The sequence below is a fragment of the Aphis gossypii genome, chromosome 2, assembly GCF_020184175.1.
Source record: "Aphis gossypii isolate Hap1 chromosome 2, ASM2018417v2, whole genome shotgun sequence".
In the NCBI taxonomy this organism is placed as follows: domain Eukaryota; kingdom Metazoa; phylum Arthropoda; class Insecta; order Hemiptera; family Aphididae; genus Aphis; species Aphis gossypii.
In genome coordinates this window covers 5,474,819-5,546,907 of record NC_065531.1, presented here as the reverse complement: position 1 = coordinate 5,546,907, position 72,089 = coordinate 5,474,819, and the positions used below count along the sequence as shown (strand labels likewise).

General features: G+C 27.1%; 8 protein-coding genes and 1 non-coding gene across 10 annotated transcripts; 4 read left to right on the top strand and 5 right to left on the bottom strand.

Annotated features, from left to right (window-relative positions):
- Positions 1-13,213: 13,213 nt before the first annotated feature.
- Positions 13,214-16,265, bottom strand: LOC114130865 (GATOR complex protein NPRL3). 2 transcript variants are annotated; one of them, XM_050202382.1, is made up of 7 exons: positions 15,382-16,265; positions 15,177-15,321; positions 14,616-14,840; positions 14,383-14,557; positions 14,159-14,323; positions 13,919-14,086; positions 13,214-13,844 (listed from the first exon to the last, which is right to left on the bottom strand). In XM_050202382.1, the coding sequence occupies exons 1-7, from the start codon at positions 15,776-15,778 to the stop codon at positions 13,443-13,445; spliced, it is 1,677 nt and encodes a 558-aa protein (XP_050058339.1). In that variant the 5' UTR covers positions 15,779-16,265; the 3' UTR covers positions 13,214-13,442. The 2 variants fall into 2 exon arrangements, with proteins under 2 accessions (XP_050058339.1, XP_027851735.1); XM_027995934.2 differs by having other exon boundaries at positions 15,177-16,263.
- Positions 16,108-16,179, top strand: Trnag-ucc (transfer RNA glycine (anticodon UCC)). The gene has a single exon. It is a non-coding gene; the product is annotated as a tRNA-Gly (tRNA).
- A 3,586-nt stretch (positions 16,266-19,851) lies between the features above and the next one.
- On the bottom strand, positions 19,852-31,197 carry LOC114130852 (integrator complex subunit 3). Its single transcript, XM_027995916.2, has 17 exons — positions 30,212-31,197; positions 29,885-30,149; positions 29,493-29,660; positions 28,519-28,784; positions 28,188-28,456; positions 27,974-28,119; positions 27,686-27,917; positions 26,728-26,807; positions 24,927-25,119; positions 24,266-24,439; positions 23,736-24,009; positions 22,570-22,773; positions 22,265-22,506; positions 21,985-22,192; positions 21,727-21,911; positions 20,316-20,665; positions 19,852-20,247 (listed from the first exon to the last, which is right to left on the bottom strand). The coding sequence occupies exons 2-17, from the start codon at positions 29,957-29,959 to the stop codon at positions 20,173-20,175; spliced, it is 3,141 nt and encodes a 1,046-aa protein (XP_027851717.1). The 5' UTR covers positions 29,960-30,149; positions 30,212-31,197; the 3' UTR covers positions 19,852-20,172.
- Positions 31,198-34,226: 3,029 nt separating this feature from the next.
- Positions 34,227-39,489, top strand: LOC114130864 (FNIP repeat-containing protein DDB_G0290617-like). The gene is made up of 2 exons (XM_050202381.1): positions 34,227-34,714; positions 36,046-39,489. Exon 2 carries the CDS (start codon positions 36,857-36,859, stop codon positions 38,768-38,770), a length of 1,914 nt encoding a protein of 637 aa, XP_050058338.1. The 5' UTR covers positions 34,227-34,714; positions 36,046-36,856; the 3' UTR covers positions 38,771-39,489.
- A 2,696-nt stretch (positions 39,490-42,185) lies between these two features.
- On the top strand, positions 42,186-44,698 carry LOC114130860 (YEATS domain-containing protein 4). The gene is made up of 4 exons (XM_027995926.2): positions 42,186-42,402; positions 42,460-42,741; positions 43,000-43,180; positions 43,238-44,698. The coding sequence occupies exons 1-4, from the start codon at positions 42,373-42,375 to the stop codon at positions 43,408-43,410; spliced, it is 666 nt and encodes a 221-aa protein (XP_027851727.1). The 5' UTR covers positions 42,186-42,372; the 3' UTR covers positions 43,411-44,698.
- Positions 44,699-45,823: 1,125 nt separating this feature from the next.
- On the top strand, positions 45,824-48,659 carry LOC114130861 (adenosine 3'-phospho 5'-phosphosulfate transporter 1). The gene is made up of 8 exons (XM_027995927.2): positions 45,824-46,094; positions 46,565-46,746; positions 46,843-47,039; positions 47,140-47,364; positions 47,432-47,582; positions 47,664-47,875; positions 47,947-48,072; positions 48,399-48,659. Exons 1-8 carry the CDS (start codon positions 46,054-46,056, stop codon positions 48,558-48,560), a joined length of 1,296 nt encoding a protein of 431 aa, XP_027851728.2. The 5' UTR covers positions 45,824-46,053; the 3' UTR covers positions 48,561-48,659.
- LOC114130862 (transmembrane protein 80-like) lies at positions 48,584-49,193 on the bottom strand. The gene has a single exon (XM_027995928.2). It carries the CDS (start codon positions 49,082-49,084, stop codon positions 48,662-48,664), a length of 423 nt encoding a protein of 140 aa, XP_027851729.1. The 5' UTR covers positions 49,085-49,193; the 3' UTR covers positions 48,584-48,661.
- Positions 49,194-52,034: 2,841 nt separating this feature from the next.
- Positions 52,035-56,765, bottom strand: LOC114130872 (lysosomal acid phosphatase-like). Its single transcript, XM_050202095.1, has 7 exons — positions 56,278-56,765; positions 55,982-56,074; positions 54,954-55,196; positions 53,997-54,180; positions 53,765-53,890; positions 52,528-52,730; positions 52,035-52,428 (listed from the first exon to the last, which is right to left on the bottom strand). The coding sequence occupies exons 1-7, from the start codon at positions 56,431-56,433 to the stop codon at positions 52,276-52,278; spliced, it is 1,158 nt and encodes a 385-aa protein (XP_050058052.1). The 5' UTR covers positions 56,434-56,765; the 3' UTR covers positions 52,035-52,275.
- Positions 56,766-62,765: 6,000 nt separating this feature from the next.
- On the bottom strand, positions 62,766-70,864 carry LOC126550468 (lysosomal acid phosphatase-like). The gene is made up of 7 exons (XM_050202094.1): positions 70,549-70,864; positions 68,510-68,602; positions 67,868-68,110; positions 65,429-65,614; positions 65,207-65,336; positions 64,013-64,215; positions 62,766-63,205 (listed from the first exon to the last, which is right to left on the bottom strand). The coding sequence occupies exons 1-7, from the start codon at positions 70,702-70,704 to the stop codon at positions 63,059-63,061; spliced, it is 1,158 nt and encodes a 385-aa protein (XP_050058051.1). The 5' UTR covers positions 70,705-70,864; the 3' UTR covers positions 62,766-63,058.
- Positions 70,865-72,089: the final 1,225 nt, after the last annotated feature.

Here is a 72,089-nt window from a genome sequence, read left to right as displayed (position 1 = left end):
TATATTTGTATAATTTAGAAAACCTGCCTGTATATCTTTAAATATTTAATATAGTTTAAATATGTTATAATTGAATTGCATTCATGATTTATAAAATATATATAATCTATTTAATGTTTTGATCTTCCTTGATAAATCATTTGATTCTAAATTTAATTTTAAAGTATATAGTATGGCGATTTAATTGAGTGAGATAAATTGGTTATTAAAATATTAAAATGATGCATAATTATTATTATTAAAATTGTGTTTATAATTTGATATTTTTTAATGTAATCTGTAGGTGCAGAGCAGAACGATACTTTTTCCTCCTTAAAAAAATGTACGTAGGTGCAACTGTATCAGCGTCATCATAACCCCCTTCACTCTACCAAAAAAAAAAAAAAATTTTAAAAAACACTATCACTATATTGAGAGATGATAATATGAATTTACTAGTTAGTACAAGTATTGTTCCCCTAATAAATTGAATGAAATAAACAGAAAAATAAATAAATAATAGACTTATTACTATAACTCATCGAACTGTTACTAAAAACCAGCTATACCTAATGGTTTAATTTATCTATTATACACTCAAGATTATGTATTAATCGTATATTTGCATTATTGTTGATAAATCGATAAAAATTTTAAATTAATTGTATCCATGACTCTTCGCCAACAATTATGATTTTAAATATTTGGCACATCATATAAAAATGTAGGTACGTATGATATCTATCACTACTCGTTTGCTCCTGAGGCCTGAATTAAAATATACATTTTTTTTAGGACGCGTTGTGTAATATTAACACTTAGCGATGACAATCGCCATAAGCTAGTTGCTGACCTCTGCCTATGGTGGCATTATAATAATAATACATATTATACGCATTTTTTCTATAATTGCCTACAAATTGATCCACAATTTACTCAGATGCGTCCCACGCGATAACATGTATATTATTATATACGTATATCCGTATACGTATAGGTACCCTCGTCGCAGCCGTATCGAAAATTCGTGTCGCCACCGTTGTCGCTTTATTATTATTACAAGAAAACACGATATAAATGTCCTGTTGGAGGCGGACAACACAACAACGTTATGGTTTTAAGCCGCCGCAGAAGTTCGTATAATAGGTAGAGTAGTATAATAATAGTAGGTACATATTATTATAGTCATTATACACTACAACTTCTATGACTTATGTCAATATAACATTAAAAAAATACCGAAAATATAATAACTTATACTCCAGATTATTATGTTGACAGTTAACAAATATTAATGGGTATAAATGGCTTAGGTATAACTAACTGAACATTTACAAAATTGAATTTAAAATTAAAATGTTTTAAAAAAAAAAAAAATTAAATACTGAAATAAATGTACGTTATATTATGATTTATTATGACTGAATGACTACTAAATTATAAAATAAGGAAATATTGTGATAAAGAAATTTTCGAAAAATAAATTATATAAGATTTTTATCATTTAAACTGTTGAATTAATTAAAAAATTAAAAATTCCTAAAAACGTTATAAGTTGGACATTTGACCACAAAACTATTTAAAAAAAAACATTTGAACAGAAATGAATTTTGAACATTTTATACCTAACAAACAATAGCAGCAATTACTTAGGTAAATTATTTAATTTTATTATTAACAACAAATGTAACTATAATTTATTGTTATTGTTCAATTTATTGGAATTAAATAACTAACTATAGAATATTTTTTTAAATAATTCATTTTTGGAGTTAAACGACGTAAATATACAAGAATGAAAGTATAGATACATTTTGAAACATTCATATGAAATAAAGGAAGGGATAATAAAAATGATTTGCTGACATTCTTATTTTCTATTTAGAAAACACGCCATCGCTGAAAAATGAAAATATTTCATAATCTGTAACATGATTGTACGCACTTATAAATAATATCTTTCAATCTATGTATAAAATATACAAATGTATAATATTGCAGTCAACAATACCTTTACAATATAAGTCTATTTATCATGTATATTTTATACAATAAAATTTTAAATTATTACGTTATATTGTTAAACTGCCGCTATAATTCGTAAAATAATATTTACAAGTTAACCATTTAAATGTAATAGTAAAAAAAACTATATTATACATTTATACGTATTATTCGTATACTATTATACCGTATACATTTTAACATTTATGAGACATGTGTATAATAATAATATTAATGGTATAAGTGTGAAGGTTAAATTACTACTACGAGAAACTGCATAAAATAACCAAGTATAATAATAATGCTAATTCAACGATGTTCAAAGTATAGTATATAGATATTATTATACTGTAAAATATACACCGCCGATTCTGTGTATAGGCGTATAGTAGGTAGTTACTAAATCCTCATGCATTTTATTCTCTCTATTTGTGGTAATATTGTACAAATCTCTGGAAATGTTATATTTTAAATATAATAATATGATCAATTTTAACAAAATTTCAATGATTTTTGAAAAACTAATAACTGGAAAAACTATTTTTCCGTAGTTATTAGGTACTTTTATTTGGTCTATTTACTTATGCATTTAAACTTCGAAGTACATAATATTAATATATTAAATAAAATACCTATGCTGTGTAGAACACACCGGCTAACTGCATTGATACACAAGTATTAATAGTACCAACAAGAATACCAGGTTTTTTGAAAGAAACAGCCTCCGCCTTCTACGAATGCCCACTCGGTCCAATACAATTAAGACTATATAACACTGTGCAGTGTGCACTAATAACATTTATGTTCAATGTTATCGTTTTACCTTATATTCTATCACTTCCTCTTTTATTTTTATTTATTGGTTATTCTACCTTCCTATTTGCACACATATTAATCTTCGCCTGCTGCAGTATACTCAAAAGTGTCATCGACGCCATTACCTGGAGATTATAAATAAATTTTAAATAATCAGCGTTCGAAGTTTAAAAAAAATACTATTCCTACGTCTTCATCTTTGATCGCGCTCGTTACGTCGGTGTACACATGGAAGGTATACGTATAAAAGTGTAAACGAGTCAGAGGAGAATTGTTTATTTCTCCTGGATGATATTTTACTCCGTCAGACACCATAAACTGCCTTCGCTGTTGATTGGCCCGACGTCGATTATAATTACTGCTGATCGCAGGATCAGCGCAAACGCGTCTGGGAACAGAGAGAAATATATAAATACAAAAAAAAATACTTTTGCTCGTTACTATAGTCTATTGATATTGTATCCGGTACTAGCTGAGAAAATACTCGTTCCAGCAATTGCCATACAAAGAATCCGGAGAACAAACTAAAATATCAATGAAAATTTAAGAGTACTTGTAATACTGATCGTTACCCTTAAAATGAAGTATGCACCTTTATGCCATTTAAGATTTATTTATATTTATAATCATAAAACGATTCAACATATGATACCTAAGTATAACCTAACCTAAGCATATTAAACATAAATTATAATGGAACATATACCGAAGATTTTGATAAATAATAATTTTATTCAGTATATATTGTCTTTAATATTGTCTGAACATAAATCGCCCCACTTTATATATTGAACGATACACAATGTTTAAATACGCCAACTGCAAACGATTCATAAATCATTAAAATTAATATAGACGTTCGTCGCTCGTTTAATGGTTGCCGTCTGTAAGGTTTATTTTTTTAATGTGACGAGTGCTATAGGTAATAATACGCAAATTCGTCTGCTACGAAGATGTTTTTTTTTACTCGTCTGGTAAAATTTATGACGCCAAAATTATTAAGGACACGGTAACCCGCTGTTTCACGACTACCGTGTCAAATAATAATATACATACTACACAAAATTATAATATTATATATAGCACCGAAAAATACTTTTAACTGATCTACAGAAAAAAAAATAATAAATATACTGAAAATAATTTGTTTATAGGTCCCAAATTCGCAATGTACTAATAGATACGACCAAATACTATCTAAGAAAAAGTTTACAAAGATATATCTACGTAGAATTTACTCGAGTATTAAATAATATATTGTCATTTATGATTTAAAATTTAAATGTAGACATCGATAAATATACATTTTATGATTAAGAAACGACAATGCTATAACACATAGGTATATAATATTTTATTCATCGCCATAAAGTTATTAACTATTGAGCTCATATAACTGTATAGGTACAATAGGAGGGTATTATTGTATTAAAGGTATGAATATATTATATATACATTTAAATGTACGTCGCATTTACTAAACCACTGACTAGATAGAGTATAGAAAAAAATTGCACTGCATTTTCCTGCGCTCTAATGTCTGTTCTAACTATACTGTAAAATAAAATTTATAAGATTTACACAAAAGTAAATTTGAATCGGGAAAATTGTAAAAACCAGCGGCCCCTTGTTTGTTCTGCTGGTAAATCATTAGTACGATGATAGTATTAAGTGAGGAGCGCTTAAAAACATCACAAAACGAGATCACTACGTAATATACAGCCCTGTGCACCTATAACCGAGCACCCGGTGCGTCCTGCAAGTTATATATATTTAATAATAATTATCCACTAAACCACCACCGCTTACCGATATATATACACACAATAATATGATATATACGCGTATAATATAACGTGTATGCCTACATATTATTATTGTACAGACATCACGGTACACACGTACAATAATATGCACAACCGGTCGCCGATCGAAACGTACCGATGCCGTTTTTTCGCGTAATGTAAAAACATATGAAATATAAAAACGGCGGCGCGACAAACCACCGATCGAGTGCCGAGCCCGACAGTTAATAATTCGCGTATGTCGTACGCGCGGGGACGGCCGCGTCGGGCTGGGGGTGCGCCGCTCGACGCGAAATGTGTAGGCAATAGGCATATATATATATATTAATATTTTATAACACATTATTATAATATATTTACGGGAGGGAGATAAAAAGCCACTAATAAAAATATCATAATATATAAATGTATATTATATACGAGCTCGCTCCTGTGTGTGTGTGTGTGTCGAGTGAGTTTCGCAGTCATGAATCTTTCGACCGAGCTGCGGTTCTATAAGGTATATATTATAATGGCGCGTGTGAAATTAATGTTTTTAACAACCGGCAGCCCGCGTGCCAATAAATGAAAAATGAACGGTGCCCAATCAACGGAGGCAGAAACCCTGCGGCGCGTCGTACGGTCCGGGCGGACGAGGTGATCACCGCTGCAGCCTCCGCCGCCGCCCGGACGACGTATAGTAGTCGCGTCGCATTATCGCGATTTCCAATCGTCTACGCGCGCACAATATGCTCAATGGCCACTACAGCATGACACGCACACACACACACGGGCGCGCATAATACATAATAATATTATGTATATAATCTACTGCGGCGAACCCGATCGACATTTTTATACTTCCTACCCGTTTGTATATTATTATTATTATTATATACGAGTACGCTACACAAAATTATTACCAATAATATGTTATATATTTATTTATGTGCAGCTGTATAGAAAAATATTTTTAACGTCGTATGAATTCAAAATGTTTGTGGATTTTTTTTTTTTTGTTTCTGAGTATAACATTACACAATAGTTTATAATATATAATATATAAACATTAAACATATACACCGTACATACACGGCGCTTTATAACATATTTTTCATTGTAATAATATTTAAAGGTTAGAACAGTGTAACATAATATTACTTACCTATATAATTATGGAAGGGTTGAAGATTAACGCGAAGATTTTTCGATAACTGGCTGCAGAAGACTATATCTACACATATGACAATGTTATAAATATATTGATTTAGTTTCGATTCATTAAATTACAGACGAGAGTCATAAAAATATAGAAGGTATAATAGTTCTCCTTCTCCTGCAAACAGTGTACTTCATCACTTAACAAAATGTTGTTATGCATTAGTTTTTCGTGTGACATAAATTAAACGTTTTTAATAGTTCTACTCTCTACTCACTATAATTTTTGCTTTCGATATCCATAAAATATAACGACTCTACAATATTACAGATGACAGAACTAAATCAACCGTATAGGTACGACTTCAATGTCCATCCATAATAATTCATTTGCGCTAAAATTTTCGCTTCGTTACCAAATTATTAATACATTTTTCATTTTTTATGTGTATTTTCACTTTTCAGGTATTTGAGTCACTAATAATATTATTATAATATGATAATTAATAATGATGTCTAAAAAATATTAATTTTCTTAACCTATAGGATCCAGCCATATAAATTTAGCACTACCTGTCGTTAGAGATGTGAATAAATGTGTAATAATCATTAGGTAATAGGTAGTTATTAGTGGTAACAAAACTTATTTTTCCACTAATGATTGTATGCTGTTTCGTGTCACCAAATATTCACTTCTTCTATTCTCAAAAAAGAGTATACACTTATACCTCTATCGTTATAATATTTTAAATTAAATTACTCATTTTGGTAAATTGATTGGCATACCTAGGTACTAACCAAAATTATGATAAATCAGTTATTAAACATTTACTTCAAAAATAAAAGTTGTGTTTTCTATGTTTATACTAGGTAATATTATATTATGAAAATATTATCAGATAATGGGAGTATAAAAATAAATCATTCAACACTGTAGCGTCTATAGCTTCTGAGAATCGATAACGAATAACAATTTTCTGGGACCAGCGAGCAGCGAATGCGATATTTTGGCGATGTTAAAAGTCGCTCGTCATAACTAGGATCGGAATACAAAACTAATAAGGGGAACACAATAATAATACTGCCGCCAGGGCGATGATTTTAATCGGCCGATATGTGTACAGATTCCGAACTTGCAGTGTGTGTTTATTATTTACTTTGTCCAGTTGTAACATAATAACCAAATAATATTATATATAATAATTTATATGTGTTAAATGGATTTAATTAATTAACTATTATTAATATTATTTGTTTTCGATACTTTCCATAAATAAGGAATTTCATGTCGCTTTCAAAGCACACGAGCCGCCACTAGGTATCTATAGGTATTCTATTCCTAAAAAAATGTCAATTATTTGGAAACGTTCACTATTTAGAGGTGTCCGCTGAGGGAGAGTTTTAGGTTTCACTATATATTAATTAATTTATATTATTATAATATAATTATAAAAGTCAACCATCGTACACACAAAACTAAGTTGAAAAAAATTTAAAAATCTACTAAATCTTATATACATTATAAATTATTATATGCTATGTGTTTCTTAAATATATTGATGCAATTAATATTTCCGTGCGAGTAAGTAAAGTACATAATAATTAATAATTAATAATATACCGGTATATAGGTACGAAAAATACAAATCCGTTCATTTGAGCATAATATAGAATATTATAGTAAGTATTTTAAACAACAATAATTGTAATAATAATTAGCATAATAAATAATATTATACGTAGGTGTGTTATAAATATCATAATCTAAGTTATCGTTTGGTAACATTACCCACAGTCATATTAAAAAAAAATATAAGGTCGTTAGGATAAATTTCAATAACACGTGACACTGCTTAGGTTCGTGTATAATATTAATTAAACACATCCAACATCTTTAGACATTAATTATTTACCTATATGTTTGCGTGTATAAACATTCAACATAACGTTTGTTTAATATACAATATATTATAATAATTGTATATACTATACAAGTACTCGTAGTTAAAATATATAGGTATATAAATACACTCGTGTTAAAAATCCGTCTCAAACCACATACCTACTACAACATTTTGCGTGCCACAAATTCCGTCCGAATCGTATCATTGGGACTTTGCCGCTAGCGACCGCGTAAAATTGTCCTGGCCACATACAAGACATACAATATACAGAGGGTGGTCGACTTTTGGGTTCTCCGGATATCGTAACCACGATGACATCAGTAATTGTAAGACCGATATCGTCTAAATTGTTTTCGAATGTTCGTTAATCATTTTAATCATGATGGAAGTGTTTATTTCAGGGGAAAATTAGGGTGGAGGGGAGGGGTAATAACCCCGAAGAAAAATGAATTCGATATTTTTACTTCCCTTCATTACTTACTTTTATGGCATACCCCCCTTGAAATTGTTCGACATCCCCCCCAGGAATAGAAAGTATGAAATATGTACTGGTTATAGCTTTATAAATTGGTAGAAAAAATAGCCGTCGTTAGGTAAGCTATTCGCCAAGCTCGGTTCTGGGTCATATGTGATGATCCGCATAATGAGTCGTACACATACTATAATTAATATGTGTGCAGCTTCGCAGTTGTCTCTTTGCCTTTGTTAGAACAATATACAACCCGACCGTTTCCCAAATATTTTTAAAGAAATTATCATATAAAATGTAATACAAGTAATACAACAATAACTAAATGTTTTTAGGAGAATTTACTATTTAATTTTTTAGATGAGTTTACATGTTCTTACAAAAACTAGTTACTATTATTTAGAATAAGAAATTAGGGAAAGAATTAATACCTATAATCTAGTGCATTTTAAAATATTTTATTGTAATTTAAACTAGTTGTAAAATAACATTAAAAATTATTTTGTTTGTTTTTTTTAACATTTAAAGCAAAAAATTTTGTAAAATTAAAAAAAAAAAATGATACCTACCTAAATAATTACATAATATTATACCTATTAATGGAAGGTATAGAAATTGTTTTGATGGAACGTCAAATCGGTTAATATTTCATGATACACGGATTTTGCACTTACTGAAAACGAAATACCTAACTAAAGAACTGTATACAGCTTATTATTAGGTACTATAATACTGTAGCAAAAAAAAAAAAAAAATGTATAAGAATACGAGTTAGTAATATAATTTAAATTTACATAGAAGTACCTATTAAAAAAATCGTGGGAAACTGCAAAAAGATACCCTGGTATCAGTCTCATATCCCACTATATTTATAGTGACACCACTGAAAATGTGGCCACTATTAACCACGACAAGCTGTTGTGGTATAAGCGTAATAGGTACATAGCCTGCGGTATTTACCTGCACGATTACAAATTACACGCCATACGGTAGAGTATATCTACAGGTATTCAGATTTCAGGTAGACGGTAGTAATATTATTTTAATGAACACCTATAAGCTTTAAATAGTCATATACACTCCACGGTCCTTGGTGTACACATAGAATACATTATCAAGTAGAAGTACAATATTATGACAACGTTTATAGTATGATAATAGCAAGCACATATACAACAGTATACCTATAGATATTCCAATACTCGTGCGTGTACACAATAATACAACATAACGACTTGCATGATGGGCATTTATATAAATTTTAATCATTATATTATTGGCCATTATGGGTAAAAACGTTAAATGCTCTTAACATATTATGTGTAGGTACCTTATTACATACATTATATACCTACCTGTACTATACGGAATAAATGTACTACTTTGTACTTATTAATTATTATTAGTAAATGTTGTCGTATGGGTGTATTGGTATGTGACAATAACCTATGCATAAACCACATGTACTTAAAGAGAAATCACGTATACCAGCGTTCAAAAACACAATAAAATATAACACAGCATATTATTATATAAATATATATAATAAATAATATATTAAAAACGACGAGTATTCCACTTTTAACTTGCGTATGTGTGTGTATATTATGTGAATAGTATGTGTAGGATATTAAATAAAAACATATTATGTATTATTATAATGTACGCGTTTAAGTGTAGGGTCGACCGTGTCGAGCATCGCGTGCTCAAGTGAAATTATTTCGTATGCGTGTAAACCACGCGACAATATAATATATTAATATAATAAGGCATATCGCATATAGATACAGATTATAATAATACCACATAATGCATTTTATTGAAAACTACCGAGTTTACAATGTCGGGTGTCGACATCGACAATATATTATTATATGATGTAAAAAATTGGACTACCGCAGTGGTTGCTGCAGCGATGCAAGCCTGCAGCTGCAGTCAACGGTATATTTACACACATATTTGTATAAGACGAATTGATCTCGTGTTATAAGCCTTATTATTTATTTTAAATTTCTCATTGTTTATGTTATACATAAAAAGGAAAAATAGGATATATTTAAACATTTAGACATTTAGTATAATATAATAATATGTTGTTTAAAAAAAGTAGGAATAAACAGTTAGTACATAAACCTGCATCTTGTAGTAAAAAGAATTTTAGATGTATAATTTATTATAATACATTTATATCATAAGATTGATGTTTCAATGTTTGGTAATTTTTATGTCTTATTTCAAAAACAAACGATGACATGATTACATAATAATAATATATTTGTATGGAAAATAGATTAACCGATTAAATAACTAGTATATTATTATTATCATTATAAATATTATAATAGTGCATAATACTTAAGCTACTTAAGATATTGGATAATATTTCAGGAAGTTATTCGTAAGCATAGTAAACAGTTTAGGAATAGCCGCATAGATATAAAATGGAACCTTTATACATCGAGTGCACCAGAACAATTTAATGTTACCTATATATAGATTATAGGTACTATAATATTTTTAGATATTTTATTTTAATTAAGTAAATAGATCGAAAAAAGTACATAATAAATGCAATTTTAAAAATTGTAAAATATTAAAATACATATTATTATAGAATAAAGGTACTTACCGACTTCACAAATTGAAATATATTGATAGTTCCGTTTTTATATAGGTAGGTTATAAATTATTATATTGAAATATTATGATCCTCGATATTTGTTTCTTTTTTTTCTTTTTTAACTTAGTATCACCGGTGCAATAAGTGTAGTTAAAAACCTTTTCTGTAGACTGTAGGTACCTCAATATCGTCCGGCGCAGTTGATGTGTCATGTATAATATAACCTTTTTGAATCCCATAATTGTTTTCTTTACCTGTGATTTTCGGCGCAATTTGCATTTGTCCGTCTAAATATGTAATAGTGTGATACATTCAGTTTTATCATTATGTTATAAGTCTTAATATTCTAAAAGCATTTTAAAGGACGTAATGATGCCTTGAAAGTAAGTATATTGTCTTACCCTTTTACAACCGTACATGTAGACATTTTGCATTCAGCAGAATTTAATTAATGTTTTTGATTTTAATATTACAGTTAATGTTGACTTTAATGATTTACATATTTATAACGTACTTTAAAATGAAAATATAAAAATACTTTTGAATATAAATATAATAATTGGTCGATTTACTGTCATATTAAAATTAACAACACAAAATGGATTCTACATTTCTACTGAACAAAAATGTTATATTTATATTTATTATATTGCTTGTTATTGTGAAACCGAGACAACTTATAAGCGGGCATTATACTATTTAAGTCCTCTTTAACCCACTGGGGCGAAAAACATTTTTGACGGATGAATGATAATACAGTAAAGCGTTGAATAACACACAGCCCTTCAGGGAGATTGTAAACTTGACCCAGGGGAAAATATATCAAAAAGGTCTATTGTAAATTCGGCCCGTGCATTTTCAAGTAAAAATTATAAACATATAAATTCGCCACGAATAAAAATATTACGTCAAGATCTTTTATCTAAATAATTGTCTATTAATATTTTTTAGAATCATTTGGCATTGGGTATTTGGGTACCTACCCAAGAGTAAAGGACACCACGGAAAAGCATTTCTCATTATCCTCGAAAAATTACTCTGTTTTAAATTTATCTCATAAATGTAAAATTATGTAAAACTGTAGTTAAAACATTTCAGTGTTGGATTTCATTAGAGTATTCGGTGCAAAAATATAAGTAAAATTTTAATGTAAAAATATGAGTAAATTTATATTGTAATAATATAAGTTAAATCTTTTTTTTTTAGTAAAATTCCATGTATTTGGTGTAGTCACTCACCAATATTTCTTTATTTTAATTTTTAAGTCAAAATTATCGGGCCGTTTACTATATTGACCTTTTTTATAACCTATAAGCAGAGTTTACAACAAAGGTAATCACGGGCCAGTTTACATTTGTCCAACCTGCAAACGCATCATGGTCATTGGCCAGGTTAACACTGCTAGGTGGCGAGGCTTGGCCACAGCAACGCAATATGGTACGAAAGCAAGACCCAGGTAGACAATATTACAATGAACTCGTACCTACCTGCAGCCTATATAAGAGAATTTATTACAAACAATTATTTTTAAGGAGTTCAATGTAGGCAATTGTATATGTTTTTACATACATATTATTATTGTCCTATAAATTAAAATTGTTAGAAACATAAAATTATAATAATATAGACTATTTTAAAATTAAATACTTTAAAGTATATTTAGAATTAAGGCTAAACGACGCGTTAATATTATATTAGTATGTTTTGTATTATTTGTTTTTAAATTATGTGCCAACCGTATAATATTATTAATATTTCACTAATGTATAATTTATTACTTTAATATAACAAATAAATATACATCTATTAGATACATTATTTATACATCTTTTGATTTAGATCTTCCTTAGATATCTTATAAACATGTATAAGGCATTAATTATAAAGTCTATGTATCAATTAGAATTATAGACCTGAAGTGTTTACTCAGTGGCGTAGCTGGGATTTTCTTAAGGGGGGTGGTTATTATAAACATTAAATATTATATATAATATGTACAAACTATAACTTTTATTTTAATTAATTAATAAATTTTCACTTTCTTACAATTAAACTCTTTTTATAGTCAGTGTTTTGAGTACGTAATATAATAATGTATATTGTAGTATATATTATGTAATAGTAATATAATAGATGATGACTCAAGAGGGTTGTCATAACCCTCAAACACCCCCTAGTATATGCCACTGTGCTTACCAGTTAATTTTAATGATTTGTACCACACATATACATAGTTTATTGCCTAATCAAAATACCGAGTACCTAACCAAGCCAACTCAGTCTAAATTTCCTTAAAATTAAAATTGAAGCTCTTGAACTTAGGTACTTTTCAGGTAAATGTGAATGTAACCAAACCCTTGCTACTGTCCACTTGGATCTAAATTTTTATCTTAAGTTTTCTTTATAATCTTGTAAACGTTATAGTGAAGGGAAAAAATATTAAATTAATAACAATAATAACTAATAGGTAACAAATCTATAAAAGAATCTTTCTTTGAAATATATTTATAAAACACATTTTTGTGAAAAAAAATGGTATATAATTATTTGTAATAGTAATTATTTTATAAAAATATCAAAATTGTTCAACCGTCAAAACTATACTAATATTTAATACAAAACAAAATGTTAACTGGAAGACATTTTAATTATATGTTCCTGATTTTACCCAATAAATATTATTTAACATTTTATACATATTTTTGCCTTCAATGAGAATAAAAATTACTGATTATTGGATCTTCCATTTCAACAGTAACTAGTACATCTTTGAACTTGTCCAACAATTTTAGTAATTCTGACCGCCTTATATTTTCTAAATACATTATCTCTTCTAAATGATGTTCTCCAGATAGATAACCTTGTTTTAATAATCTCATTAATAAACGAAAATCGTCAGGATTTGCTGATGCAGGTATATGCATCAACGCTATTTGTTCATCTTCATCTAAACTATGAAACATTTCTTCAGCACTTGACATAGAAGAACTATATCCCCCTGATGACAACTGCAGCCAATTTTCCGATAGAGTTTGGTATGTAGTCATTGGTGCTTCAGAAGGATGTTTATTATTGTAGTCATGAAATTCTGATTCATCATTATAATAACCCTGCAAAAATTTGTTATAAAATATACTTCAAGAATGATAATAACAAAAAAAAAAAAAAATCTAATAATATTTACAAGTCCTTTACTGGATGGCATAAAATATACATATGTATGATATTGTAATAACATTTTGTGCTGTAACAACCAAATAAGCATTTGAATCGTTGTTGAGCCACTACTCTTATCTTCAATAGGACACATTTTATACTGCAATGATGTTGGAAAGGAAAATTCACTCATTACCTAATTTAAAATATTATATGTAGATTAAAATTATAAGATCAAAATATTCTGAAAAAATGAATAAATAATTACCTCCAATAATTTTTGTCCAGGGAATCTCTTTTCAAATTTTTTTGCAAATTTATTATTACGTTCAGTTGGGACATTAGGAGCAATAGCATACATGTTTGTTTCAGACAATGGAAAAATTACAATTGCGTCACCCCAATAAATCAAATGTCCAGCTATATTAAAGACCTGTAGACATATTGAATTACAATAATATTTAGACAAATGCATTGATAGTTATGTTTTACCTGAGCCAATGTAAGATCAGAATCAGCAGATAAGGTTTCTAAACTTTTGACAGGATTATACATATTGATAAGTCGAACAATTGATGGACTAGAATCTTGTGGTAAGTTGTCCAGAAGAACCTTACGTTCAGCCATTAACAGCAAACCATGATATGGCCTAAGTCCTTTTAGACACCTTCAAGCACAAAACATACTAGTACTGATACACATCATCAAATCAAACATGCTCCCACTTGTTAATAGATTCCGGTTCAAAGTATTGTCCGTCTCTATAGAAATGATGGACCTTGTGTGGCAGACAGAAGCTGACATCCACCCAGTCATTGACTTTTAATTTGATCAAACCATTAGTAACTACACCTTCAAACACTGATTTCAAATCCAATGCCAATGAACTGGTCTCAAGAATTTTTTCAAAATGTTTATTATTATCAGTAGATGAGTCCAGGTCACATTCACTACAAACAAAAACAATCATAATTTAAATAATATATAAATGTTACTGATTATTCTTGAGTAATTAATACTTAAAATCATAAACAATAGAGATTAGTGGGTAATACCAATATCTAGAGTCAATAGACATTCCAATAACAATATTATCTAGAACACACAATACTAAACAGCAATTTAATTGTCCAAGTACCTTACCTAACCTTATTCAAATTATATCAAAGTTGATATTAAGCATTCGAATATATTTTATAGAAAGGACTATGACATTGACAAATTGTTATTGAAATAGGGGTTTACTAAAACTCAAAAAATAATTCAATCATGTGAGGTTTTATTACTTTGCCATGGTATCATGTATGTAGAGCATATCTTTTATTTGTGAGGATAGGTATGCACAGCGCTTTTCTTCATGTCGCAGAGCGACACCCAATATTTTACTCAGGTCGTAGTAGCAGTTGGATATCTGACGACGAGCAAATGCGTCTAGCGCAAAAACAATGTTGATCATTATGATCGATGGGCTCTGTGGTTTTTTATTACCACCTTCGCCACCGCCGCTATTACTCTCGTTACCGCCCGTCTGAAGCTGCATTGGATGACCAATGAATCGAACGTTGTTCACTTTCAGCTCAAACTTTCGGTCGCACAGCTCCATCTTGACAGCGAACAAACTGGATATGACGTCGTCCGTGAAGATGGTGAGATCATGCGGTCGAGCAGTCTTTTCCAGTCCCGCGTCTTTGTGCAAAGACCGTTTGTGATCGTTCAGACTCACCTTAACGGGTCCTCCAAAACTATGGAACGGGTAACGGAACAACAGTTTGTCGCCTTTGCTATCGTTTTTCACCAGATATATGCACATAGGATTCGTTTCCGAGTCGGTCAAACGGAATGGCGCCTCCGACGTTGAATGTGCCGGTGCTGGGTTCGTCGCAGTCATAGTGATTTTAAATTTTCGTCGTACGAACGATGAAATAAAAAGTATGTCGTTTTGAGTTGTTCAGTGTTCTCAGTAATTGGATTAACATTAACCAGGGCACATGCCGTAATACATATTATTATTATATATTATTTTAATAATTAACAAGTTATTAATTTATAGTAATAAATGCCGTAAATTGTACCATTTCTACCGTTGAATGTTAGTCAGATAACGGATTCCGACGATTCCGTGATCAAAATGCCTTATCACAATATTTGAAAATAAAAACATGGTGAGAACATGATTCCGTTGTTTATATATAGTTCTTTTCGTCATGTAAATAACTTGCGATGGTGGTGTAATGGTCAGCATAGTTGCCTTCCAAGCAGTTGATCCGGGTTCGATTCCCGGCCATCGCAGTCATTTTTTGCAATTTTTTTCCTTTATTTTTTGTATCGAATACAATTAACAACTGAAAAATGTTCAATATTTTATAGTATAATTAATAATTAATGTATATTACAATTAAATGAATTAAATGTTACAGATTTCTCGCTGAAAACTAATAAACTTTATAAATTGTAATAATTATCATAACCAATTTCAATTTTCTTGAAATTTTATAAGTGATGTACTGATATGTACCTACTTTATATGTATATAAAGTAAGAACAAATATAAAATATGCAAAAACATGCTCAACACCACAAATATGCATTTTCGTGTACATACTACAATAAATAATAGGTAGTGATGCAATAAAGCAAATGTATTTTGTATATTAATACTTACAAATTACTACCTATATTAATAATACCATCCACAAGGCCAAAATTAGAGCCTAATAGAATTTGGTTTTTCTTAAAAAAAAAAATGCTAGCCATAAGCAAATTTGATTCATGGGCTTAAAGCTTAGTGACGAAGTCAAATCTGTAATTTTTTAGCTCGTTATAATATATATTTATATTTTCTTGAAGCATATTTCTCAAGATATTAAGCGTATTTTTTTATATAATATTTTAGGGATTTTAAACAATTTATTCATACAATTGTTTGCATATTTTATATATCTTTAGTGTAGTTTGACATAGTGTCCTATATTCCTATTCCATGATCATTGATCATAATGTAAATTTTAAATCATGCTCTGGTATTCTACATTTTAAATTAAACCATTTTAATACCTAATAATATAGTCATAGTAAGTAGTATAGCATAAACTAGTTATAAGCTATTGCTCATTGTTATAAATGGTAAAGTATTAAATATTATTGTTATATTGTTATATTATATACTAAATTATAGTATATTTCACAAAAATATAAATTATCTAAAAACATAGCAAATATGCAATACTGGAGTGCAGTGATAAAGAATAATACATTTTAATTGATATAATTGATATAAGAACTGTCAACATTAAATAAAACATAAAACATTGCGGGTTATAGGAAATTGTTAGAATATCTAACATAATATTAAATAAAAATATAATAATAATATAATCTAGGACCTGGACATTGCCTATTAGAATAGATAAATGGAGAGATGATTTGTAATTTCAATTTAAAATAAATGGTTCTAGTTTTTGATATAATAATGTGCTAATACCTATTTGTGTCGAAAAACGTCTTAACAGTTTTAACCTTTAGTCTCATCATATAAAAAATTATTTAATAATTTTGACATTGTTCAAATTATTGATTGTTATGTTCAATAGGTACATTAAGAAAACTTATATATTTTTAATAATTTCAAAAATAGATGGTTTTTATTTTCCAATGGTTCAAGATAAATTTGGGTACATTTAGTTTTGATGTATCCACAAATAACTAAATGTGGTGCCTATACAGCTATACAGTGCCAGATCCTCAACTCTGGAGATTAAGTTAAGTTACGTAAAAAGAAATTTTAAGGACTTAAAAATAAGGGCATTAATATTCTAAAAGTTCTAATATATTATTAAAGTTTTAATACATTATTTAGGCACTAGACACTTCCATGTGTTACCTACTAAGTAAATGCTGTTAATGATATTTATCTTACTATTCCAAAATGATGGAGCCCTAACACAATGTATTACTAGTTTATCCAATACTGTGTTAATCTCTTGTGATTCATTAAACTTGAGTTTTTTTTTCAGAACCACCCATTTTTTTTCTTCAATTTTCTACAGTTTCATTAAATGTGCAATCAATTATATTTATGGTACTTTTAATTTTGCTTTTATAAATATACCTAATATATATAAAATAGTAAATATTGAGTTGCTTGTATTTTAACAGACGTTAAGATATAACAATGGTTATAGTTGATTAGGTTTAACTTTTTAATTATTGGCAGAACTAAATTGATTGATGATTAGTTAAAGACAAAATTGTAAACCATCATTATAAATTATAATTAGGTATCTAAGATTTAGAACCCTTTTCAAATTTTTCTTTATCATTATTATACTGAATAAATAAGTGAGTATAAACTAATAAATATTACAAAATGAAAATTACAACCATTGATTTTCTCTTGTATAGATGATTTCACACATCCTGGAGTACAGTATTAAAATTTATTTAGACAAATTTGAATGTATTCACTTATTATACACAATTATTAAGGCACCTATCACCAAATAAATATTTATATTTTACAGGGCGAAAACTAAAATTTTAATTATAAAAATAAAATATTATTGTTGTTTAAAGGATTATCGCATAGTAATACTATACTTGATGAGTTAGATCAATTTTTCTAACACAAAAATTAAATGTTAGCATATTTAGCACAGTTGTTTTCTTTGTGTAGTCTACACAAGACCTGATTTTATCAAATTTGAGAAACTAATGAAATATTAAAGATTAATTAATGTAAATTTTATTTTTTGAATGTAAAAAAATAACTTGTATTTTTTATTTAATTGTATTCATACTATAATTATTAATTATTTTATTAACCTTAAATTAGCTAAATACCCAAAATCATAGAACAAGATGCTAAGTGTCTAACAACTTAGTAACTATACTCTGTTCAGGTTAAGAGTGCCCAAACTCGCACATGCATACTGAGCCACCGACAGCTGTCAGACCACCAGGCGACATCAGATGCCAAGTGATTGGTCGGAATTGTACGATATATGCGAACACAACTAATTTTCGTCCGAGCAACTTGGGCACTCTTAACCTAAATAGAGTATAGTAAACATTTATTTAATATTATTAATTATTGTTTTATTTTGAATAGGTAGTTTAAAAAAAAAATATTATTAACTTAATTTAATAATACTGCTATGGTCTAACCACATGGTGGTTAAAACACACATAATCACAGAATAATAACATACTCTGTGGTTTTGAGAGGAATTTAAAAATGCATGTACAAATATATAATGAATTGATTTTGAGCATTCATTCAAATTATAACATTATGTATCAAGGATTAATATTTTAAATGCTTAAAGGTTTAAAATATTGTATACTTGTTATTTTTTGAAAATACTTAAATAAGGCAGTATAAAATTAATATTATGGTAAATTTAAGTTTCTTCTTAAAATATAATAAAATTTTATTACAGTTTTTTTGATTTTGAAAATTGTCCAAAATACATATAAAAAAAAACCGGTGAACAAATAGTAAAAAAGAATCCGTCATTACAAATTCCTTAATACTTAGATTGAGCTAACTTCTACTCAAAATCACCATTTTTAGTAGATTATATACCTAAATACACAGTCAATTCTTGTACTTCACTTTTTTTTATTTGTTTTGAAATTATGATAATATTAATGAGTTATCATGAACAAAAAAAAAAATATTTAAAACATTTTGTTTATGTTTTTTTAAATGTACTTTAATAATAGATTACTTGATGAAAAAAGTACATGATGCTAAAATAGCTAAAATATTTATTAATATTTTTTTACTAAATGAAAAAACAGGTAAATTTATTTAGCAAAGAATTTTATATATTTTTATTTTTTACAAACGATCATTTTCACCAAATTACCACCATTGTTTCTCTATATAACTTCTCTATATAATCGATAGGTTGTTTGTTTAGGATATACAAAAATGTATGATTATAAATGATGAAAAAATGTAATTCATTTAAATATATTCAGTTAAAAATATTAGTATTTACAAAAACAGTCACATTACAAACAATAAAAATAATGTACTACACTGTATTAACATGTTAATCGATTAACAATTTAAGAAAATAATTTTTCACCGATTTTTTTTTGTATATATATATATATACACACATATATATACTTTTTATTTAACATTATTACAATTAAATTAAAATTGGGGGGTAGGGGAGGAATTAAATTGTGGAAAACAACTATGTCTGTTTAACACTGTATAGTTTATGGTAGAGTATAAATGATTCTACCATGGAGTAAAGATACCTTATATCAATCACTATCAGATGCGACTGCATTTATTTTTCTCCGTTTTTTGGTCTGTCTTGGTTTTATAACTTCTTCCTCCTAAAAGAATACAAAAACCACATACTTGAATTGTGAACACTCAAATTCTACAAAAATTGTTAACTCACTTCACTAGACTCTTCAGAGCTTTCCGACAGGTCTTTTATCACAGATTTAGCATTTTTTTTGTTACTATTACCAAACGTAGGAGCTGCTTTACGACCACGTTTACCACTTGTTGAATTTTTATTGGTTGTTGGTGTATGTGGTTCATCCTCTTCAAGTAACTGAAAAAGGTTGCTAAACAACATGCGCTGTGTATCTGTACATGCAGCTTGTGCAATTTGCAAAGCTTTTTGCATGCCTTCGGCGCGAAACAGTACAGGACAAGTACCCCGACTGCGAATACGTTCCATGTGACCAAGTATTCGCTCAGCACTTGGTGGCGCTACGCCTCCTCTAGAACCTAAACCCTGTCCTGAAATAGAAATAATTACATAATAAAAAAAGGTTACATAAGTGTACTGCTCTGTTGTATATTAGATATGGAGTGAATCACAACTATAGGTCTGTTAAATTTGAATTAAATAATACATCATTGTATACAAAAAATGATTCTGAGCAAAAATGGACTATTTACCAAATAATAAAAATAATAATTTTTTTTTTGATAAAGCTAATAAGGTCAATTATTGTATTAATAGTACTTGATTATTATAATAAATATTTATACCATATTATATCAACTTATATAACTCAAAATTTAACAACACCTTTTGAAAATACCATAAAACAAGTGCATAATATAAATAGATAATATATTAAAAAATAAAAACTGTCATTCCGTATAGTAAAAACTAAAATTCATAACATAATACATGCATTAGTTTGAAGTTCTCATAAAGAATGATTTAAATTACAAGTAATAACAAAATAATTAACATTATTATTTATCAATTACCTAAATAAATAATTTCATTTAAATTGAAACTTATAATTTCTATAAAAAATAATTGTCTTTATATATATTTTTTAGATTTAATGGTTCTGATAAAAACTAGGCTACTAGGATTAAATTTTCAAGAATTTCTACCATTAATAATTTTTAATTGATTACCTATATAAAAAAAAACTAAAAAAAATTGAAAAATTATTATGTCTATGAATAGCTTAAATATTTTAAAAATTGTATTGCAAATAGAAATTTATAATATAAATATTTCGTGAAAATTTCAAGTGTCTAATAAAAGTTCTATTAAAAAAACAAAATCAATTTTGTCGAAAATTGGTTTCCGTTTTTCCTAAATGTTTTGTTTTTTCCAAATTATAAAAATAGGCACTAAGAATTTTTAAGTTAAACCTCTTGAAAGTACAAGTTAAATACAATTTTATAACAAAAACTACTTCCATTTTTTAAAATCGAAGCATTTTCATCTTCTCAAACAAAAAAAAACATCATGATAAAAACAATATATTCATCACTTCGCTCAGAGTCTAAAAAACATGTATCAATAAATTAAGTATGAAAAAATCAATTACCTTGTCCACGTTTTCTTTTAGTCGGAGACACAACTGGACATCTACTAATTAATAGTTGAGAAACAAGATTAGCTACATTATCCCCATGTTCCAAATACCAACTGGATATCACAGATATAACAAATTGGTCATTTAAAGGTTTAATTTCTCTACATAGTATGGGTTTCAATAAATCTAAAGTGGGCCTAGAACAATTTAAGTGGATGTTATTCATAATTATTTTTATTATATTATAAATTTAAAATTAAATTAACTTACTTTTCTTTTTTTAGCGTGAGCAAAATACTAGTCAGGGTTTCAGGATGATTATTATAGTCTAATTTTGTGATATTTGATAATATCACTTTAATATCAATGGCATGTGCAGACACTAATTGCCAAAAAAAATATTGTTCCATTGTTTCCCAATCCAACGAACTAGTTGCTAATGATGGTACAGCATCAGATCGAAACATGTTTAATTTACCTATAAAATAATTATAATAATTATTAATTCCTCCAAAAGATATTTATCATTAAAAAAAAAAAAAAAAAATACCTTGCAAAATTAAACAAATTATTTCTTGTATTTGTGAGCCATCAGTAGTAGATACAACTAAGTGTAAGAAATCTTCATTTCCAACAACTATCTTGGAAAACTGATTATAGACAGCTGGGATTAGCCAACAAAACATTGATGCATCATCTTCTTGGCACAACTGAAGATCACTCAATAAACATTCATTTAATTCAACTTCTTGAGTTTCACAAAATTCTTTGTATACATGAGACTTGATACCACTAAAAATAAAACATAAAATTTAGATAATTATTCCATTAATTCATGTCAAATTTTAAACTTACTTATTCGTTTTTCTATCAGCATTATTGTTTATTAAGCTGCTCACTTGCAAATAATAGAGTAATAAATATCCAATTCTAGTTTGGTGTGTTCTCATTTCAGCTAGCAATGATAAAAGTTGCAACCTACGTGAGTCATCTTCAGTAAATTGTGTTAGACTACGAAACATTACAAATAATGGTTTTCCAATACTGTCTTCCAATGCACTATGAAATTCAATAAAAAATAAAAAATAATTAATATGTATCTTAATCAGTGATTATTGATGCTTTGATTTCCAAATTATTCTGTCTCATGATATAGATAAATATAAAATAATCGTATAATGCATTTAATAAATAAAACAAATTATAAATCACCAAGACTAAATTAAAATATATTAATTTAAAGAGATATTATAATGTATATAAAGTAATTTATTTCAAAAACAAATTGAACATATTTGTACTAATCAACTCAACTGAGCTAAAATTTAAACTATACATATTGTGGTATTAAATAAACCTAATAATAGAACCCAGATTTATATGCATTTATATATATTTTTTTAAATAATCCAAAAAGTAGCTAGATCAGCTACAAGTTTGAATAATAGTCAATAAATCTGAAATATAAACTTTTATTTTGTATATTTTACCACTTTTCAACATGTACAGCATATTTCTATATTTTAAGATTTTTTTTTAGCATAATATGGATAGTTTTGAAATGCATAATATGTAATATTTTGATTATAAAATAACCTATTTATAGCTATATTTAGTCAATACAATTTATGAAGGAAACCTTATCTTATCTTCTGATGTATTACTAAAGTATTATAAAAATTCTGTCAGGACTTGTTATTTATAGTAATTTGTTATTGAGTACATTTTTGCGAATCATAATTTAGTCATAATTTAAGTGTCCGTAATTTATTTATTCAATTTTATTTATTTGTACTTAAAATGTCAAAAATTAGTGCAACAATGTTTAGTAGACTATAATCACCATTGCAAATTATTCATAACATAAAATTATTGTATATAAAGATATTGAAAATAGTGAAATTTAAATTTATTTTTATGGATATATTTCTACAAAATAAGGGAAAAAATGAATATTTTTAAAGTTTTTAGAGCATATAAATTAGTTCCCTACTAATAAACAATAATACTTAATAACTTACTCATCATTAAGTACAGATGGGAAGATCTTTTCTTCGATTTGATTTTTCAGTAAACACGCAACACAAGAACCTAATGCTGCTATCATTTCAGGATAAATATCATCATCTTGTACAATTAATTGAACTATTTTCTCCATAGCTTCACATTTTTTTTCATTATCCTTTTCAAAATATAATGTTTCAGTCTCCAGTCTCAATTCTTTGGTTAAAGTTTGCAAAGCTTCTTTATCCAAATCAGGAGGAAGCACATTTTTTTCTTTTAGTTTAACTTTCACTAAAAAGACAAGTAATTTAATTAATGTAGCATAAGAATGAATACATTTTCTAAGCAAAATGAGAAGGAATCTTGGCATTGAAAATATACCACCTATATAGTGAAAGTCTAGCAATTTGTGAATTTCGACCTAAACTGATTGTTACCAAGAATCCTTTTCACAGTGATCAGAGTATATATTACATATTATAAAAGTTATCCAAATTATATTTACAATAATTCGGATAACCTTGTATGTTTTAATTAATAAACATACATGGGGTAGTTTTATTAATAGCAGGTACACTGTTATTTTCAATGATAATGTTTTTCTTGGGACTTGTTTCAGATTCTTCATCACTAAATGAAATATCATCAGTTTCTGCTATTAAATCATCTTTAAGTGATGAAAGTAAATTATCCATTATGTCATCATTTTTAATAGGATCACCTGAAATAAAATTTGGATAAATTAATTTAGTAATATATTTAATATATAGAACGATTTTTTTTAACAGTGCTTATAATAATGAGAAGAATACATTTTTTAGAAAATTTAAAATATGTGAAATTGTAACACTTTGAATTCATTAATAATTTTAATTTAATAAGTCATATATACAGTGCCGGATTTAGAACAGGTGCCTTCCTAGGCCCTTTTAAATATGCCGCCTCTAACCCAAGAAAAAAAAAATAAAGTAAATATTTATATGATTTTTTTTCCATTTCTTATAAAATTTGCCGGCCTTGGCGTAAATTCGGCCCTACTTATATTATATAATTCACCACTGTTTTTTTTTTTTTTTTGTAAGCCCAATATAATATATTCAATATTTACATCAACATGTTTCTTAAGTCAGCCTTGCTTCAAATTATGTAAAAATAATAATGGTAGATTCACCAATAAAGGTTAAATCATAACTAAAAAAATATATTACCCTGAACAGCAGGTGGATCACAAAATTCTCTGAAAGTATTTTGTATCATAGCTCTAAGTTCACCATCAATTCGAGGATTTGTAAACAAAGGAACTAATGATGCTAAAACTCTTTTATCAAGAATTTGCCTCAGTGAAACAAAAATACCATTGCGTATTCGCTCTGATTGAGCTGGATAAAAATTGGTAATAATCTGAAATAAAAAGAAAAATATTCAACAATTAACAAAATTAATATATTATTTTAATTATACAGAATAATATTTATTAATGTAAGTTTGAAACCATAAGAAAAGATTTAAACTAGATTATTTAGAAATCAAATTAAATAATTAACAATAAAAAAAAAAATGATAAAGGGTGAATAGGATACTTTAAAATGCGTAAAAATTTAATATGTAAAAACATGTACTTATGACAAAATATGTAAAATAAAATACAGTTTATTTCATTGGAAATCACTTGAAACAAATTTATCACTTACCTAAATTAATTTATCTAGTGACAATAAAAATATGTATTTTACATATAAATCTGAGCCCTAACAATAACATAAATATTTTTCCACTTTAAATCATTTCTTAATAATAATAATTTAATTGTATTTTTTCATACCTATTCAATTTTAATGGGTAAGTACCTTGTTTTAGTTTCAAATAACATTAATGGATAGCTTTATGTTCTAGCTTTCCTTTAACTAGACAGTGACATATTTTATAGTAAGTAATAGGGATTTTCTGAATTTTAGATGTTTACATATTTAAATTAAAAGTTACAGGTGTTTATACTGTTATACTATGAGAAAAGTCACAAATATTATAAAGAGGTATAGATATAGTATAAAGTATAAATGCAGTGTGTAAAAACTAAAATTTTACAATTTTCCTAATACTATGCCCCAGCCATGGAGGTCTGGACACACCTATAGTATATATTTAAATTGTTATTTTCTTAGATTGGAACAGTTGCATTGGTTCTTAATTTTTTTTTTTTTTTTTTAATTATTTCTTGTATTAATAATGAGTACCTACTTCTAATTTTAATTGTTTAATGTTGACACTTTGTAAATTTAAAAAAAAACGTTTATAAATTGATAAATGTCTGGATGGCCTAAATAAAATATAGCATTAAATATTTTTAAATGGAAAGATTCAAAACTATTAGTGATTGTCGCCAATGAATAATGAAGCCCAAGTGTTATGGTTGATTTTATATTTTATTTAAAATAATCCTCACACGGCTTAAACTCAATAGTATATTTTTAGTTCACCAATCGCAGAATCAATTAGTATACTAAATACTTTTCATTTATACCTGGGACTCAATTATTAGTATATAGAGCTTTAAAACTATAACTCACAATTAATTTTTTTAAGGTTTTATTAGAAAATTTAAATTACTAAAGAAAATAATAACATATAAATATTGGGCACAATCTCAACTAGCTTTTTCACACCTTAAAGTCTTTAATATATTATAAAGGTAGACAATTTGTTCAGATACTACAGAATTTTCCAAACAGTCACACTTTCTCCCTCTATTAATTACATACATTTATATTTTATACTTTTTTATTGCTTAAAAGCAAAAAATTATAATAATTTGTATTTATCTTTGCTTTTTCTGAACTATTCTAATCTAAACATCCCCTGCACAGAGCAATTAACTGATAAAATAAACCTATTGCAGAGATATTGTAATATGTTAGCATAATAAAATATAAAAATATGTTATCACTGAAGGTTAGTAATACTAGATCAGTAGAATCTACTAAAAACTTAAGCTTTAAAATATATAATTACTCGGCATAAAAAGTCCAGCAAACTGGCTGTTACTGTTGGATGAATACGTAAAGAGTTTAGCATAACTAAAATTGCTGGTTCTGTAAAAAAAAATATACATATAAATATAAATACATAAACACATTTTTCATATAAAATTTTTAATATAAGTATTGATGTATTTTTTTTTTATATAAATGATATAATTAATTAAAATACATTTGAAAGTAGTACACTAAATTAAAATCTCAGTCAACCATGATTTAACCGACACTACAGTGCTACACCCACATATTTTATATCCGTTACAAAAGTGAATATAACAAATTCTTAATAGTTTATGTATTGTTAACCTGTCGTTGGTGTCACTATGAGCATTTCGCTCACATAATTACCATTTTTAGAACCACTAGTTTATATTTCATTCGAATTTGACAATACTATATAAATGCTCCATTGAGTTATTTATGAAAATGAATACGGAAAAAAACATTAAATGTTATTAAATAAACTAACAAAGTTATTGAAGTCCAATGTTACCGTATACGTAATAATACCATAATATATATATTTTGGCATTGTGCTCGCCGCAGTGGTTTACGCCGTCACTGATCGCCTTATTTATTTACTATATTATCTTTATATTTTATTATTATGTTTTAGTAGTTCAATATTGATATTTGTCAGTACTGTGGTATATTAATTTGTATGCTCACACGTGTATTTTAATAGGTGAGCAAAACGCTAACACGACACCAACAGTGTTAAAATATTAGCGAAACCAACGACGGGTTAATATTGGAGAACAGTTTTATAAATATATATATTAATACATTTATAGAGGATATTAGAAACTGGGCATGTGTGATTTTATTTTTTAGAATTTGGTACCTTAGATTTGCAATATTTTTCATATGTAAGACAAAGACCATATAGGAGGGTATCTTATAAAGTTTTTGAACAATTTCTGATTACTTACCAATGTTCATAATATTATCATGTTTTGGATCATAACAAACCCAATCATAAAATAGAGCCATTTTGGCATTAGCTAAAGCTATATTTGATGTACATGTAGTAATAAGCCAACCAATAACAGCCCAACGAGGTATTATGTCTGAACACAACAACTCATTTGTAGGATGTATTAGTCCAACAATAAATCGAATTAAATCACTTCTTAAAGATTGTGCTTCAGGAGTATTCAAATACTGCAAAATAAAATAATATTATTTTGGAGAAAACAAAACAAAAAATTTATTTTTACTTTGTTTTGGAACCATTCCTGGTATCTTTTATGATGACCAAATCGAACTGAAGAAGTAAAAAACACTAGTTTACGTTCCATATCAGGTGTTAGTCTTGATTGTAAAAATCTTCGAGATGTTCGGGTTTCTAATATTTGTATAATACCTAAACATTTAATAAATAAATACAATTTTTTGAATAATACATGTATTTTTAATCATAACTATAACTACCATTTGTTAAAGTCGGACTTAATGATTGAGGATTATGAAGTAAATCTTTCCACAATGCTTCAAATTCTGGTATACGTGAAACATTTTGTAGTAATCTTATTAGATCTCGACCAATAACCAAACAATCTGTGAAACGATCACGTAGTAATGATATAGTGAACGCCACTTCTCGATTGCGTAGAGGAATTAAACTACTGTGATCTTCAATAAAACGTAAAAAAGAATAAACAACCGATGCAATCAACCAAGGAAATCTCTCTAACCATTTTCTAAAAAATAAAAAACATTATATGAAATGTTATAAAAATGTATATTTCAATATAAATCATACCTATGGTCTTGATAAAGATCAAGGAAATATTCAATGAGTGCAATATTGGTTGAAGAAATATCACCACCTGCTGCATTTCGCATAAGGTTCCAACAAAGGTTATCTACACCAGCAATGTTGTTGCGTACCATTTCGCGAACTAACCATAACAGTTGTTTGCGAGGAGCATCTAAAAGTCGACTCCATTTTTCTAAAGTAAATTGTTGTAAATGAGATATAATACTTTGTAGACCATCGCGTGATAACAAAGTTAAATCTCTATATATCTGTTGAAAAAATAAATGTAGAATTAAGATTATTTTAACAAAAAATATGAATTATAAATAATTTGTATTAGGTATCAAGAAAGTTATCAACAAATAGTTAAGTGCTATAATATATATATATATATGATAATGTATATCTGTTTATATATAGTACTTAGACCAACAAGGTAAGTTCTTATACAATTAGTGTTTCATTAAATATAGTACTTTCAATCAAGAGCAGCAACTAGTAGTAATACTGACAATCTAACCACCAAATAAGTCCTAATGTCACATCCAAGTGCTATGAGTCTATGATCTATATACTACAAAATATTAAAGGACCCTTTATCATGATTTTTTTTTTACTATACCTACCAAAATTAAGAACCAGTAGGTAGGTTATTAAGTAGGTAATTTAACTCTAAAAAAAGAGAAATGAATACAAATTCAAATATTTCATTTTGGGAGAAAAAAATAATAGTTATTAACAAATGGGAATTAATATTCAACAGTTTTCTTGTGCATGATAAATTTTTCAACAACAATAATTTTATACCGATTTGAATTAGTACTAAGCAATATAGGAGATAAGTATAAATTATGTTCAATGAACAAGGCGCATAATACCATGAAAAATAATACTTCTACAATACGCCATGGAAAAAAAAACACTGCAATTGAGATTCAATTGACATTTTGAACAAGACATGGCACATGCATACATACTTTGTCAGCATTTTTTGTGTCTAGAAGCACAGCCGTCAACAGTCCCAAACTGATGACTTCCTCCTGGCTCTTGTCCTTGCTGATGTGGCTGGTGAGTGCGTCGTGGTATTCGCGATCATTAAGGCCGGTCGTTATGCTCTGGAGGGTCTGATAACACCGTTCGTATTTCTAAGGGATAAAACAAAATAAAGACCCGACATCGATGGATGATACGACGACGGTCAACGCACAAAGCTCGCGCACACAACGTACAATATTATACGACGACGACGACGTGCGGGTCGTGCACACACACACGGCACGGCATTGTTATAGTATCGTTTCGTACAAGAGTGCGAGCGAGGTACGGCGCGACAGAGCGGTTGATCGTCGACGACTGGCGCTTCTCTTACCTCTTCGATCTCGTCCTTTCGCTCGATCAACGAGTACGTGAATAACTTCAGCTGTTGCTGCTGCTGGGCGGTCATGGTTCCACGGCAATGCGGCTATCATCAAACAATAATATAGTGTAACGCCACAGCCGCCACCGACATAACAGTGACACCGACAAGTCCGTCCCCGTCTCGCTGCTGCTCACGTATCGTCGACACGCACGTGCACCAGAATATTGGTGGCCAGACCCATGTTCCGGCGGCCGGCGGATGAGGTCGGTGGTCCCTGCAGACCACGAGATTGTGGGCAGATCGTCCGCGATGGTATTATTTTAATACGGTTACTACCTACGTGTTCGGTGGCGCGCGCACACACACGTTGCGGTCTGGGCGACTGGTCCAGCTGACGATATAGTGACGAGTGACGACTAAGGGTCGGCCGAACAGAAGTGATGCGTGACACGATCGAGCCAAGGACGTGTCGAGAGTTGATCGTTGTAGTCGTTCGCGAACAATGCAACGGTCGATCGGTGACGGTGGTTTTTGTGGTTGTTGTTGTTGTTGTTGTTGTGAAATGTGTTGCGACAGTGGCTAGCGGCAAGTCGATTCGGGACTAGGGATAACGTTCGCTGAAACGTTTTTCGTTTATTTATTTATTTAATAATTTTTTTTTTTTCCCCCGTCGTCAATTCGAAACACGATAACGTCGCGCGCGCGCCGGATCGGACCCTTACGCGCCTACGTGCGTGCGAGCGTGCGTACGGTAATGAACATAATAATAATAATAATAATAATAATAATAATAAATAATAATAATAATAATAATATTATAACGTCTCGGCCGCGGACGAGTCGGACGACGGACGACAACACCGGAGAGAGACGGAGCCGAAACGAGATTTAGTGGGAGCGTGACGCGAGGAGAGAGGATTTTTGGCGTCCCACAAAATGTGTGCGCGCCTATATTATTATTACTACGATGGTGCCCGATGTCGGCCACACCGCGTGTGGGATATCGCGTGCGTTGTGTACAGTATGTTAATGTGATAATGGAAAAAAAAAAAAAAAAAAAAACGAAATTTCGAAAGAAAGAGAAACAAACAAACCGCGACGAACCGACGACGACGGTGATAGATAAAGAATGAACGAGGGGGAGTGTTCGTGTGATAGCGCACTGGGCCAGCAGTACGACGGCGAGTGCGCGCGCACGCGTTCGGTGTAACGACGACGACGACTGCTGTACGACGGCAGGCCTGCGATAATATTATCCACTGCGAGCGCGGCCGACTCGCGAACCGTCCCGATAGCGAGTGCTGACTGCTGAGCCGCCGATCGTCGCGCACCGAGCCGCCGCCGCAAAGAGACGGACGACGTATGTTCGGCCGGTGCGTGCTATACGCTACGGTGTAGCACGCGGCGATATCCGTCCCGTCCGTCGTGTTTTTCTCTCTTCGCTTCTGCCCTCGATATTATAATATACATATTGTTTTCGTTCAGAGCGTTCCGTTTCTGGCCGGTTCCTTTTCCGCGTCCTCCCCTCCACCCGAGTCGTTAAAACGTAACGATTCCGTTCGCGCGAAAACACCGTATAACGTGTGCATACGACTGATTTTTTATTTATCCACAGTATAGTGACGACGACGTTTGCTTATCCAAAGATATAATATGATAATGATTAACAATCCGCGCCGCCCTTTAACTGATCGATTAACATTTAATGATGACAATACATATTTATAGGTATTCGCCGTATTGCTCGCTACTGTCCAGCTAATCGCTATAATTAGGCACCGTCGTAATAAAGTTATCGGCGGCTTAACGTCACGGTTTAATAATAATCGTAGTCAGTAGAGTTACTTATTAATTCGTAATGTCGCCAGCAGACACGCGACGTATGGATTTCTAACGACGGGCGGAGAGCGTAGCTCACTCTGTCGGGTGACCGATCGGCTTTATTACCGCGCCTCCGACTCGTACACTCCCGAAAACCGCTTCGTCGAACCGGTGTGTGTACGAGCGAAGCGTGCACCCGAAGCAGTGGCATAGCCACATAGTCTGGCTACGCCACTGACTCAAAGTCGACTGATGTCTACTGTCGAACCTCCGCTTCAGTTGACATAATGATTTTGGTTTTGCTCAGTCACTCGGTTCGCATTGCTGTTATATGCCCCGAGAGCACCGACTTTATACACTGCCATATCCAACAATTCCAATTTCCAACATGACGTTTTGAATAGCAAAAACGCTTAGTTTCGCAGAACCCGGACACCTCAGTTGTAGTAGTCATTGAGTAAAGCAGTTTGAGTATTAGATTAGATATCATGGGCGTTCTCTCGGGGGGGATATGGGGGATAGGTCCCCCCAAGGTTCTTTATTTTCTAACATATTGATGATACACATTTTGTCTACTTTTGGTTACCCTCACGGCTTATCATGTAACCATTTCTTTCATCCCTCTCCATTAAAAAATCCTGAAAACGCCTCTGTTAGATATAATATAATATACTTTAAGATTAGATGCGAGATGTGCCGTTTATGATTTTCCTCACCTTTTATTTAGTACCTACCAATATATTATTATTCCACCACGTACAGCTGCCTACTGAGACACATAAATACATTATATGCGTTTACTCGATTTTAATGATAATTTGAATAAGTGATACACATACGCGATAACGAACACTTAAAATGTATCGAAATGTTAATTTTTATTTTTTATTAATATAATATTTTATTTGAATGAAATTCTTCATACCTATTGGCTATTATACTTATTGTGGATTTGTTCATTAGTGCATATAAAACGGGCCCTGTTATTAATATTCAAAAGAAGGAATGATTTCCAATCTACCTTTAAAATCAGACGGGAAACATGGAAATACTTTTAGTATGTTATGTATTGTATTAGGTAATTGGTTTAAAGATTTAAACTCACCCCCTCTCCTCGTCATGTTGGTTATTTACAGCTCTGAGTTTATTTTATAAAATAAATAAAAACGTATATGACGTAGGTAAGTAGGTATTTATTCAGTATTTTGTATACACACTCATTTAATAGGTATTTATGTTCACAAATTATAGAGTATATTATATATTTTTGAGGTATTTTGGATTTAGGTATAAAATATTAAAAATCAAATCCGAGTGATAAATTATTTCACAGACGCAATAAACTGTTAATTGTATTATCACACGAGTAAAAAATATAATAACACTCATCCCAGAATACTTGATTATACCTATTGGATTTTAATATTAAATAACTCCACCTGTCAAGACTCTAGAACACAGACGGTAGTTTTAATTATTAATTGGGTTATTAATTAAATGTATAATGATAATTAATAATTCTAAATGGTACCTACCTACTACCTACGGTCCGGTACTTAGGTTGTTTAAACTAACTGATTCTTGAGTTTATCGCAGGGTTTTGTACTGTTTAAATATTTCTCATCCGGCTCGCGATTACAGGACACGGGCTTTTATAATTTATAAATTAGGTTGAGAAGGTTGTGTTGAAAGTTTGGAACATTTTCTGTCAGACGCTACGAATCTTCAGCCAATATTTCATTTTAGGATTGATAGATGGTTGCATTGACACGGCGTGTTTATTAGTTCGGCTTTACTGCTCTAGGTTATATCTTCTGACTGGTTACCAGTAAATTGGTCTAATTTCGCCGCAAATGTACATTTAATGTTAAGATGAATTGATGTATCGATGTGTATTGTGCGTAACAGCGTAACCCATGAAAATTGTACCTAGGCCTAATATTTGATTGATGTTTCTTTGTTATATATAATTTAACTACCTATATTAGCTCTATTAATTATTATATTATTGTTGTACACTTGTACAATATATTAACGTATGTTGTTAAAAGCCGAACGGTGTTAATTTCAGAAAATTAAAATTTAGATTATTGTTAAGCTAATTAATTAAAACGTCAAACTAAAAATGTATACCTTATAGCCTGTAGGTAATTAGTAATTTCTTTAACTATATAGTTGGGTATAGGTATGAATTTAAAATCATTTATATATACGAATTACGAATATACACAAGTATAATAATGAAAGTAGGAAACACGTTACAGCCGTTTATTTTAGAACAAATATACATAAGCAACGGTGCAGTTACAAATAAAACAATAAAATAAATAGCATAGGTATTAACTAGAAAGTTCTATTGTAATTACTAATTTTTTATCACAAAATATTTAATATTTATATTAGCATTACGATTAAATAGTAAGGAACATAAACTATAATAACAAAGACAACAATGATTAAACAACTTTAAAAATAAGGTTTATTCAATTATTGTGGAATTATAGAATCGATAAATAAACAATACACGTACCTGTTTCAATACACGTTAAGTTTAACAGTATACACGTACACTATTATCGGTATAAATAAACGTGTTGTGAATTATGAGTAAGCATTACACACTTACACATTGTGATTTACCTTTAAGTTATGATTTATAGTTTACCATACCTATGGTATACTACTGTAGAATACTAGTCGGGTTGGTAAGTACTACTTACTGTATAACAATACACTGTTTAATCTATAATGTATTGATATTTCTTCAACGTATGTAATGTTTTAAACGGTTTTTTTTTTTTAAATTATTAAGTGTTCAGTGTTTAAAACAATACAGTTTAAATTACAAAGCAGTACACTTTTGGTTGATGTTTCTACGAAATACTATTATTTTTTTCTACTAAAATAAAGGTGCCTATAGAGTTGTGAAATACATCAAACGCGCAGTTATTCAATATTTCAAATTTCAATTGCCCATGAAGAATTTCTTCATCTATCAAAACATTACTTGTCTAAAATGTGAGTATAAACGTAACATATATCATTTTCTATTCTCCATTAATTAATTTTAGTACAAAAGATTTCTTTAGTTTATAAAATAAGTAAGTTTATCAATATAAGTTATATATATTATATAACCTAGGCGTTGTACCCAACTGTAATATCTATGTTAATAAAAATTAAAAAGTTTAAAAAGTTGTAGATTGTATTTATTTATATAAATATCATTACATGTTATTTGATTATTTCAAATATTTTTTTCTTCGATGACGTTATTTTTAACCAATCTTATTGGTAGCTTACCTTTAGTTACCTAGATAGTTTGATTTTATATTTTAATACAAATTGTTCTATATTTACTCATCGCATATATAGGTACGTACGTACAACGCACTTATTACCTAGTGATTACTATACTTAAAATACTCTGTTATTAATACATTCAAATCACTTTACCCTTTATTTGCTATTGTAATAAATAATAATATATTATCTATTATCTAGTACCTATATCTATAATATTGTATATAAATATAAAATTATATCTCGTATAATATACCAAATATCAATAAACAGAGGTTCTGAACCTGTCTTTTTCTTATCTTTTTCTGTATTCTGAACCTTGAACGTTACAAGTTTTATCTATGTCCTACGAGCTATAAGTTTATGACACATGTTATAGCACGGTATATGTCAAATATTATACGTATTACAAGTCACAACAAGACTAGACGTATTCTATTGGTTTATATTTGGCTAGATAATTTAATTACCAATTAAGCGTAGTATGAATAGTATAATATTATAGTAATAAATAATAATAAATGGTAAAATAGTTTTATAAGAATGAATAGATATTGATCTTCGGTACTTAATTATTTATATCAACAATGATATAATCCGACGTTTCTGAAAGTTTAAACTTTATTTAAACAACAATAAAACAATTATACAAAATAGTAAATACAATTTAATATACTTGTTGATGACTTCACTAAATTAATTTATGATCCACTCGATGGCAACTTATAGAAGTTAAAAAAATAAACTTAAACACCCTTCGAGTCTTAAAAATAAATCTATTGATACAACTTTTATTGAAAACAGCCCAGTGTTTTTTGAATCTATAAAGAGAATATAAACAAACAAACAAACAAACAAACAATTATTTTCATATAAATAGATTACCTCCAAATAATTTTAACTTTAATTCGTTCATTAAAATTTGTTTTTAATTTTTATTGGTAAACTAATGATACACCATATTATAATATAATATATACAACGAATGTTACGTCAATATGTTTGTATAATAAATAATAAATTACCAATTATTAATTCTGTTTCAGATAATGATACAACAATATTGTCACAATAAATATTGTATTGATTACAATAAGTGGAAATGGACCCACAGTTAACCAAACAATTAATTCGAAGACGATTGATTTTAGAAAATTCTTTGGAAGATTCGATAAATTATGAAAATAAAATAAATAATATTGAAGTATCTTCAATATTATTAACAGATAATATACCATCAAATAATATAAAACACAATTTTCTAGAAAAAATCAAAAAATTTGAATCATTTGGTGATAATCAAATAAAAAAAACACATCAAAGCATTGTAGACAAATCTCGTAATAACACTGAAATTGTCAATAAATTTAATAATCTAAATAAAGATATAGTATCAAAAAGAATACAAATAACAAAGAAACTTGAATTTGACAATACTGAGGACTTATATAATAACAATAATAAAAAAGATAATTTAAATGAAAAAATAAAACAATTTGAAACATCATTTCTAAAAAATAATAAAATCTTAAAATTAAACACGAAAAATGTTAAGGAACATCTACAGACATCAAATGAGTTAACTAAAACATTGAAAAAAAAAAGATGCAGTAAATCTGATTATAATAATTGGGAAATAGACAAAAACTGGGTATACTATACGGATTATTCAAGTGTAAATAATAAAAAAATGTGAGTTATTCAATAAGAAAAAAAATAAACTGGAATCAGTTATAAAATAATTCTACCATACAATAATGATTTAATTTTTTAATATATAACACGCCATGCTGTTTATTGTTTAAAATAAAATTTATCTAACCATTTTCTTGATAACCAAATTTATATAATTTAAGTATGGATAACTGGGATAACTTGACTTGCGGTACAAGTATATCCTTTACACCTAACAATGACACTAATCCAATTGGCAGTATCAAAACTGGAAATACGCACAATTTAAATGCACTTGGTTCAGAATGTTCAGATGCAGATGATAAAGTTAAATTAAATAATTCACAACTCTTGTCTGTAGATGGCTGGGAGAATTATCAAAAAGAACTTATACAGTTATGTTTTGAATTTTGGGAAGTAAACGAAACACAAGATAATGTAAACATTAATTTACAGTCTGATTCGACAAATGAGCTACTAATACCATCATCATTATTTGCCGATAATTGTCACAGAAATATCATTGAATTTGAATCAAAATCCACTGCCGAGAATAATGTTATTATTTCGGACAAACTTCAAAACAAAGAATGCGTTGAAATTAATGATAATTCTTTAAAAAGTAAATATGAACACAATCTAGATATTCAAGGATTTTCTAAAGCTATGAATAATAATATAGACGCGAAAACAAATGAAAATAATTTAAAAATTATCGAAAACAGAGTAAATAAAAGAACCAAGAAAAAATTGAAAACATTTTCTTTTTATAAAAATACGAGCAAACAGGTTAAAGCATCTAAAAAAGTACAACCATTAACTTTTGATAATTATACATCATGCACATTGGAAGACTTAAGAAAATATAAAAAATGGTTGGACTCAGTTGATAAAGTAAATACATTTAATCCAGATATAGATAATAATGATGACAATATCAAAGAAAATAACTATTTTGATAAAGTATACTGTGATAAAACAAATAACTGTAATACATATTCATTAGATTTCGAAGCAAAAGAAATGGAACAAAAAGTTCGAAAACTTATCAAATCATTAAATGAAAAAGATAAATTGTTCTCAAGTATAGGAATAAACGAACAATCGGCTAAATTTGGATCGTCAAATAAATTTAAATGTTTTTTTAAAAATGCTTTTCGAGGAACTCAGAACGAATTAGATACACACATTTTAGATGACTACACACAATTTATCAATCACAAATTATATACATGGCAAAGTTTATTAAATTGCTTAGAAGATATTAGACAAAGAAAGTCTTCTACAATAAAAATTTGTAATCCTTTAGAAGATACAATTAAGTATAAATTTTCTGAAATAAATTTTCACAATTTAAAAATGACGGATAACTACGATGACAATAATTCCAAATTTGTCAATATGAACGATAATTTCAGTGAAATGGGAAAGCTGAAAAAAAACAAATTCTTTAAATTGCTCAATAAAACAAAAAGCACTATGGATATGCGTACATTAGTTAAACGGACTAGAGAACAAAATAGTACTGATAGCATTCGAGTGAATAATTACCAATGTACATCGAACCAAATTATCGATGATAAAATGCCTAAAATGGATATTGACATTTTAGATGTGGTCAAAAATCGGAAATCTCCGGGTGAGATTCGAAGAAGCTTATCAGATACTGATCTGCAATTCATAACATCTGATTACAATAAGAAATCAAAACAAATTGGAAATAATATCACCAGAATCAGTGGGGAAAAATTAATCTGCATCGAAACGTCGATGACAAATAAAGAACGCAATCGTTGTTGGGATGGTGTGACTAAAGAATTGTGGGAGGAGCGGCAAGAGACATTCCAGACGGCAGTGGCTCGTTTAGAGTACGTAGGAAGCACATTTAAGGAGCAATGTCGATTGGATGGACTGAAAACTTTATGCAAGGTAGATGTATTAGCGGGCTTTGGGTATTCTGCAGAAGCTGTCGATCTATTTGTATCCACACTGCCATTGAGTAAGAACCCTGATCTAATGATTAGGAAAGCTGAAGCAGCGTACGATTGGAAGTTTTTCTGTCATCTTTCTATGTGGCGTTATTCCTATAAGGATTGAAACATAAATTAAACATTGCTAGATTATTTTATAATTATGCACTAGTAGTGGCAACTAATTTTTAGTACCTATTGAATATTACCTACTTCATATTTTGTGGTTTGTATTTGTAAGTATTTTATAGGTATCTTTATTCGTATCTATAATCTATATACATCATAAGTGTTATTATAACAATAATTATACTAATTACTAATTAGCATTACATTACTTAAACAATATGTATAGGTACAAAATGCAAATAATAAATGATTTGTTGATTGAATTATATTTTTATATTTTGTAATAATTCTATTTTATATTTGTGAATAATTTAAATCGAATTGTACATAATAAAATATACTTATAAATAATTTTTTTTACTTTTTAAACGATTGACAATTTATGATTTTATTTATAAGTACGTTAAAACTTTTAGGTAGGTACATAGCTTTTTGTGTAATGTAACCTGTTCTGTATACAAAGCACCTATAGTATTATAGAAAATAACCAAAAGTTTACTATTTAATTTATTTAGACTGCAGACGTAAAGTAATTTAAAAAATTAACAATTACTAATTACCATTAATTAAGTATCAAATTTAAAATAACTAAATAAATACTTAATAACTTTAAATAATACTATATGACTTATTTAAACTGTAAACAATAAATATATTTTAATATTTTATTATTTTTATTTTTATGTTGAAATAAATTAAACATTAAATATTTTTAAATTGGTATTTATTTATTCAAATAGTTTTAGTTTAAACCCATGGAAATTTTTATTAAAATAAAATATTTAATGTATTATATTATACATAATATATTTAATATGATGATTTTTAGTTTCTATGGGAGTCAAATAGTAACTATAATTTTTGATTTTTGTGGTGTATCTACTATCTATATACATAATTAAGGCCGTTGTTTTGCGGGATGCAAGGAAGTGTATTTGCATCCAATTCCAATAGATTGTTATATATTATCCGATATATTTTATAGATTTTTATTGAAATCAATAAATGTTTTTTTAACATAAATACATAATAATTGATAGTTTTAGACATGGTATATTTTCTAAGACCGAAGTTTTACACATTTTTAACGATAAAAGTGATGTTTTTTAAATTTTAATTCTGCTAAGATATAGATATATTTACTTAAGATTTTATAAGAAAGTATATTATCTTCTTAAATAATAACTATCTTAAATAAATTATATTCTGAATGCTTAAATGTTAAATCATTTATAATTAAAAAAATACTAATAATGTATTTTTTTTATGTATTATGTATGATGTATCGACTTATTTTCACTTGGATAACAGAAAAATCAATAAATTATTAAAAATTCATTTGAGAATTTTTAAGTATAATATATTTAATAAGAAAAATTCTGATTAATGATTATAGTTGGTTATTTGCTAATCGTAATGCATTCCATGAAAAATTGTAAAATTTTAAATGGTTAAAAATATTTTGTAAGAATTCAGTAGGTGAATGTTTGCTTTATTGAATAAGCAGACAGGTAAAAGATTAATTGTTAAGATTCAATAATTATTCTGATAAAATGTAAATTAAATATGATTAAATGGACTCAAGTGTCAAAATAATGTTTCTTATTGTGTAACTATCGGCTATCAACCAATCCAAAATCTAAAAGTACATGAAAAAATTACAAGTTAAAAATATAAAACTAGCTAATGAAAAAAAATAAATAGGTATTCAATATTCATCATGGATACAAATTCTTTTTTCCTTTTTAGTTACCTACGTTAAGTATAGTATAATAACTAATACTGATTATTATTTTAAAAATAAACGCTTTGCGCCTTTGCTGTACAGTATTATGTAGATGGTGTCAAGTGTACTTATGAATTAGGTATCTCATTATACTGCATAGGTACAAAATATGATCCTGAGCAATAAGCGGAGACGGTCTGTTAGTCTAGATACCTGTATTACACCACATAAGTTTATTTGATTAAGATTGTATATTGCTATTATTATAGTCATTTACTCATTTTTAACTCTTAAGTGTTAAAAATTAAAATTGCATGCATTTTTAACATTTAATTACAAAAGAATTTCCAAATTTTCATAGTCGGATGAATTTCATGAAACTTTGATCTTTAGACGTGAATAAAAAAATGAGACTACCTATTTTCTAGGTAGACTAATGATTCTTACGAGTATATGCGATAAGAAAAACTTACGACAACTAACAACTAATTAACGAAGAAACCAAGCACCTAATAGATTTTCAAGTTTTTATTTAACAAGTTTTATAAAATGTTTTGAAAATTATATCAAGTTTAGTAAATGCTATAATATGAATATAAGGTGAAAATTTCAAGTTTGCACGATCATTTGATTTTAAAGTAGAACTAAAATTAAAATCCAAACAGTCTAAAATAAAGTCTCACACGTACCGTATTTTATAAGTACCTTTTTTAAAAATTATTTCAAAAATTAAATTTTTTCTTATCATTTAGTATTTTTAAATTAAAAAACTTGATAAATTATAATTACCTTATTTTGATTATAACAACAAAAAAAATATGAAAAATAAGTTACTTACCCTATTATTTATTAAAAATTTATCATGGGAAAGTCACCATATTATTTGTTTCAAATATCGAATATATAATTATTATTAGATAAAAAATATTAACCATGAATTTGATAAGAAACATAACATATTATTAATTAATTTTGTAGTACTCATCTTAATTATAATAATATTTCAATATTTTTTCAAGCACAAAAAACTCTGGAACTTTAAAAAAAACTTTAAACTTTAACTTTTTTTAACTTTTATACAGCATTATAGATAAATTATAACGTTTGAATATTAAGGGTCTACGTCCTCACTACCTGCCATAATTAATATCGATGTAAATTAGAAGTATGTAAATGGTTAGGTTAAAATGTCCTGTATTTAAAAAAAATAAATCTAGGATCCCTAAGGCTAAAACATTTTCTGATTTCACGTTTTGTCTTTGGTTACGGTCTTAGATTATGATTTAGGCTTCTAGCCGTTCCGTGTATATTATGTTAATATGTAATTAAATATTTAAATCATTTAAATTGTGATCAATACCATGGCAATATTGACAAATTAGATCTAATTAGTAGGTAATATGTCAATATGTCATGATCACAGATCAAATAGATCAATACCACAAATTTCTAGGTATATATTTCTATATAGTATAATACTATAATCTTAGATCATATATGATCTAAGACTATAATAGTACAGTCTGTGATCAATACTAACCGAAAATGTCACTAACTTCAGGACCATATGCTACAAAAATTGAAACACCAAATTCTTATCAAATTCATATTGTACCAATACCGCGGTATTTAAAGATGAAGGCCGCAACCAGATCTTTGTTTATAGTGTTTATACGGTTAATGATAAGAAACAAACTTATTCAAATAATATAATTTATTTTTTTACATTTAAGATTGGTTATAAAAAATATTAGTAATAGAAAAAATATTAATTATAGACTTTACTGTCGTGTATCCATGTTAAAATAAAAAAAATGATTATTAATTAAGTATATTTAATTATTCAATTACGCTTGTCATTTAAATTGTTTAAAATGGCGACTAATGATTTGACTAGAGTAAAGGTAAGTTACATTATTATTTTTTGTGTTTGACACTTCTAACAAAATGTTTGTTTATAGGGAACTTCTATTGTTAAACCAATTATATATGGAAACACTGCTAAATATTTTGGCCAAAAACGACATGAAGATGGTCATACTCACAAATGGTGTGTATATGTAAGGCCTTATGTTGATGAAGACATTGGTACCTGGGTCAAAAAAGTTCATTTTAAATTACATGACAGTTATGAAAGCCCAACTCGAGTGGTGCAGAAACCTCCATTTGAAGTATCTGAAACAGGCTGGGGCGAATTTGAATTAGTTATCAAGATATTTTTTCAAGATACAAGTGAAAGACCGGTAATACAAATTAATAATATAAAAAACTGTATTTACCATGACTTAACTATATAATTTTGTAGTTCGTGATTAATCATTAATTCTCTTGCATATATCTAATATTAAATATTGTTTTCTTATCAAAAATGATATGACATTTTTAGTATATAGTTGAGTTTTCTTGTATTTATATTTTATTTTGGTATATTGTTTTAAAAATGCACTTAATTTCATTTAATATTATTATTAAAAAATTGTATTTACTTGTATAATTTATAGGTTACTCTTTATCATGTACTTAAGTTGTATAGCAATGGACAAGACTCTGAGCTAAGTGAAAAACCAGTCTTATCTGAATTTTATGAGGAAATTATTTTTCAAGATCCATCAACTTACATGAAATATGTATTAAATGATACATTAAGTAAAAATCCTCCTATTGTTGAACAAAATCTACATTGTATGTACCTTTGTTGTCATTTTTAGTATAATTATTTATGTAGTATTTGTTTTTTAGATGAACGTATTAAGAAGACAACAGTTGAAAAAATGATAAAATCTAGAAAAAGAGTACAAGAACACACAGTTATGTACAAAGAACGATTAAAAAAATTAAGAGATACTATAAACAAATTTAAAGATGAAATTTGTGCATTGCAATCACAATGTAGTTCATCGACATTGCGATAAATCAAAATAAATAGATCCATAATGATTATTGTCATCTTTCCAAAAAAAAAAAAAATAATAATATTAAGTATCTATTTATTTTAGTTATTATATTTTAATTTATATTTATTTCAATTTCGAATTATATAAATATAAATTATGATTCGTATTTCATAAGTAATTAAAACTATAATTTTTTAATTATTATCATTGGTTATAGAAGAGACTATTCTATCTAAATCTATTCTATAATCAATGTTATTACCAATCCTTCCAGTTAGATTATAAAATTTCTATGAATAATGTATAATAAAATAGAAAATTTATAATTTATGACTATGGGATTAATGGGATTAATCTTTTAATAATTTAAATGACTGCCTTATGAAACAATATCTTTTATATTTGACTAGGTTCAATATTATTTTAAGTTATTTTCTTTCAAAAATCATCCAGATTATATTAAATCCAGTTGAAGTAGCTTATTGAGTACCCAAATCATTCCTATACATCTTATAGCCTATAGCTAGTATGTGGAACCTAACATAACCTATACATTTAAACTTTCTGTCTAAAGATTTTCTTACTTCCTACTAAAATGGAAAACTTTAGTTATTATTTTAATCCTAGGATCAAAGAAACCACCCAATATTTCTAACATCTTATTTAAGATTAGTAATATCTAATCTAACCTATTGTAATTTTATATCAATAAGTTCATTGCCTTTGCAAAAACTTATTTATAAATGAATAGAATTAACTTTGATAACTGCAGAACCAATTCATTTAAAAATAAAATACTGTTCAGAATTGCTATTTTTGACATAGCTCAAAGTATTAGATCAAGTTGAGATTCAAACTGATTGCAATTCCCAAATTGATAAACAATTACATATAGACTTATTTAAATTAAGTGTATCACCATTAAGTGGCTGTTTTTTATTATTATGTCAATATTGTCATCTGTCAAGTCATATCACTTATTATATTTTACATATTATACTTTTGTAAATAATAAATTAATAGATTGTACATAGGTGCACCGTATAAATTATATAAAAAATAAAGTTAATAATAATAACTAATATAGAAATTTCATGTTTATGTACTGTTATTAAAATAAAATTGTAAATATGTAGTATTATGTTATTATAATATGTTAGATAGTAAAATTGTTTTTTATCATATTAAGCATTAAACTAAGTATGATTGTATATAATATAAAAAAAAACATTTTGCATAAAATTTTAACAATATATTTTGTATGGAAATAATAAATATAATTATTCTTTTGAATCTTATAACAAAATTGTATTTTTATTTTTATTTTGTACTCTTTTTAGGATTTCCTTCCACAATTATTCAATGGTGAATGGACATAATTACATAAATTGGAAAATCAAAGGCCCAACTTAATAATGTTATGAGTTTTGAAATAGCGTGAATTTGTTGTATTCGTCAGTTATTAACTTGATATTGGCTCATTATTATGTAATGTTTCAATTAAAATTAAGCAAGTGATTTTTGTTGTGGGGAGATAATTTTAGTTTAAAAACAATTACAATGTAAGTACTTTCGGAAAAATCTATAAAAATACACAAATCAAGATAAACTAAAATATATTAAGCACAATACTTTAATATATAAATGTAATAATATAGTTAATTTGTTATTTATTCATTAGTTATTACCAATCACCTACATACAATTTATTAATCTATACATATAATATATTATAATAATAAATTGAAAATAAAAATCAATATAATATATTTTTGATAAATTAATACTCGTCAGTCTACAATGTATAAACTCGAATAAAAAAAAATTCTAAGGGAGGCTTTAGGACCACTACGGAATGCCAATGCAATGGCTATCGAGTAAATCTTGGTTTTTGATCTTTTATATTTATAATAATATTATATAGGTTTGATTAATTATTACTAATAAAGTAATAGATACTGCTGATACTAGATCGTAGATGTTAATTGTTATTGTCTTTAGATAATAGAAGGAATTCCTTTATTATTTATGATCACAGAATAGATATATTATATAGAATAAATTATTCTATATATATATAGGTATATAATATATATATACAATATATCTGTGTTAAGATGCCCATGATCACGATTAAAAAGATAACAAATAAAATTATTGGGTGATAATATTGACGATAAATCGTGATGACACCAGCCTGCTTATCAATGCATTGCATTATTTAAGATAACGTTTAATAATATACAGTGATAATGTTTTAAGTGTTTAAAGTACCTATAATAGTATAATATATACTTAATGTCCTAATATTACCTACCTATCCTGTAATAGTTGTTAATTTTAAAGTTAAATATATAAAAATATTAAGTTTATAAATAATACCTAGAACAAATTCTGAACAATTTAAAATAATAACATAGATTAACTTTACTGTATGTCTTTCATTCTTTTAGATTTTAAAAAATGTTCTTTTTTCTTTACTTGAAAATTTGATTTAATACCCACCTAATTAATGATTGTATTTTTTTCGTATTTCTCTTACGACACAATTTAAAATGTTTAAAAATAGTATAATGTTGACAGTTAATTTTTTTAATTACTGTATTAAGAAAATTGATAATGCATCAATAAGTCTATCCCTTTGTTTTGTCCAATAAAAATATGTCATCTGCAATGGCATTTCTTTCATGTATAAAATTATGGTATGTATTTGATAACAAATAAATAATTATATATTAATATTAATATGTTTAATTAGGTATATGCTGCATTTAAAACCTAATATTTACTTTATATTACTTGTACTAAATTCCTTGTTTTTATTTAAATTTAGCTTTGTCAGACTAAAAAAATAAATTGTTGTCTTATTAATTACATTTTATATCATGAATAAGATATTTATAAAATATTTTTATTCTTAATAATATACAAAAAAAAAAAATCTTAAACTTAATTAGGTATTTATTTTCAATTTTAATTTGATAACTAGGAAACTTGAATTATTTAAAATGTTTACATTGGTAAACATATTTATCGCTGTTTTAAAACATATCTATTAATTTGTGTGTGATAAATATTTGAATACATTAAGTTATTAAGGAGAATTCTTAGAGTTCAGTAATTATATTTATGAAGTATATAACTATTTATTTAAATTATGTATAATTTTTAGGTTTTCCATTTTGGTATCTATTATTACAATAATTATTTTACAAAGTTTATTACCAGTTTTATCAAATTTGAATCAAAATGTATCTTCATTAAGTACTTTCATTAACAATAGTCTTGGATATTGCTTAATATTAATCCCTGGATACTGGCTTTACAAATTTGCAAAAAAACAAGATTTGGGAGGTAAATATCTTAAGTAGATTATTTAAATTAATTTAATGCTCAAATTTTGTGAAGAATTGAAGTTATAATCTTAATTACTATTTATTTGGAAAACAGATAACCGGTTAACAAGTAGATTGTTAAAAACATTGTTCGGGGATAAACATGATTTAGAACCAGAACAACCTTTATCACCCAGTTACAATGGACCAGCTAATTTTAGAAAAGATATAATAACCTTTGTATACTGTTTTGGAGGCTTGCAAGTATCTTATTTAATTTGGGGTGTAATTCAAGAAAAAATGATGTCTGAGGTAATTGAAGCATTATTATTTATTAATAATAATTTAAGGTAATTAAAATTGATTACTTTTTTTTCTTTTATACTATATATTTGTTTTTTTTTTTTGTTAGCGTTATGGTACAAATGAATCTTCAAAATTTCATGATTCCCAAATGTTGGTGTTTTTAAATAGAGGTTTATCTACAGTTTTGTCTGGTATATTTTTATTTATGAATGAGGGAATAAGATCTAAGAAATCACCTCCATTATATAAATACAGCTATTGTACTGTGTCCAACATTATAAGTTCTTGGTGTCAATATGAGTCACTCAAATATGTCAGTTTTCCTACTCAGGTATGCTGAACTTATCTTAAGTACCTACAATAATTATACTATTTGATATATTGTAAATAATATTAAGGTTTTAGCAAAAACTTGTAAAATTATCCCAGTTATGTTGATGGGAAAATTAATGTCTGGTAAAAAGTACCAATATTACGAGTATGTCACGGCAGTAGGAATTTGGATTGGTATGGCTATATTTCAATTTTTTACAGAAAACAAACATTCTGGTAAATACTGTAACATTTTTTTAATTTTTTATTTGCGATTAACTTATTCATTTCAATATTTTTAAATTTACTTTTCTTTAGACATCACAACTTGCGCAACCGGAGTTATCTTACTTGTAGGATATTTAGCAACAGATAGTTTTACATCAACATGGCAAGGAAAAATGTTTACACAATACCAAGTTACTTCTATGCAAATGGTTTTTGCTAATTCATTACTATCATCACTTCTTACAACTATTCCACTGTATCAAGTGGGCTCATTCAAAAAAACATATGAATTTATTAAAGAGGTGTTTTATTGATATTGATTTTATTATTATAATATGTAGGTACAATAAAAGTTACACATTTTTTATTTTAGTATCCAGCATTTTTAACTGATTGTATAGTTTTGTCTGTAAGCTCTGCATGTGGACAATTATTCATATATAGAACTATTTCTAAGTTTGGACCAATCGTGTTGACTATTATAATGACCATAAGACAAGTAAAATGAACAATTATTTAATAATATTAAAGTATATTTTATCAAACTTAAACTTATAAAATATTGTTTATGATGTTTTTAATTTTAATATAATTTGTTTATAACAATACAAATTTAGTTATACTTAAAATTATAATCAAACTATAGCTGTTTTAAAGTTCTATTAACTTTTATATTTATTTATTGTTTTTCTAAATATCAAATCATATATTTGTACTCATAAATACTATATTTTATATTTTGTTCTGATAATTTTACTAGTTATTATTTATATTGTATAATAGAACTAAATTATCAATGTATAAATATTTTGTATTATTTTTCAGGGTCTGTCAATAGTAATTTCCTGTATAAGATATCATCACCCTGTTGGCATAATGGCTGCACTTGGAATTGTTTTTGTTTTTATTTCAGTATTTGTACGTTGCTATTGTCACTTCCGTATCAAATCAAAAAAAGTTCCTAATCATGCAACATTCAAAGTATAAATAAAGGTAATAAAATTGACTAGTTTATGATTTTTTAAAAAAAATATCTTGTGTTTATGTACAAATAAAAAATAACAAATAATTGTTTTTAAATTACAATTTCATGTTGTTGAATCACTGCTTTTGAATGTCAGTAATGATACTATGCCAAAGAAAACTTGAGTTGCTTGAAGCATAAGTTGTATGCATCCTAGAATATTTTCCAGCCGGAAAGTCCTTTGTTGCCACAACAAAAAATATAGTACTCCTATTGCTGATGGTATAGTGAGAATGAGTGAAAGGACGACACATATTGCTTTGTCGGCTGCATTGTCCCGGCGTGATAAAAACGTGCGAAACACCTCAATAAGACAGAGAAACACGAATACTGTCATATTAGTCCCGAGTTCATTTAGAGAAACTGTCTTTTTTTGAGCATCATCAATTGATTTGGCACATATAAGTGAGAACTCAAACATAGAAAACATGCCAAAGTAATAGGAATTAAGGTACATTAACACTTCAAACATTAGAGGTGCTTCCATTTCGCATCACAAAATTATTTTAATATGAATAGAAACGTTTGCTTTGACATGCAGTCTGCAGAGTTACTAACTTTTTACACTCAAATACTATATTGCTATCTAGCTATTTTCGTCCACATGGACTGACCCTGGTAATCAATAAACTACAATGTTGCCTGGATTGTATCTCAAAATGTTACAATAGAATGTAAGGGAAATATTTTTAACTTTCAGATTGTTTTGTTTTTAAACTCCATAAAAATATAATACACATTTTCATTTTTGTTCGAATTTGTTTGAAGTAAGTACGTATATTAATAATAAATAGTAAAAAGAAAGGCGTCTCATATATGCTGTTCGGTATTTATTTTCGCGTATCAAATTTTGAGTACCCCTGAACTTTCGTTGCGTGGGTATGTAATACAGGGCGTTTAAAAAAAACCATTTTTAAAATTGTGTTATTTTTAACTTTTTCTTAATAAAACAAACTATTTATTATATTCAATCGAAATTATTATAAATTTAAAAATAGTAAACCTTTATCGTAGTGAACCGTTGTACATAAGTGGTTTATTTGAATTTTGCTATGTGTAACTGTATACGTTAAAATTAATTTTAATTAAACCAAATAAAATTATGTTTTTTTAATTAATGTATCTAAACCTAATGCTCCAAAAGTTTCGTTTAGTATATTTTAAGACCGAAAATAGTTTAGAACCAAAGATTACTGAAGAAGGAAACCTACTACCTACTTAGTAGTTATTTTGAAAATTAATTTCATCATTTTTTTTTTTACAATTTACTTATATCATTGATTATAAAATCAATGCTTATAGTTATTTAACGGGTAATAACAATATTATTTAATATAGTAGGCAAGGGACTAGGGGAGAGTTAGCCATTATGATACGGTGTGCAGTGTGCAATGTGCATCTGCACAGTAGGTTGGTATATTATAAGTATATAATTAATATTCTCCATACAGGACACTGCAGGTAGGTATAAACTAACTCAACTTTGTTAAAATAAATTTCTTTCCAGACTGACCTAAGTGCTAAGTAAGTACTTATTACTATATATTGAGTGATTCAATTTTATTAAGGTTAAAATTGTTAAATTCCCTGCTTATTACTTGACATGCTCGTTTGACAGTTTGTTCAAATCATACAGATTAGTCGTTACAAATTAACACTTTAGCTGACGAATTCACTGAAGTATTAACTATTATGTATGTATATCGTATATGCTCGTATGTAGGTATCTGTAATAACGTAGAAATAAAATAACATTAAAGTTGCAGTAATATGCAGTGAGAGATAAGGCATTAAGGCATATACTAGATCATAGGCCCAAGTATAAATAACCAGATCTGCGAGACTCTTCCTTACACTTGAAAGTGCTGGAGAATATAATCAGTAATCTGTACCTACCAGATATAAATATTAAAGTTACGCTTTTACCTTGGGACCTCTTGTTCGTCGAAGTGCTCTCGAGGTGGAGAATTCGAGACTATGGTCAAGTAGGTACACCATATATTGAATGTATACATTATAAGTTATTATAGTACTATATAGGGTTCACTGTTAAAAGTATATTAATTTCATTTACCTTACCTCACTCTCAGCACTATATATGTATGTTATGTTGTTATGCGGTGATATAGTAAAGTGATACAAATAAAGAACTTTCTGAGCATGTGAATCCAAATAAATACAATTCCGCCCTAGCTTGTTCAAAAGAAGTTTTCGTTGATAGGATCTGGTGTTGAAAAATGTTTCTGTTATTGGTGCGTTTACACTGATGAGAAAGACGACGTGGTCATGCAGACTAGAGTTGTAGGCGGTACTTACCATCAAAGGCGTCTGCGTTTTCAAACACTATCGCTTTATCTTATTGATGGCAGAGACCCTCATTGGATCGATCATCCCTTGTTTCTGGTGGCACACGAATAAATCACAGGTCTTGCGCCCCATTGTCACAAACGCGTGTGAGTTTCTATGTATACCTTATAGTATAAGTCGTCCCTTTCATCAGGGATAAAATATGTATTGAAATTAACAGTTATATGTGCACGACAACTTTACTGTTATTTATTTTACTTAAAATGCCATATGATTATGATATGTCAGCATATCATTAAACACATGAATACATGATCTTCTTTTTTATGATGTTTTTTCGTTGAAACAAACGATGTGCTTTAGTTATTATTTTTTAGATACGGGAAACGGCACTCCCATAGAATTTTAATTTTTAAGCCATATTATTTCTTGTACCTTCATAATACCATTAAAAACATATAAGGCATAATATGTTGTAATAATAATGCGTTGACATTTTGGTTTGTCGATCTGTAATTTGTTTAGGTGAAATTGTGCGATCAAATAGCTAAACTCTACAATCATCGATAATTAATAAAGCTTATGTTGTAATTTAATATGTACACTAAAAATGTATTGAAAGGCTATAGCCTCCCCTCTCCTACTACTAAAAAAATAATCACCCTACGCCAATTAATAACAAAAATTTGTTATGTCAAATATCAATGACAATAGTGTGTATATTATTGAAAATCAAATCTAAATTATAGATTATTATTATTTTATGATCTAAATAATATAAAATATTTTAAACAAATTGAATTCTTAATTACAGATAACACACTGCATTTATTTTGGTTTATTTTAACTTTGTATTTATGAATAATAAATTAATAAATTACTAGTTAATTAGGTAATTAAATAAAAGTTTTGTTTCAAACGCATAATTATTTATATAATACAGCCAATTATTAATGAATTATAACTGATAAAAATGTTAACATTTTCGACCTTCTTGAATAGTTGAGTATAACAATGTCTTAATAAGTAAAAAAAGAAAAAAATAATATGTAATTAATCTGATTTTCTGCAGTACACGCATCTATGCATCTTTAAATAGGTACTAAAAATTTCAAATGAATCAAATGTCATAATAAATCTATAATATGTTTATTATTAAATTGTTTAAATATCATGAAAATGAAGTGCAAATCTATGCCCTGACTATACCTAGAAGACTATAATAGGTAATACAAACTATAGGTAAAATATTATCATTATTTTTTTTTTTAGAATAAAATATCTAAAATAATCTTAGACAATTTAAAAAAATCTTAAAGCATTGATTTAGTCAATGGCATTAATGGTAACAAAAATAATAAATAAATTAGATTAGCTTTCTAACTCTTGACAATCTTCCATCCATTTTCCAGATAAACTATTGTCCAACATATTTTTAAAGTCCTTAAATTTGCATGGATTACCGCAATTAAGTATTGGGACTTCTTTTCCTTCTTCATTATCCCAACGATTGTAAAAGTACACCTATAAAAAAGTTTAAATTAGTGATAAGTAGCCTAGTAGGTATGGTATAATATGGTAACCAGTAGGTTACTAGTTCAGATAATAATTATAATATCATACTTTGACAGTGTCTTCATTTATTTCATCGTGATGTATATGAAAATGTAACGAAGCGCCAAAATCGGGCAATTCAATGGTATTGCCTAGAAAGCTCATTGCCGTTGCTATACTAATATCGTGTCCCGAATAAAGATACATTTTTCTTGTTTCATTATTATTTAAATTCGATTCCATGTTCAAACCAATTTCATTTAGCAGAGGTCCTTCAACACATAATAAATAAATTTAATGTTTCGAACCTAAAAATGCATTACGTCTATTAATCTTGAAAGAAAAATAATAAAATATTAAAAATAGCAATAAGTCATGTTTCTTAGGAAAACTCCACTCCACAGATTACGATAATTTAATTTTTAATATTGTCTACATTTAACTGTTTTAAGAATATTCTAAGATTTGAATACATTTTTATTGAACCCATTAGTTTTTTCACTATTTAGATACACAAATTTTTATTTTAGTTATTTAGTAAGTAGTACTGTTGTAGATACATATAACTTCTTATATCGGGTTAAACATACTGGGTGAATTATCTAGAGTAAGACACTCATCATTTCAAAAATATTAATATTTTAAGTATAATGATTTTTTTTATTTTACACGGTTTTAAGTGGTTAAAAACATTTTTTAAAATTACTATACCTACTACTAATTTATATTTTTTAACGTTATAATTTTAAACAGAATTTGATGGCAACATAATGCATTTTTTAATTTTAATTCCTTATTCCAAAGTATAATATTTTTTGGAGTATTTCGATACATGAAAATTGTATACATTTTAAATTTCATATTTTGAAGTAAAATACTATTTGAAATATTTAGGTCTATCAAAATCAATTTTTCGAATTAATAGTTTATGAGCTTCATTATTTAAATTTAAAATTAAGGTAGTGGAAAAATGCTGGTCTATTATTCGAGTACCTCTTATTTAAACTTTAAATGTTTCTAATAATTAATAAGCTATTTATCCGAAAACTTGATTTTGATAAATCAAAACACTGCTTTGGAATACAAAATTAAAAATATTTTCTGTTATTCAAGAGTAAAATAATTTAAAAACTATTACGATAAAAATGATGGTTTTTAATGACTCAAAATTCTTTAAAATAAATATTTTCAAAAAATTATATTTATAAAATAATAATGAGTGTCTTATATTACAATCAATATGTTGGTCTGAATGAAGGAATGTAAATCATAATCTTCGATTATCGCAATTAACAAATTTGCTCACCTATAATAATTTTCTGAAGTCTAAGATTTTCATAAATCATTTCTGAACTTTTTTTAGTCATTATAATTGACTTTATTTTTTCAATGTGGTAAGGCTTAATCCATTCAGGTAGTGTTAAACCTTCTGCTATCTTTAGGAATAACGCAATATTAAAATTAGTTACTAGTAGTGTGTTTTAAACACACTATTATAGTTACCTAATGTATTTAATAATTAAATTTATTTTTTATACATGCCTGACATATAAATAAATCGTATAGTTTTATTAAATTGGTATTAGTGATGAGTTGTCCGCATTTTTCAGACAAATATGACATTAATGTTGTTGTATCTTGGTCTGTATTGTTGTTAAATAGAGTATTTAACTTTTTGAACGTAGTATCAAATGCCGGACATTTTCCCCGCTCATCAAACAACTGCAAAAATTAATCATTAATTAGTTTAATGAACTGAGTGGCTTATTATTATGAGCAAGCGTTTATTTACAAATTTGAATTATTTATTTACAAATCTTTAATACCTACTAATAAGTTTATTTTGTTTTTATATATTATGTGATATGTGAATTAGTATTATACAGTTTACTAATTTACAGTCACTTTTGTAATGTAAAAGATAGCTTTAACATTTATAACCAAATACGTAATGGTATATCATATAAGTACGAGTATATATATACTAGAGAATAATATGAAATGGAAAAATATGAAAATAAACTAATAAGATCAATAAAAGTATATTATGGAGCTGAATTATATATTATTTATTTTGAACAAATTTGTAACAAATTATCACTGATAAATAAAAAGTTTATTATTTTTTTAGCATTTACTTCGTATTAGTATACCTATCGTTCATTATTCGTACATGATTAAATAAAATAAAAATGTTTATCTATACATTGTGGTATAATAATGCACTCCAGAGTTAAGGGAGTACTGAGAAAAAATTAATGACACAGGCAAAACCCTAAAAACAGTCAATTTATGGTTAGATTGAAAATCTACAATCCAATCATATTCCAGGTAGAAATCCTAACGCGTTATTAATAAATAATCGAAAAGTTTGAATGACTAGTTCAAGACTCTCAATAAATTTATAATGTTAAATGTATAACGTATTACCACTGTCTACTGAGGAAAAAACTGTAATACAAAGTAATTAATATAGGAGCATACTGCATACATACTGTTCCATGATCTGGCGAATTGTTGTAAATAGGAATAGGCTGCCAAACAGTTTCTGTGTCTGACCATTTTTGATAACCTTTTGGCGGATACATTCCAGCTAAAACCATTGCCGCTGACATGTAGGTCCGTGTTTTGTTAGTGGTTTTGATTAAAATTTCACTGTCCAAATATAAGTCACTTAAGAAACCATTGTATAAGCGTCGTAATATTTGTCCTTTTTTGTACATATTTTGTTTTCCTTTCTGTTGATTAACACTTTTTGAAAAAATTATAGGTACCATACAAACTTTTTAATTTATATGTGTGTTTGGTTCTCATTAAATTGTGACAGAGAAAAAAGTAGGTAAAGTGACCATATTAGTATTGCATTTTTAGATTCTGAGCGAAACGATAAATCTATTGATTCTAAAATGACAAGTATTTTTTTGTGTATGTGGATTTACGATAAATAGTTGATAAAATATTTTTTCAATTTTCAACTTTAAAAGTGATTTTGGATAGCAAATTAGATATAGTTCGTACTTTTGAAAGGTCTAACTTAAAAATAATTGGAAAAAACATAAAATTAATGGAAAATAGGAATTTTTACGCAAAACCAGTTTTTGACAAATTGGATTTTGTTCTTTTTGTTATAATTCGAAAACAAATATTTGAAATTTTCATCATATGTTAATATTATCGTTTTTTATACACGAGTTAATTTGGTATTAAAATGAATCTACATACTTATTTTGAAAATTTTGTTGCGTATAGTAAAATTCATAATTTATTATATTATAATAAAAGTTTTATACCTCCACGAATAATATTTTTGTATTATAACAAATAAATAATACCACTATTGAATTATTTATCGTTTAAATAAAAAAAATTAAAAATAGATATATTTTTCATTTTGTTCAGAATCTAAATCGAGAATCAATATTAACTTTTTATGATAAAAAAAAAAACATATTTTCAGTTTCTATTGACTGATGTAAACATTTTTATAACGTTGTAACGATCAATAGCTTATATAGGTACGTACTTTAGTTAATTCTGATTTTCCTTCAGGAAAAGCATTTTTGTGTGGATCTGTCTTGTATGTAAACATTGGAGCTCTATTTCCATGACGGAATAGCTGTAAGAAAGGTATTTTTTAAATTTAGATATTTATAAACTTTAATTCTTAATATCTTATTTTGTCCATATTGAAATAATATAGTTCTTATAAAATCTATTTTAAACAAAACGCTGAAGTACTTAATCATGTTTACTTTTTTAGTTTTAGTTTTCAGGTACACATTTTTTTTATCTCAATACAAAATACACATAAATACATACTATGGTAACGGATTTGAGTGAAGAATTTGAAAACCGTCCTGGTCCAATGACGTCATTGGTTCGATGTTCCCATTGTATAGCAGATACGTATAAGACACAGCTGACTACAATGCTAGACAAGCCAACGATCAAAACTTTTTTCCAATCTAGTGCCATAATTCTGTGACAGTATGTAAAGCTAACAACATACAACGTTCGTGGTCGATTCGCGTAAAATTTACTTTAATTCTTTAGTTTTATAGAATCACGCACGTGCAATATTTATATATCTAATTAAGATTAACGGGTTTGTTCAAATCGTATAAAAAAAAGAAGATACATTTTCGCAAATTAAAAAGCCAAGTTTGTATTATAGGAATATACAATAGATATATTATAAATGTGTTCACTATTACCGGTAGCAAAATGGGCCCGAATAAATATTTTATTGTGTAATACCGCGCAGGTGATGAAGGTTATCCTATTTTGTATTTAAATACTGATAACTTAATCACCAAGAGAGACTATAGTTTAAGTAATTTTGATGATTAAAGATAATATAGGTATTAAACAATTAATTCGTTAGTTATATTATATTTTAAATTTTTGCTATTTTATTATTTCACGTTTTTAACATGATGCGCAATCAACGTAGAAGCTGAAATTGCTTAAGGTATAGTATACCGAATATTATCAAAAATATTTTATTTAAAATTAATTTTCATAAGATAATCCTAATACAGTAAGAAAAAAGGAATTCATCAGATCTTAATTCATTATTTTCATTCATTCAATCTTAATTTTTTTTTTTGGAGGACTAAGGTATTTAAACCCTCTCTTTTAATTGCTCATTATGGAAAATATGGGTAAAAGTTTGCACTCACTTCTTGTGTGTTTCATTGTTAAATTAATTTAAGTTATTTTAAACAACTTATTTTTTAATAATATATTCATCGAAGTAAAATATGTATTATAATCTGTTATTACCAATATTATCTTACCTAACCTAAACAGAAAAAAAGTAGTAATCGCTTTTCTGTAGACTTTATAAAAGTAACAAGTGTACAATAGTGTACTAGTGTAGGTACCTCTTCATCATTGAATAGATCTCTGCAATGTGTACTGTATAGGTATATTAAATTTGTAGTAAAATATAAATACTAAATAATATATACGAAGTAAAATTATTCTAAGCGGAGTTTAACTGGTAACTACAGTTGTCATTGTTACCAAACATGAAACAACTAACAAGTATTATAAAAGTACCGACAATTTCAACTTATGATTTCTAAAAGCATAGACTAATAAGCTAAATTTAAATATTTACTAGAAGCCTCCCTCTGAGTTGTTATACGAAACAAAATATTTTCTGCTAAAAAAAAGTGGTTTCAATAATTCTATAGTTCTTTGTATGCCATGATTTGGGTGACCTTGAGGATGAAGTTTTGTATTATTTACTTACTAGCATTTTAAAATTTTTAATTGTTTTAAATCAATAATTCACCTTAAATCTGGTCGGAACCACTTCTAAATTATACCCTTAGAAATGGAGATTCACCGTATTTACTCAAAATCATTGTTAGTACGAAATTATTTATAATAAAATTTAACACATCTATAAATCTAATGCATAAATGCATGAATCCTATAATCAATGCCAAAGTTCACTCAGAACCTATTAGAAAGTATAACGACTTCCATTGGTCTTAACATTGTCTTGAATAAACTTATTTTAAATATTATTTCTGTTATTTTTTGTACAGTGGCTGGCTATAGCCTATAATATGGATTTATAATTTATATTAAATTCTTTTTGTGTTATTTAATCTTCATATTAAATTAAATATTTAACTTTAGTTAAATTCATTTTTGAATTTTTGTTATCAATTCTAATATCTTAATAATTATAAATTATAATTATCAATATTAGTGACTACGGTAATATATAGTTATATAGATAAGACTTAATTTAAACGTAAGCAACGATAGCGTGACTTTTTGAGTCTTAGAATAATCCAATAGTATTGTATATTTTAAATATTTCTTATATAATATATATTATAATAATATTTTTATAGGTACATGTTTTTTTTGTGTGCATATTAAAGTTAAATATTTTTATGTTGCTGTTTTACGATTAAACACTCCCCGGACCCGTCCACCCAGCCACCCATTCAGGTATGAAGCAATTACTTCGAATAATTCTATATCCTGCTATCATTACAAGTGTATACTGCCTTAGTGTACATTAAGATTAAGTATTGTGTGGGTCACTGTGACAAATATGTTAAATTTGAATTCAATGTTAGGTAATTGTAAAGGAAAAACGATTCATTCTAACTCAACAGGGACAGTCTGTCAACTTATTTCACGGTATGTTATTTGATATAACTATTAAAGTTATTTATTTTACTATTAGATAGGTTGATTTAATTCTTATAATAAAATTGAATAAAAATTACTAACTTTCGTCTCGTCCCAATTTAACGCATTCAGATAAACTCCAGATTGGTAATAAAACATAGATCAAATTTCAATGTGATTTATTTGAATACAACCTAAATCAGTAGAGAGCGATATGATAAACAATGTTTTTCGTTTTGTTTTCTGGTGCAAAAATAAACAACGAAGATGGTTTGCCAGCACGCGAACTGGCAACGTACAGCTAACTGTGTGAAAAATATGGAAACTCAACGATTGGCTTTGTGATTTGTTGATATTCAATATTCATATCGTGCGCTTGTGTGTTATTCACATAGATTTAATGCAAAAATTGGGTGTTTCCAATATTTTTTTTTGTAAAAACCTTCTCCTGGCAATTACGAACAACTGAAAAAAAATTTGAGCCTTAATTGGTCCAGCTGTTTGTTCTCAATTGATGAATTGCTATACATTTTTACACTATTTTATGTAAGATACATAATATAATATAATATAATATAGATTGTATGATCGTTATTAACTTTTATGATTTAATTTTAAGCTTATAAAATTTTTTTATAGACTAAGTTAAACTTTTTTTTCAATTTTAATAAAAAATAATTTATAAGGAACTTTATACTAAATTTTCAAGTTTGTTGACCAGTGATTTTTTTTAGTGAAAATTAAAAAAAATAAATACATTTCGTCTATAAACATCTCAATAACAGTCAAAATATTAAAAATATATTGAATACATAGATTAATTTTAATACTAAATTATATATATTGTAATGATATGCTCTTTTTGCGTTATTACAATATTATATAACATGTATAAAAATTTAATATTAGCCATTTGTGAAAATTTCAAGTATCTAAAGTTATTCGTTTTATAATATTACACTAAAAAACAAAATTGATTTAAAAAAAAAAATTTGTTTTGCGTAAAAATGTTTTCTCTTCATTTTTTTGTTTATTTATTCCGATTACTTTGAAAAATCCTTTTTTTGATATACACTCCTCTAGTTTAAGTTAGATAATTTTTTTTTTATCGGAAAATACTCTAAAGTTAAAAACCGAAGTATTTTTTCGACAATTAAAAAAAAAAAAAAAACAAAAAAAATTTTTTTGAACAATTAAAATTAATATAATAACACAGTAACTAGTAAGATAAAATATAAAATTAATTCTTAAAATAAATAGTTCATTGTATAATAATGAATAATAAATAAAAAGGTGATGACAAACACAAAAAAATAACACACATTTATTGTAAAATTGAAAAGTATCAATACATCTATCGCTCTGTTCAGAATCTAAAATGTATGAATTTATATTTTATATTATATTTAACTGTTTAAATTTGTTTGAAACTGCTATTCGACACTTTAGTCACCCAAATTATCCCCTCATTTTCCTTAATATGTTAGTATTATTATTTCTTTCTCATTATATTTAATTATTATGATAATAGCATAATAATATGTATCATTAGTTTATATTAATAATTCTTTGAATATTTTAATTGGCCTTCTATTTATAGTTTATATAAATTTTATCGATTATTTACTAACTATTAATTATTCCATGATTACTATCTGTGTAATATTATATAATATGTATTCAAATTTATGTACGTTATAAGTTTTAGAGTTGTGCTATAATAATTATTCTTTTTATTAAAAGCTAATAAAATAATATTAAAAATAATCTCAGCTAGTGGTCCAAAGTACATTATGTAAATAATAATAATAATATTATAATATTAATATTAATATTATATTATATATAAATATAACTAAAAACCCGCGATTTTTCATAACTTATTTGAAAATCGCTTATAGGTATTATGTTAGTATTTAGTACCACCACGTAGTAATTCACATAACTACTAATTGAAATGCAATTACTTTTATAACTGTTATAACTATAATACTCTCATAAACAAAATAGAAAAAGAAATTGAAATCACTTACACACACATTATATTTCTCATTTGCTTAATATCTGATCAATTTATTTTCGAAACGTACCTGTAAGGTACTATACTCGTTTTCTAAATTGGCGATTTACCATCATATCAATGTCCGTCCTCTCAATCGCAACCAACTTTCTAAACTTTCTACCTAATTTTCAAAAATAGTTACTACATTATAAAACAAAACAAACTTTAACTCAAAAAGCAATCAAACGATTCTCTCCTGAGGCTTGAGTCCTAATTTATTTTAAAGGCCAGTTTATACATTTCTCTCAACCAACTTAAACAATGTTTGACCCAATAGTTAGTAAAAAATTTTCTAATTATCTACCTTAACATTAATTTTTCTAATTTCATAGTTATTTATACCAACGTCTCAGTTTCTACGTTATCAGCTAGATATTCCTTCTATATACCTGAACTGCACTTTTCTTTTATGAGTAATTTTTCACCTTCATTCTCTTCTTATATCGCAGAGTGTTATGTTATTTACGAAGCCCTTTTGCTTGTTTAAAATTTAACTCCAAACAACTATTTAATTGTCTCCGACTTAATGACTTGTTTACTAGCACTAAAATCTAATCCTTTTAATTCTAAATGGCCTCCTTTTGTTTTCCTTTAAAACCATGCATACATTTTCTCAACCAGTTAAATCGCTTAATTTAACTTATGTGGATCTCTGGTCACATTGGCGTTTATAGTAATGAAGTGAAGGACAAGCTAGCCAAATCCACCGCTAACACAATTTTACCTTTCTTCGCTCAATTACATTGGACGGATTTTCGTCACATTTTCGACCTCTGGTCCAACTACTAGAATAATTTTCCTGCTAATTTTGCTACCAAATACAAAAATATTATTCCCAATATACCCAATAAAAAAACTTGGTTCAATAACATAGATTTATCAAGATCTACTATTGTCCGTTTCAACCGACTTTGAGTGGGTCATTCGCTCCTACCCAATCATTTAAATTCCATTTAAATTCCTCTTTTCACACTACGCATCTCACCGAAAGTGTTAGTAACATTCTATATATACTTTTTGACTGTTCGTCTTAAGTCTTCAAACATTTAATTTTGTTTAATTTGCTTAGTGCCTCAATATTCCTCTCAACCTTTTTTCTATCCTCTATTCTAAATTTGAAATTGTTACTAAAAAATAATCACCTTTTTATTGGTAGTTGGTCTTGTAATTTAAAACTATGTTGCATTTTATAATATTTCATACATTGTTAATAATGGTAGGTATCTATATAATGCTGTTAAGTTATGTAGTATAATTTGATTGTTGATTGATAATAATATGGTATTGTACTAAAAGTTAATAATGAAAAAAAAATATTTTTCACTTTCATAGAAAATCCATCGTTGACCTGAAAATTCATGTTTGGGTGATGTTTTACCGAGTATTTTCGCTTGTTATCTTTCGATGACTGAAACGCCCGAAACTAATAATATCATTTTTAGATTACCGAAAAATAACAATCTATGTCTATATTCTCTCTCTCTATTTCTGTCCGTCTGTCTGTTCTTTGTTTATCCTTTATTTAAAATTAATTATTATTATAACATTTCTTTACCACTAATTATTGCCATAAAAACAAATAATAAAAAACAACGGTGGATTGTACTACTTGGATGCGCCGGGAGGCACAGGCAAAACTTTTCTCATTTCAATAATTTTGGCAACCCAAAATACGATCACAAAATGATACTGCACTGGCAATCGCATCATCAATTAAGAGCTCTTCGATGGCGCACTGATTTTATTGTCTGGTGATTTTTGACAAATCCTACCTGTTATACCACTTTAACATCAGCTGATGAGGAAAATGCATGTCTCAAATCATCAGTTGTATGACAACACGTACATGAATTGAACTTGAAGACACATATTATATGCATGTACATCTACAAAATGATACACCAGCCGATGGTTTCGCAAAATAATTATTGGATATGGGGAATAGCAAACTAGCGATCGGTGAATTAAAACAATACATCATATTGCCAACAAATTGAGACATATATGAGGTATAGGATTTTTAACAGACTACGAAGTGCACGGGTTCAGCTAGTTATGTATAAAAAATAAAAAAAACAATACCTTCAGAAAAAAATGTAGTAATATATAATTTTATATTATTAGAACTTATTCAAGATTTAAGTTGCATTTTAATTTGGTCCCATAACAATATAAAGATGTAATACACATAACGGTCATAACATTTAACAACTGAAATAACAACACACAACGCTTATACACGGCTTATATACATGCCACACCACTGAGTAACATATTTATTTAAAAATATTTCATAACTTTTTAATAATTTAAAGCAATTTAACATTGGGCAGGCAAGAGAATAAACTAAAATAAGAAATTATTATGTTAGTAGTTTTATACTTTTTGACACTCATTTTCCCATTTTTCAGAAAAATTTATGGCCAAGAGTGTTTTGAAGTCTTCAAATTTGCAGGGATTACCACAATTAGGTATTATAACTTCTTTTCCTTTTTCATTATCCCATTGATCAAAATAGAGTACCTAAAAATTAATAATTAATTCAGTTGTTGTTCGTACAATTTTGTTAAAGTTAAAATTTGGTCTTCATCAAACGATCAATTGATGTTTTATGAATATTGTTTTAGAAGAATTTATAACAAATACAAGGTAAAGTTAACTATAAAATATAGATAATAATTAGGTAACTTATTCTACATGTATTGATATCTGGATAGCTGTTAGTAAACACAAGTATATTTATAATTAATAAATAATAACAAAAACATAATACAATGTTATTAAAAATTGAGTATTATGACTATGGTGACCAAATATTTTTTTGATGGAATGGGACAAAAAAATTACATAGTGAACAAAAATCGAATTAATTAATTACATTTATTAATAAGTAATTAATTTTTATTATATATATATATATGTATATTTTTTAAATTTAATAATTGAAAGAAAATTAAATACAGAATTAAATATTTATTGTTGGAAAAAATGTATTACCTATAATTTATTTTTAAAATCAGACGGTGACTACAAGAACGAATAAAATTCTTTACAGACCTAACCTTAGATATAAGATATAATATAAAAGCAATAGTTGATTAACAAAAATTAATTTTCGTTATATTTTCTTGTCTACTATCTAAAAACGGTACATTTTAGTGTACTGAAGATTCCCCAGGTGATATCGCGATAAAGATATGAAAAACGGGAATGTCCCATTCAAAACAGAACATATGGTTACCTTAGTTATAACTCAACTCGATTTTTGATAAATAATTGCATTATTCAATTATTAATTATTGGCTGTTTTATTCATGCATTTATTTATACCTTAACTATATATCCATTTGTTACTTCGTGATACATGTGAAAATGTAATGAAGCACCAAATCCAGGAATCTCAATAATATTGCCAAGAAAACTTATTGCCATAGATATACTAATATCGTGTCCCGAATAAAGATACATTTTTCTTGTATCATTATTATTTGAACTCGATTCCATGTTTAAACCAATTTCATTTAGCAGAGGTCCTATAACATATATTAAATTAATATTTTGAACCTAAAAATTCCGTCATTTAGTGGTAACGTAGTGTATGTAATATATGACTTAAGTAATTGGATCCAGAGCCTAGTAAGCTCGAAAGTGATAGCCTTAGGCAAATAATTTATGGAGTAACATAATATTATAACAATGTTTAAGAAAAATGTTGAGCCATTTTAAACTTTTAATATTTCGTCTTCATAATTCAATGTATAATATATATAAATTATAAAATACATATTACATTTAAAATGGTATTATTTATAAAAAAAAACCTAGTGTAAGAAGAGAACTATATATACATCTAATTCATACAAATTATTTTAAACACTCCTTTTTAATTTTTAATTAAAATTTAATTAATATAATTATAATATATTTATAGTTTAAGTTTATTTTTTATTTTTTATTTATTTTTTAGAGTTTTATAATGATTTGAATATTTGATAGGTACCTAATTTTAGTTTTTTTTCTTTTATTTAATGAGATTTTAACAATAAATTATTTTACACATATTTTAATTACATAATAATTTTAGTTAATAATATATTAATCTATAAAAAATCAATAATTTGTAAAAAATGTCCACTACTAATAGGAAATAACATAGAATAATAACTATTATATTAGATATTATATTTATTTTATAATTTTATAAAATCATTTTTAACTATTTTATTCCCAAGTATATTCATTTTAGTAACAAAAAAAAAAAACTGGTTTAAATTTTGATTTTGATGCATCAAAGTATTCAAAAAAGTTGATTAAAAAATTTAATATCACCACAAGATTACAAGACTCTTTTGTAAATGGAATAAAAACCAAAATATTTAATAATATGGTCCTCATGTATACTTATAACAATTTTAAAATCATAATTTGCATAAATTAATTTTCAAAGGAAAAACGGGTGAGTGTTTGATTGGAGAATCTCATCCAATATAAATTGAATAAATTTCAATAATATATTTTGGTTACCTATGTATAGTTTTTGCATACTCGTATTTTCAAAAAAAAATTCTGTAAATTCTTTTTTTGAAATAATTGATTTTATTGTTGCAATGTGGTGAGGTTTAATCCATTCCGGTAGTGGTGAACCTTCAGCCATCTTTAAGAATATTAAAATATCAAAATCATATTTAATTAATAGTACCTATATGTACCAATATTATAAATAAATTAATAATATTTTAAATTTACCTGGCACACAAAAAGGTCGTATAGTTTTAAAACATTTTTACCGGTGATTGGCTGTCCGCATTTTTCAGATAAATATGACATCAATGATTTTATATTTTCGTCCGACTCTATAATATTATTAACTATTTGATCATGATTTTTATTGAAAGAATCAATAGACGGACATACTCCATTACTACCAAATAACTGAATAAAACAACATAAAGTATATTGATTACTAATTAGGTAGGTAATAATAGACACGGTTATTATATCATAAATAATGTTTTTGCACTCATGTCTACTATACAAGTTAGAATAAAGTATCACAAAACTTAAAAGCCAGTTATGATTCAATTTTATACTATTTAAACTTTAATTGCCAATTTTTTTTTTTACAAATCTAATAAATATATCATTCATCCAATAAATTTATTAACAACTTTAAAGATAGACGTTTCTTAAAATATAAAATATTAGGCACTAAGATAACTTCTCTATTAACCTATAATAAATGCAATAGTTATAGTAGGTACTTAGGTATACGTGAATTGATGTATACCTTAAATACCAAACTGTAATTAGTTGACTATTATTAGTTTTATTAGTATCCTTAGAAGTTAGAAGTTAGGTATATAAAAACTTAAACCAATTGTTAATAGAACATTATATTTTTAGTTTTAATTTATAGGTACCTATACAATATTTTGTAAAAGTAGCTAAGAATTAAAAATTAAATACAAGATTTTCCACAAGTTTAGCTTACAATAGTAATTATTATAAAGGTATAATTTAATTTATTATTATTTTTATAATTATTATTATAAAAGAAGTTGAGTGTTGGCCAATAAAAAAAAAAATTATCTAAAGTTTAAATATTTACAAAATCAAAAATTCGAGCGTAAAATAACGATTTACTATCAAATAATTTTTGATTGTTTTTATTGCTATAATATATAAATTACTAATTATTGAGACTTGAAACATACACCAGTTATTTGAATTGGTATTTTCTGTATTGATACATGATTTAATTTTGGGGTATTTAAGTCATTTTAAAGCATAAATCACTTTTTCACCACCCAGAAAATATATATCCTAGGCTGACAAATCATCTCCGTTCATAATTGTTTTTCATATACAATGATACCTATCATTGCATTCAAATTTAATATATCCATTACAGTGACTTACTCTATGCCCGAGATCCACTCGATACCTACTACATCAGAGCATTACCCACTTAGTCACTATGTTTTTAATCATTGAATGCAGAAAAGCTTATAACTTTGTACGACATACTTATAAAAAAATAGAAGTGTATAGGACATATAGTGGCATATTTACGGGGGCGGTTTTCGGGTTCAACCCCCCCCCCTCCTCGGAACAAAAAAAAGTTACTTATATGTTAAATAAATATTTTATTATGGGTTTTCTAATAATTTAACGATGTAGATAAGATGTTGACTGTCTATATAACTATCTAAGACAGGTTAATTGGGTTATTTTGGTGTGGAGTATCACTGCATTATCTTAATCGCAATTTGTGTTACCCAGATAGGGTTTTTAAAATTTTAACCCCCCCCCCCCCCCCCCCAAGAAATTATTAAAAATACGCCACTGAGGATATAGGTATACCTCGGGATTGGTAAATTTAGTCCCAAATGACCCTAACTCGGTAAATTGAGTCCCGGGGAAAAATAAGTAGTAGGTAAGTTGAGTCCCGGAAAAAATAAGGTAGTAGGTAAGTTGAGTCCCGGGGAAAAACGATTTATATGCATTTTAAATTTAAAAATTGCTATAATAACTATACAATGTTTATTTGTGAGGTACATTTCCCCCGAATATTTGGTCTGCATTTGCTGCTACAACCGTGCATACAACCAATAGTTGTGAATCGTATCATTCGCGATTAAACCGACGCTTTTATAGTCCACATCCGAATATTTTTAACTTTATTGATGAATTGCTTGAAGTTCAGTCAGAGACACAAATAAAATTAAGAAGTAAAAATCAAAAAAAGAAAACCACGCTAGATAAGGAACAAAACCTAAGGGAGCAAATGACCAAATACACCAGTAATGTTATAACCCGATTTGAGTTTATTAAATCAATATCAATGAAGTTTTTACCAAGTAAATAATATATATATATATAATATAATGTAATGTTTAGTAATAACGACATTTATTTTTATTTTTTTAATTAATTTGTATTTGTAATATTTTTTATATAAATATAAATATTATATCCTTATATAAATAATATTTACTTACATTTTTTTCCCGGGACTCAATTTACCGCTTTCAAAATGTACCAAACTTATCACGGACTCAATTTACCTAGCCCCGTATACCTGTGGCCTACCGGCTACCTCACATTTGTAGGTACTTCTTTGATAACTTTTATTATCTTTGAAGCTTAAAATATATTCGATACAAGTATTTAGTGGATACATACTATTCCGCGATCTGGCGAATCGTTGTGAATAGGAATAGGCTGCCAAACAGTTTCTGAGTCTGACCATTTTTGATAATCTTTTGGTGGATAAATTCCAGCTAAAACCATTGCCGCTGTCATGAACGTCCGACTTGTGTTGGTAGTTTTGATTAAAATCTCACTTTCCAAATATAAGTCACTTAAGAACCCATTGTATAAACGTCGTAATATTTGCCCTTTTTTATACATATTTTGCTTTCCTTTCTATTGATTGACGCCGAGAAAATATGTAAAAATAATACAATAAACATAAGTATTTTTATTTTTTTATAATATAAAAAGGTATCAAGCAATTTGTATTTGGTTATTTTTGGATCGTGACTGAAAGAATAATGTATTTACTTATTTCAATTGTTTTTTTAGAAAGAGACCTCACAATAGTATAATGTAATAACAGTAGGTATGTTACTTTATTTGTAGACAATAAGTTTTATTTAATTAGCACTTTTTACTTACTTAGAATTGGTTTTAAATTTTACATTATTATAAAGTAAAAAAACAACAATTGTAAAATAAAAATGTATTATAGCAAAAACGTGTATTGTCAGATTAATGATACATGAAAACATTTTTATATTCGTGCAATGATTAATTTATACTTACTTTAGTTAATCCCATAAGTCCTTCAGGAAAAATATTTTTGTATGGATCTGTGTTGTATTTGAACATTGGCCCTCTATTTCCATGACGGCATAGCTGTAAGCATGGTATATTTAAAAATTATTTGCATTTTAGTTAGTTTTTTTTTTAAATTTTAAATGAACTTAAAATTTTTAATTTTATTTCATCTCTTGCATTTATCTCTCTTTGAAACAGATGTAGCCTAGACCAACCTAACAACGTGGTATAATATACTATATATAGCAGAATAACCTGTCAATTTTTATGTACTACCTATTAAGTTATTGTACCTATAATGTTTAATATTATCTAACTAGACTTTTAGATTCTTAACTGTGCAAGTATATTGATTTTATAATGATATTGTGTATGATTTTTTTGTGTCTATAACCTTTTTGTTTATTATTAGAAGTTTTTTTTTTAAAGTGTGGTTTAATTTTTACTACTAGAATCAGAAACATTCTTTAGTTCTCTTAGATTATTCTTATGTTTTAGGTCTTTTACTTATCTCTGTGTTGAATAATTTTATATAGTGCAGCAGCTAGCAAAAGAATACTTTGTACAACTATAAATACTAGATTTACTAAATACTAAATAGCAGCGTATTATTTTTTCCTTTCATTTATTAGACAATAAACTATTTATTTATGAAATAAATTTTATATTTTATTTTACTATTTATCATGCGTTTTCATTACCTCTGTGTTAAAGGTGCTGATCGCAGATGTCTTTTGCGAAAAAATCTTTTTATGACGAAGACAAAAGTTTTGAAGTTTTCTAATGTGTAATAATTTTTAGAAAGAATTATTAATTATTGAAAAAATATGTGTAGCAAATAATAATAGTGATGTAATGTTATAAAACTACACGCACAGCCTACCGCAGAGTTATTACGTCAGTGAAGGTTTAGCGTAATATATAAAATACCATGCATTAAAACACTCGAATTGAGTGGATAAACACACTTCTATTTACGTTCGTATCATATTCGATTATAAATCGTATACATACTTGCAATATGCTTATAGCAGTACAGAACACACTGATACAGTAGTTTGTAACACATAATCGTGTTTGTTGTATTCTCTGTATTATTCAATTTTAGTTGTAAATGATTTATTTGTACATTACCTATCAAGTAATTGTTTTTATTATATTATTCTACGGTAGTCGTAGTCTCAAAAAGTCCATAATTGACTAAAAGTCATATAATGAACTTAATATTTTTTTTACAGCATTTCTTTTTCAATCAATATGAGAGAAAAGCGCATATAAAGTTAAGTGGTACTAAATTTTACAAAAGTGTTAAAATTAAAAGTTTCTAAAAAAATAAAAACTAGCGTAAAATAATAAAAATAAAATAAAAAAAAACATTAATAAATAAAATGAAAAAAACAAAAAAAAAAAAAAAACTTTAATAAACATTCATAATTAAAACAAAATAACAAAATCGTATAAATTATTACTCGTAAATATTAAAAAAAAAAATTAAATATGTTGTAGGTATTATTGAAAAATGAAAAATGTAAAATCGCGATTCATACATCATAGTCATCATACTTATACAAAGCTTTTTAAAATTAGTTCTAAAATATCTGATTTATAATGTTTTAGATTAAGACACATTTTTCTTTTATTGTTTATATAAAGGGTTGATCATCATTATATTTGAAGTATGCAATGACTTGTATTCTATCCGATATGTTGCATTTTTTTAAAACAATTATCATACCAATTTCAACGGTTATATTTTTAATGTAAATATATTTTTTATGGTGGGTATAAGGGTTATACATTTTGGAATTTAAAAATAAGACCCAGCTGGCATATTCGTTAATCAGGAACTGAATTTCATATTATGTTATATTTTAAATATAATTTTTATAAAATATACATAATATTTTAAATGATAATTAGGGATAATTGGGTGAAGTATATATATTTATATTATTTTTTGAAAAAAAAAATTTAAATTTTAGTATCCTGTTTCGTTCATCTTGGTATAATATATAAATACATACTATGGAGACAGATTTGAGTGTAGGATCTGAAAATCGTCCTGGTCCAATGATATGATTAGTTTGTCGATCCCATCGCACAGCAAAAATAAATAGAACACTACCAACAATAATGATAGAAAAACCAACGATTAAAACTTTTTTGAAATCTAGTGCCATAATTCTTTGAACGTATGAAAAGCTAATAACACATAAAGTTTTTGACCAATTTGCATAAAATTTGCTCAAATTCTTTAATTTTACAAAAATTCGCACGTACAAAATACGTTCCTAATTAAAAATAACTGCTGTGTGTTTGCTCAGTTTGCATAAGAAAAATTAAAATGTTAAGTTTTTATTTAAAAGTTATAAAATATAAATATTATAATTGTATAATTAGTGTCTAGTAAATTGAACCCGAATAAATTATTCATTATTGTGTGGTTATTATAGTGATGGAGGTTATCCATTGTATATAAATACTGATAACATAACTTGTGTTATTGAGGTAGCGTATTTTATAATTTATAACTATTCTTAGGTTCCATCAATCATGATTGTATAATAAATTAGTATTTTTACGTATTTATAATTGGGTGCAAAATAAATGTGGAAGATGAAAAGCTAATAATATTATATATTAAGACAAATAGACTTTGCTCATACCACTATACCAGTCAAAATATCAATATAATTTTTTTTTATGAATTACTTAATATTTAATTTAATTTATAATTATATTGTAAGTATATTCGCTAAGAGTGGTGTAGAAAGCAGGTACTATAACTATGTACTTGATAAACAGTAGTACAATTGATTTTCACTATTCAACTTCGAATGTTTTATAAATGTGTGTGAATGTACTTATTGTAATTTTTTAATTTTTTTAATTTAACTTTTCCTCAGCTTTCATTTGTTATAGGAATATGATTTTTTCACTAAAATAAACTTAAGAAGTCATGATACTTGTTTTTTTTTTTTGAGTATTTTATATTTCAAATGCAAATATAATCAGTTAGAAAAAAAAATTTTAAATCTGGAATGTAGTCATCTAGAAGAACTTTTTAAATTTATTTTGATGTTTTTGCCATGGAGTTTTTTTTACCAATTACCATTATCAAAAGCACACTTAAACTGCTATTTTATCTAACTGTCGAATTACATAAAATTTTATTTTAAAAATATTGACTATTGAATTAAAAATTATTTATCATTTTAATTGCATCCTATATTATAGCTGACTTTTTAGTAATTATAAATATAATAAATAGGTAGTTTGAATATAATTTCACCTTAAACATTAGCTTAGTGATCTAGAAAATATTTACGACTATATAAATGCGTATTTTAATTAATTATCATAAAAAAATATTTAGGTTATAGGTTAGATTTGGTTAAATAAATTGTATACTATTATGCTTTAACTTGGACCATAATATGCATAATTTCAAGTTTCAACTGTTAACATTGTATTGGTATTTAAATATCAATATTATGTGTATAAAATATAATAATGTACATAAAAGTTGTATATACTACAACTTATTTATTATAACTAATATATA

Coding starts and splice junctions, on each gene's coding strand:
- LOC114130865 (XM_027995934.2), bottom strand. CDS start 15,778: ATGACTGCGACGAACCCAGCACCGGCACATTCAACGTCGGAGGCGCCA. Junction 14,558..14,615: donor GAACCGGAATCTATTAACAA/GTGGGAGCATGT, acceptor TTGTGCTTGAAG/GTGTCTAAAAGGACTTAGGC. Junction 14,324..14,382: donor CTGATCTTACATTGGCTCAG/GTAAAACATAAC, acceptor ATATGTCTACAG/GTCTTTAATATAGCTGGACA.
- LOC114130852 (XM_027995916.2), bottom strand. CDS start 29,959: ATGACCGCCCAGCAGCAGCAACAGCTGAAGTTATTCACGTACTCGTTG. Junction 22,774..23,735: donor CCATCTGTACTTAATGATGA/GTAAGTTATTAA, acceptor TGAATTTCATAG/TGCATTGGAAGACAGTATTG. Junction 22,507..22,569: donor GCTGATAGAAAAACGAATAA/GTAAGTTTAAAA, acceptor TTTTATTTTTAG/TGGTATCAAGTCTCATGTAT.
- LOC114130864 (XM_050202381.1), top strand. CDS start 36,857: ATGGATAACTGGGATAACTTGACTTGCGGTACAAGTATATCCTTTACA.
- LOC114130860 (XM_027995926.2), top strand. CDS start 42,373: ATGGCGACTAATGATTTGACTAGAGTAAAG. Junction 42,403..42,459: donor ATGATTTGACTAGAGTAAAG/GTAAGTTACATT, acceptor GTTTGTTTATAG/GGAACTTCTATTGTTAAACC. Junction 43,181..43,237: donor TGTTGAACAAAATCTACATT/GTATGTACCTTT, acceptor TTTGTTTTTTAG/ATGAACGTATTAAGAAGACA.
- LOC114130861 (XM_027995927.2), top strand. CDS start 46,054: ATGTCATCTGCAATGGCATTTCTTTCATGTATAAAATTATG. Junction 46,095..46,564: donor CTTTCATGTATAAAATTATG/GTATGTATTTGA, acceptor TATAATTTTTAG/GTTTTCCATTTTGGTATCTA. Junction 47,583..47,663: donor TACAGAAAACAAACATTCTG/GTAAATACTGTA, acceptor ACTTTTCTTTAG/ACATCACAACTTGCGCAACC.
- LOC114130862 (XM_027995928.2), bottom strand. CDS start 49,084: ATGGAAGCACCTCTAATGTTTGAAGTGTTAATGTACCTTAATTCCTAT.
- LOC114130872 (XM_050202095.1), bottom strand. CDS start 56,433: ATGGCACTAGATTGGAAAAAAGTTTTGATCGTTGGCTTGTCTAGCATT. Junction 56,075..56,277: donor CACTCAAATCCGTTACCATA/GTATGTATTTAT, acceptor CCTTTCTTACAG/CTATTCCGTCATGGAAATAG. Junction 54,181..54,953: donor ATTCGCCAGATCATGGAACA/GTATGTATGCAG, acceptor TAATTTTTGCAG/TTGTTTGATGAGCGGGGAAA.
- LOC126550468 (XM_050202094.1), bottom strand. CDS start 70,704: ATGGCACTAGATTTCAAAAAAGTTTTAATCGTTGGTTTTTCTATCATT. Junction 68,603..70,548: donor CACTCAAATCTGTCTCCATA/GTATGTATTTAT, acceptor CCATGCTTACAG/CTATGCCGTCATGGAAATAG. Junction 65,337..65,428: donor ACGACCTTTTTGTGTGCCAG/GTAAATTTAAAA, acceptor ATATTCTTAAAG/ATGGCTGAAGGTTCACCACT.